Source organism: Muntiacus reevesi, chromosome 4, assembly GCF_963930625.1.
Source record: "Muntiacus reevesi chromosome 4, mMunRee1.1, whole genome shotgun sequence".
Lineage (NCBI taxonomy): Eukaryota > Metazoa > Chordata > Mammalia > Artiodactyla > Cervidae > Muntiacus > Muntiacus reevesi.
In genome coordinates this window covers 24,712,038-24,784,126 of record NC_089252.1, presented here as the reverse complement: position 1 = coordinate 24,784,126, position 72,089 = coordinate 24,712,038, and the positions used below count along the sequence as shown (strand labels likewise).

Here is a 72,089-nt window from a genome sequence, read left to right as displayed (position 1 = left end):
CTCTCCTCTTTCATCCTCATCAAGAGGTTCTTTAGTTTCTCTTCACTTTCTGCCATTAGAGTGGTATCATCTGTATATTTGAAGCTGTTGATATTTCTCCCTGGCAATCTTGATTCCAGCTTGTGAGCCATCCAGCCTGGCATTTCGCATGATGTACTTTGTACAGAAGTAAAACAAGCAAGGTGACAATATATAACCTTGACATATTCCTTCCCCAACTTTGAACCAGTCCATTGTGCCACGCATGGTTCTAACTGTTGTTCTTGACCTGCATACAGTTTTCTCAGGAGGCAGGTAAGGTGGTCTGGTATTCCCATCTCTTTAAGAATTTTCCACAGTTTGCTGTGATCCACATTCAAAGGCTTTAGTGTAGTCAATGAAGCAAAAGTAGATGCTTTTCTGGAATTCCCTTGACTTCACTATGATCCTATGAATGTTGGCAATTTGATCTCTGATCCCTCTGCCTTTTCTAAACCCAGCTTCTATATGTGGAAGTTCTGGTTCACATACTGCTGAAGCCCAGTTTGAAGGGTTTTGAGCATAACCTTACTAGCATGTGAAATGAATGCAATTGTATGGTAGTTTGAACATTCTTTGGTATTACCTTTTCTGGGATTGGCATGAAGACTGACCTTTTCCACTCCATCTCCATTGCTCCAATACTAATAATAGCACACAAGACCCTTCACCTGGGTTTCTGTAATAACCTCCTAGATGGAATGTCTGTTGCTCTTCTCTCTCTCTAAAGTCTATTTTCCACATTGCAATGTAAGGAGCCCTTTGAAAATGAAAGTCAAATCCCATCATCACTGTTTACAACTCTGCAACACTTTTTTCATATAACAGAATAAAAGTTGAATTATTCATGATGCCTTTAAGGTGGCCCCACATCATCTGTCCCGTGCACTATCTCATTCCCCTCTAATCTATGTGAGGAATTTCTGCTTTAAGATATTTCCCTGTGTATTTCCTCCATCTAAGATGTTCCTCCAGCAGATATCTGCATGGACAACTCCCTTTCTACCTCAAAGCTTGGACTCAAAAGTCATGTGTTCAGTACGTTTATCCTGATCATCTATTTAACTCCCCAGTCTTAAATTACTCTTCCCCTGCTCTAATTTTTCCACACACTTAACACTTTCTTATGTATACAATTTATTTAATATTTTTTATACTTATCTTCTCACCCACTAGACTATAAATTCCAATAACTCAGGGATTTTTTTGACTGTTTGACTATTTGTTTGTTTACTCCTTTGTCTGTTTATCCCAAATGCCTAATATAGTGCCTAGCAGATGGCGGGAACTGAAGGTTTACTGAATGAATAAATATGAAAATAATTACCCTTTCTCAAGCTCTAGCTTTCTAGATGGAATACATATGGTTGATCACATTAAGCCTACTTTCCAACATGAATAATTTTTTATGATTCTCCTCCAGATTTTCTCCATAGTCTCAGAAGCTTCTATGTTATGTATCCAAATGGAATTTAGCACTTCAATACTGTCTGTAGTCTGAGAGTAGAAGAATATTCACAATGAAATTTGCCAAGTATTCTTACATATTTATCACAGAATTCCTACTGTATTTCTGATATTATTCCAAGAACTAGAGACAAATTTGTCCCAGAAGAAGAAACAATAAACCTGAGCTCTTTATTCAATGACAAATACACCTGGCTTCTGCTAACCATATGATTTTAATGGCAGACTATTTGTTCTCTAGTAAAACATCTCCCTGACCTCCCCATGGATTCTTTCTACTAGACTATTAAACTCTATGGTTTTATATACAATAGAATCTAGAGTAATTATCTACCAGCTTCATACATCATTCCACATTAGTACCATTTGTGCTTCAAAAGGACACATGACCCTTTTCTGTGGCTTTTCTTGTTGCCAATGAGAAACAGCTAGAGTATTCTGAAAGATATACAAGGAACTCATTTGCTACTTGAGGGTAATGTGTTAAAGAACTGAATGTGACCAAGTTTCAGAGTTAATAACAGCTGAGAAAATGAAGCCTTGAATCTACCATGTTTACCTTGATGCCACCTTACTATCATCTATCAAAATTTTTAAAAACATTCATTTTTTTATTTGGTGGGCAGGTGGGTAGAGGCATGGGAGGGTGGTAGAGTTTTTTATTTTCATATTCTTGGTCTTTTCATGTATCATAGAGTATGATGCCTTGGCAGCAGAATTTGACTATAAATTTCTGTTTACTTGGCTAAAGTGACATGTTGGTTTTCCCTGTTAAGATTTTACAAGAGATCTTCTCAGAGATAGCAGCTAGAGCACAACTCCTTTTGCCTTTTCTGTCTCCAAGGGATTTCCTGACCCAGGGATTGAACACTAGTCTCTTATGTCTCCTGCGTTGGCAGGAGGGTTCTTTACCACTAGCGCCAATGGGATGAGGTCAAAATATCAACATTAACAAGAAACTGGAAGAAATTAATTCCAACTCTTATGAATGACTTTGAGAGGTTCAAGACTTCAGTGGAGGAAGTAACTGTAGATGTGGTGAGAATAAGAAGTGGTGCCTGAAACTGTGATTGAATTGCTGCAATCTGGTGATAAAACTTGGATGAAAAATTTGTTTCTTATGGATAAGCAAAGAAAGTGGTTCCCTGAGATGCGATCTACTCCTTGTGAAGATGCTGTGAAGATTGATGAAATGCCAACAGAGGATATAGAATATTCCATAAACTTAGTTAATAAAGCAGCAACAGGGTTTGAGAGGACAGACCCCAATTTTGACAGTAGTCCTACTGTGGGTAAAATACTGTAACCAAGCTCTCAGTTATGGCTATGGTATAATAAAAAATTATATTGAAACTATAGTTCTTTCTAGGATGTCAGGGAATACTGCAAAGAAGAAAAGCCTTTTGAGATGTATTTTAAAGATTAATAAAGAATTTGTCAAACTGAGAAATGAGGTGAGAGTTGGGGGAAAGACAACCCAACAGAATGAAACCACATGAGCACAGTCCTAGAGGAATGAAAAGGCTCAGCAACTGGAGAAAAGGCTAAGTAGTCCAGTGGACCACATGTTAGTCATGTCTGACCCTTGGCAATTATATAGACTGAAGCCCGCCAGGCTCCTCTATCCGTGGAATTCTCCAGGCAAGAATACTGGAGTGGGTAGCCATTCCTTTCCCCAGGGGATCTTTGGAAGTGATGAGAGAAGAGAGGAAGATTTTGGTCAGATATTTAGACTTGAGATAGCAAGTGAAGAAAACTCTTCTAGCCAGTAACGTGCCCCCTCACTGGTCTAGAGAAATACAACTTCGTGTAAGCAAACGTATGGGGCCTGTGTAGGCAGTTCATTGGGTATTATATTATGCTAATGGTAAGATTCTAAGTTGTCAGTCTCAACTCATTTTCCTTAGGATGGGACCACAGGACAACCCAGCAGGATTCCGGTGCCATTTTCAGCACTACCTCTGTTACCTTGGGACTCTAAGACTGTTTGCATAAATAGCTCTCTTTCTCAGCCATCCTATGTGTTCTTCCTTACAAGAGATGTACGTATGGTATTTATTGACCTACAGGAGATATCTGAACCCATTCGACTAATCTATGACTTATCTAACAGACTGAAAGACCCGAACACCCCTGCACACAGACCTTTGGTACACCTGTTGTGTTGGTCCTTGTTTCCAGCTGTTATGAGAGGACCTCCTTTCCCTATGAAGTTTATCCCACACCCCAGCTATGCCTAGAACACCCAGAATTCCCAGGATGTCTCCTGCATGTTCCTGAAAGCACTCAACTGACATCTGCCATTTTCTTCCTCTCCTCGCTGACCACCTCAGGTGATGTTTGCTCCAGAGATAAGCCACTTTTACATTATGATCATCACCTTCTGCCATGTGTGACTGTCTCCTGCTGGAATCCTCAACCTGTACAGTCTACAGTGGGTTCTGTAAAGAAGAGGTGTCACACTCTTCTTTCCTACCGGGAGCCATGTTTTGGCTTGCCAGTAATAGGTTTTAGTGAAGATATCATTTCAGTTTTACATTCAACCCCTCCTTTTCCAATAGAATCAGGTATGCATCAGAATGTCAAGAGACAGATCGATGTATGAACAACATGGTGTATTCATGATTGTTTCTGCTTCTCTGACAGTCAGTGCTTTGTTTCCTAGACCAAACTTGTCCTCCTGTCTCTCTTCATGGGTTAGAACCTCTCCTAGGTAGCTCATCAGTCCCTCATGCATCTCTAAATTTCTGATGAGCCTATACAGACATAATGAAGCCAGAGGCACATAATTGGGTGAGAGAAAGGGAACTTTACTTGCACTTCAGTTCACGCCTCTGCATGTCAGCAGCCATTGTCTATGAGGAAGTGTTACAAAAGGAGAGAGATATATAGTTGTATATTTATTCATTGAAATTACCAAATGCTAAAAGAGCTTTCTATGAAAAAAAAATACTTTAGAAGCTCTAAAGTGAAAGCAAATCATTTTATTTATTTCCACTTAGCATCTTTTGAAGGTAAAAGGAGAATGGGGGACAGAGGATGAGATGTTTAAATAGCATCACTGACTCGATGGACATGAGTTTGAACGAACTCCAGGAGATAGTGAAGGACAGGGAAGCCTGGCATGCTGCAGTTCATGGGGTCACAAAGAGTTGGAGACAACTTAGCAACTAAACAACAACAGCATATTTTGAAACGTGTTTCAAAAATAATCAAGTGGAGTCATTTACAGAAGATACAGAGATAATAAGTATGAGGTCAGGAGAGGAAGTAGAGGCCTCAAGTACTGGAATGGGACCAGCATGGCACAGCCCAGGAGCAAAGCTTGTCCTGGGAGTGAAGCACTCTTGAGAACAGGATGGTATGGGTCACTCAGAGTTCTTCCCGCCTTGCCCATGCCTGAGACTGGGGGAGACTTTGGTAAAAAACCTTCACCTTTGAAAGATATTATAATGCATCATTAATTCAATGTCCCTCTATAATAAAGTGTTTCCCTGGTGGCTCAGGGGGTAAAGAATGTGCCTGCAGTGCAGGAGACCCAGGTTTGATCCCTGAGTCAGGAAGATCCCCTGGAGAAGGAACTGGCAACCCACTCCAGTATTCTCGCCTGGAGATCCCATGGACAGAGGAGCCTGGCAGGCTACAGTCCACGGGGTCACAAAGAGTTGAATGTGACTGAGCAACTAACACATTCACCATTAGAAAAGAGGATGACATTCTTTTTTCCTCTCACCAAGACTACTGTATCATGGGATCCAACCCTCTTAAGTGGGAGACGGGGCGTTGACTGGGCAAGGGAAGTGGTCCACTTGGCATCACCAGTAACACTTTGAGGAAATCCTCCAAGAAATCTCAGAAATGCTTGAGGGTTCAAAGAGTGGTTTGTTCGCAATTGAGGACTGGGTGTGTATTAGCAGATGGGTGCCCTGTCTGATGAAAGATCAATTTCAATTAAAAGGACCAGATCTATTTATCCCCCCCTTTTCCCCACAGCCTGTCCTTTATTGCCTCTCAGTTTTAGTACAGCCATAACCTTTGGCAGGTTTCCTGGGTGGTTCACAATCTCCTTAGGAAAGTCTCTGAACAGATCGTACTGAAAAGCGCATCATTGCCCTTAGTGCTTCTTCAGTTCACTATGAGCTCTACCATCGGACAAAAGTTCCTCACCAGCTACAGAAACCAAATTTGGGGTTTTATGAATGCAGCAACAGCTTTTTGTCCTTATATACTGCATCCAGGCCAAATCAGTTCAATGAGCTCTTAATTGGCTTCCGAGCAGTGCCTGAACCACATCATCTTGAGTCATAAGGAGTCTAGCGTGTCAGATTCTTATTCAAGTGACTCCAATCTTTCCTTATCTCTTTCGACTTCTTTCACACTTTCACTCCTCCCCCATCCATCCATCTTTTCGCAGCAAGTTTTCAAGAGTGCTAACCTTCTCAGAATTGCATCTCACACCATGCAAACACTAGCCTACTTAACTTTTTTTCTCTCCCTTTTCTCAACCTGCCTCTTTTCAAGGACCCAACACACCTAATCTGAGCAGAGCCTCTCCACCCCGCCTACTGCCCAACCCAGAGTCAGAGCACAGGTCGCTGCACGCTCTGGGCTTCTCCTCCTCCCACCATCCCTCTCCACCCACCGCCCCTGTCCCTCCCGCCCAGTCTACACCTGGAGGCGATCCCCTGCTCTCCCAAGCTACTTAGACCATTATCTTCACTGCCCATCCTGAGAGCCAGTTTTACTGCTCATTGTTCACTAGAGGGAAAAAAAAAAAAAAAACAAAAACCACTGAGACAGCACCCAAGTAACTTTGAGAAGGCAGCTGAGGAGGAATACAGATGCTCTAGACAGTCACTTTCATTTCTTTTTTTTAAAACCATAACTCATCACAAGAAAATAGTACATAAAATATAGTTTATATAGTGATCCAGTTGTTCAGTTGTTAAGTCCTATCCGACTCTTTGTGACCCCAGGACTGAAGCCTGCCGGCTCCTCTGTCTGGAGCTCACATTCACATCTATCGAGTTGGTGATGCTAGATAACCATCTCATCCTCTGTCGCCTTTTTCTCCTCCTACTTTCAATCTTTCCCAGCATCAGGGTCTTTTCCAATGAGTTGGCTCTTTGCATCAGATGGCCAAAGTATTGGAGCATCAGTCCTTCCAATGAATATTCAGAACTTCAGATTTCCTTTAGGATGGACTGGTTGGATCTCCTTGCAGTCCAAGGGCCTCTCAAGAGTCTTCTCCAGCACCACAGTTTGAAAGCATCAGTTCTTCAGTGCTCAACCTTCTTTATAGTCTAGCTCTCACATCGATATCCAGTACATGCACATATACTGAAGAATTTATAAATTAATACAACACACCAAAGGAAAGAATAGAATATACCAAGTATATCATCAAGCACAGGATTAATTTACATCAATTCAATCACACATTTTTAAAAAACTGGAAACTTACATGGTATGTGCATAATGTTTATTATATTCTGTACATTTCTGTGTTATAATAATAATAATTGACACTTATTCAGTACTTGTTCTATGCTTGGCACATATATTAAATCATGAAATTCTTCTAACACTATGAGGCAGATACCGATATTAGACTTACTTTAGCAATAAGGAAACAGGCACAGAAAGGTGAAAGAACCTTCCCAGGGTCACAGGGATTGAAAATCAACAGACTAGGATTTGAAACCAGGCTACCACACTCTGGGACAAGCGCTCTATCCTCCTACACTAAACATGTGGAATTCTATGTCACTATGTAGGGCTATGTTCACAAAACAAAGTATATTGATGTTGATGGGTAATTTAAGGGGTTTTTTGGAGGTTATTATCAGTGTGGTTTTGGTTCCATCCACTTACTTTACAATAATCTAATTCCTTGTAAGAAGAAATTCATAATGGAATAAATTGATGTTAAGAATTAATATAGTGTTTCTAGTTAAATATAAGGCAGTTTTAGTAAACTACATTTCTAAATCTCAGGGCAGATCAATATTATGAATAAAATACAAAAATTGTAATTAACCAGTGCATCTTTCTATTATTCTTTTAAATAAAAGGGGTAAAATTTACATTAATGCTATCATTTTCAATCAAATAACAACTAAACACCTACCTCTAAAAACCAAAACTATGTGCTAATGACCAGGCAATCTTAACATCATAAACCTTGGAAAACTGAACAATTCCAACTTCTATCATTAACAGAATGAAAACAATAATGGAATTTTTTTTTGCTATTTTATCAATAATAATTTTAACAATTATTAGCTAAATTTTCCATTCTTTTTATAACTGTGAAGATAATATAACTCTTTCGCTTCCTTTAATTCTAGGAATGCCTAAGGGCTATCTTTATCCATCATCCTATTTGTCGATCAGTCAGTTCAGTTCAGTTCAGTTGCTCAGTCGAGTCCAACTCTTTGTAACCCCATGGATTGCAGCACGCCAGGCCTCCCTGTCCATCACCAACTCCTGGAGTTTACCCAAACTCATATCCACTGAGTCGGTGATGCCATCCAACCATCTCACCCTCTGTCGTCCCTTTCTCCTCCCGCTTTTAATCTTTATCAGCATCAGGGTCTTTTCAAATGAATCAGCTCTTCACATCAGGTGGCCAAAGTATTGAAGTTTCAGCTTCATCCTCAGTCCTTCCAATGAATACTCAGGGCTTATCTCCTATAAGATGGATTGGTTGGATCTCCTTGCAGTCAGACTGCAAGGGACTCTCAAGAGTCTTCTCCAACAGCACAGTTCAAAAGAATCAATTCTTCAGCGCTCAGCTTTCTTTATAGTCCAACTGTCACATTCATACATGACCACTGGAAAAACCATAGCATTGACTAGGCAGACCTTTGTTGACAAAGTAATGTTTCTGCTTTTTAATATGCTGTCTAAGTTGGTCATAACTTTCCTGGCAAGGAGTAAGCATCTTTGAATTTCATGGCTGCAGTCACCATCTGCAGTGATGTTGGAGCCCAAAAAATAAAGTCTGTCACTGTTTCTGATGTTTCCCTGTCTATTTGCCATGAAGTGATGGGGCCAGATGCCATGATCTTAGTTTTCTGAATGTTGAGTTTTAAGCCAACTTTTTCACTCTCCTCTTTCACTTTCATCAAGAGGCTCTTTAGTTCTTTTTCACTTTCTGCCATAAGGGTGGTGTCATCTGCATATCTGAGGTTATTGTCATTTCTCCCAGCAATCTTGATTCCAACTTGTGCTTCATCCAGCCCAGCATTTCTCATGATGTACTCTGCATATAAGTTAAATAAGCAGGGTGACAATATACAGCCTTGACATACTCCTTTTCCTGTTTGGAACCAGTCTTTGTTCCATGTCCAGTTCTAACTGTTGCTTCCTGTCCTGCATACAGATTTCTCAAGAGGTAGGGAAGGTAGTCTGATATTCCCATCTCTTTCAGAATTCTCCACAGTTTATTGTGATCCACACAATCAAAGGCTTTGGCATAGTCAAAAAAGCAGAAATAGATGTTTTTTCTGGAACTCTCTAGCTTTTTCAATGATCCAACGGATGTTGGCAATTTGATCTCTGGTTCCTCGGCCTTTTCTAAATCCAGCTTGAACATGTGGAAGTTCACTGTTCATATACTGTTGAAGCCTGGCTTGGAGAATTTTGAGCATTACTTTACTAGCGTGTGAGATGAGTGCAATTGTGTGGTAGTTTGAGCATTCTTTGGCATTGCCTTTCTTAGGGACTGGAATGAAAACTGACCTTTTCCAGTCCTGTGGCTATTGCTGAGTTTTCCAAATTTGCTGGCATATTGACAGCATCATCTTTTAGGATTTGAAATAGCTTAATAGTGGAGGAATTCCATCACCTCCACTAGCTTTGTTCATAGTGATGCTTCCTAAGGCCCACTTGACTTCACATTCCAGGATGTCTGGCTCTAGATGAGTGATCACACCATCGTGATTATCTGGGTCATGAAGATCTTTTTTGTACAGTTCTTCTGTGTATTCTTGCCACTTCCTCTTAATATCTTCTGCTTCTGTTAGGTCCCTACCATTTCTGTCGTTTATTGAGCCCATCTTTGCATGAAATGTTCCCTTGGTATCTCTAATTTTCTTGAAGAGATCTCTAGTCTTTCCCATTCTATTGTTTCCCTCTATTTCTTTGCACTGATCACTGAGGAAGGCTTTCTTATCTCTCCTTGCTATTCCTTGGTACTCTGCATTCAAATGAGTATATCTTTCCTTTTCTCCTTTGCTTTTCTCTTCTCTTCTTTTCTCAGCTATTTGTAAGGCCTCCTCAGGGGATGGTCTTGATCCCTGTCTCCTGTACAATGTCACAAACTTTCGTCCACAGTTCATCAGGCTCTCTGTCTATCAGATCTAGTCCCTTAAATCTATTTCTCACTTCCACTAATTTCAATCTTATATCTCAGTGGTATTTTTTCTGTCAATAAAAATGGCTCAATTTATGAAATCTTACATTGACAGGCTAGGCTGGTGTAGAAAAAAGCATTAAAAGAGTCTAAGACCTGAGGTAACCTTGGACAAGTCTTTCTTGCCGTCTCGGGCCCTCATGTGTCTTTTGTGAGCTGAAGAGGTAGAGCAGGCAATAATCACAGTTGTTCCCGAAGATGTGATTATTCCAAAAATATACTGAGTTCATACTGTATGATAAGTACTGTGGCATAAAATAATAATAATTTACAACTATACAGGATAGAAAAGTTTACTACACAAATTACACATAACCTTAACCTTGCAGCTTCACTTAATGCAATTCCAAAGTTCCCTCTCTCTTAAATTTACAACAAAATGTACTTATTATAAAAATATTTCTTTCATAGAATCATAAACTATTAGAATTAGAAGAAACCTCCTTGCACCTGATACAACATAACATTTCTTTGTGGGAAAGAACTTTGCCACCCAGAAATATGTCAGCCTCATTCAAGGTATGACTTAAAAATGAGTGGTAGAAGGGCTTAATAAATAACCATAATTTTCCTTAAATATTTCCAAGGAAAACTCACTTTTAATATCACACAAATTTAAATAGGGGTTTTAAAATACAGTTTAACTTCTAAATGTTTCCATATCTTTGAAGTATGTTAAATGCTTTGTATTCAAAACTAAGTTCTACATTGGACCATAATTAGAAGTTGGTGGTTATAATTTCCAAAATCACTATAAATTCTACTACCATTATCTCCACTTCCACAGTTGCCATAACCACATCTAAAGCCCAACCTGGGTGCCAAATCCAGGACCTCCATCACCATATTTTCCTCTTCCTCCTCCATAACCAGAAAGATCTCCAAAATTACCACCTCCAGGTCCTCCTCCATAACCGTGACAACCATGTTCCTAGTAATCTTTGTAAGAGTGTTTGTTGTGTAGTCACTAAATCGTGTCTGATTCTTTTGTGACCCTATGGACCATAGCCCACCAGGGTCCTCTGTCCATGGGATTTTCCAGGCAAGAATATGGGTGTAGGTTGCCATTTTCTTCTCCATGTGAGAGTACAGAAGCATTTCTTCTTTGATAATGTTTCAAATGACAAGTGAAACCTTTTTCAAGGTTTTTCTCAAAGTTTTGGAAAGCTATTAACCAGGAATTTGGTGTAATGGGACATAACATTATTCCTTAAAAAATGTTAAATGTGTATGTAGAGTTAAGAAGTGGTATACACTTATGGTTAAAAAAAATAATTCTAAAGGGAAAAAAGCCTAAGTTCTATCTGAGTAATTTGTTACAGAGAATAATGAGTATGTTTGTGAAGTTATATTAATTGGTCACACCCACCAGAAAAGAAAGTTTGAGTTCTTGCTGAGAACATACATTTATAAGACTTACCAATCTAGCAAAATAATATTAATACAAAGCCCCTGTGACAAGTGGTAAGATAATAAGATAGCAACAGACATGAAATAATAGTCAAACCCAAAAATTTGATTCCAATTCACCATGTACATCTCCTCAGGCTGAGTGAGATAACATTTACAGTTATGGTCAGAGCTCGGAGGTACAGCTCTAAAGGGACAAATATGGAGTTAGACAATAAAAGATAGTCCATTCCATTTCTAGTAGTGTCCCTGTTGAGTCCATTGTCTCTACTGAGTCCATTCAGTTTTCAGCAGTTTCTCTATTGAGTTCATCATTTCTGTTGAGTCCATTCGGATTCTAGTAGAGTGTTGAGTCCATTGTCTCTGCTGGGTCCATTCAGTTTTTAATAGTGTCTCCATTGAGTTCATCCTCTCTGTTGAGTCCATTCAGTTTCTAGTAGTGTTTCTATTTCATTTTGAAATTAGAGTACTATTTAAACCAAATATCCACCCCAACTTAGAGAATCCGATGACCATACATCACCACTTGGTCCTGAGACTGCTTTCAGAATGGGATCTGGGAGACTCTAGCATGTATCAAACTCACAATTTATCAACCATCAAAGTCTGAAAAGTCACAACCTAGCCAAGATTCCACAAATACCATCTTGACATATTAATAACCCCTAGTAAGCAACAAGCTCTTAATAAAGCTATCTATGCAGTTAAGTTGAAAAGATGGGTAAACTGTCACAATGTACTCTTTCACTCATTGCTAAAAAGAATCAGTTGACTCTAGAGGTAACTCAACAACTGGAGCACTCACTTATCTTTCAGCAAGTTTTGATAGCCTTTCATTTTAAGTGCAATACACCTTGAAATTCAGAGACAGTTAAATAAACTATATATAAGATCCTTAAAAAGAAAGATGCTTTTAAAAATGGTGAACGATTCATTTCATCATGCCTGCAAAAGTAGTGAATGTTCATTTAAAATACACTTTAACTTTAGGAGTTAAGGAGGTTTTCAGTACTTTCATTAACTATGAAAGTCTTTTGGTCTGCTATCTCTATTGCAGTAAAATACATGTGGCAGATAATCACACAGAATTTTATACTCAATTTTTATTTTCAGTGCTTATATTCTACTACTAATTGTGAATATAAAACAATATCGGATTTCCCTGGTGGTCCAGTGGTTAAGAATCTGCATGCCAATGCAGGGAACACGGGTTCGATCCCTGATCCAGGAAGATCTGACATGCCACGGGGCAACTGAACTCATGCACCACAACGTCTCAGCCTGCGCTCTGGAGCCTGTGAGCCGCAACTACTGAGCCTGCGTGTCCTAGAGCCTGTGCTCTGTAACAAGAGAAGCCACCTCAATGAGAAGCTTGCACACGGCCAACAGAGAGGAGCCCCCAGCTCACCGCAATCTGAGAAAGCCCACGTAGCAACAAGACCCAGCGGAGCTAAAAATAAAACAATTAAATTAAATTTAAAAAATACTACTAGAGACTATTTCAATAAATCTACTAAGTTTTGAACTTTGGAAAGCTTAAAACTATTTAACATTTTTGTATCAAACATGTGGTTTAAGAAGGTAATTCAAGCGTTAGGCCAAAGAGCAACTAAGAGTAAATCTAACCATATTTCCAATTTCTGTAATTAAAAAAAAATTTTTTGCTTCATTCATTTTTTTTTTTGCATTCATATTGAAGACCATATTGCTTACCAGGGTCAATAATGTTTTATTTGAAACACTAACAACCTTCTGTAAAGTTATGAGAAAAGCAAGCTCATCACAAAAAAAGGAATTTATATCTTCTTAAATAGTTACTCTCTCCAATATTTGTCAGGTTGTTGTGTAATATTTTGTGTTAGATACAGCATTGAGTGCCTAGTTGTAGGCACTCAATGAATACTAATGGAATAAATGAAAGCATAACATTAAATTCTCAAAAACTCTTGGAAAATTCCTTGTGGGTAAAAGAAAAAAAGGAATATTGGACTTCTCAGGGTTTCCCAGGTAGAACCTGCCTGCCAATGCAGGAGACATAAAAGACAAGGGTTCGATCCCTGTGTCAGGAAGTTCCCCTGGAGGAGGGCATGGCAACCCACTCCAGTATTCCTGCCTGGAGGATCCCATGGACAGAGGAGCCTGGTGGGTTACAGTCCATAGTGTCACAAAGAGTCAGACATGACTGAAGCGACTTAGTATGCAAGTAAGTGATTGCTGATTATTTGTTTTAAAATAAACTTGACTTAGGCTCACTCATGTTAACAGTTTAACGGTCAGTGGTTCTGAGTGGTTTCTGTTTTTAAAGTATGCAGTTCTCCTTTTAAATATTTATATAGTTTGCATTTATATAAAAGCTTTTTATTGGATTGTAATATCACTAATGAATATCTGCCAAGAAAATACTCAATTACTGAAATTACAATTAATTTTATTCATATTTTATTAATTTTATGAAGAAGATAATTTTTATAATATTTGAAATATTTTATACATATGTGAAAGTTTGAACTAATTTTTGGAATTACCACTGTTTAGCTAATAAATGGAGAATATATAAATTGGGGGTCTATCTACTTAGTCTACAATGATGGGAAAATATAAGCTATCAGAGGTTCCTTGCAATAACTTTAGCCTGTCACGTTCCTGGCTTGCAGAATATGACTTAAAGCAAAGTGATTCCACTGACTTAAAGGAAAATAGATAATACAAATATAAAATAATACTCATTTTTTTCCACAAGGGCACCATGCTCTTTGAACTGTGACCTCCATATGGATATGCTGGCTCTCTAACATCGAGCATAGCATATGACATATAATCAGAACACAACCCAAGTTTATTGCATGAGTAAATTATTGAATTTCATTCACTGGCAGGCATCTATATATTCATTATCCATCACTCTCTCAAAATATTCCACTGACGGAACATTTTTTTTGTTTTAATAATTGATGGATATTCTTATGCCAAGTATTTGTTGGGATCTGAGTGTGGGGGGAAGAGGGACATTTTGAGGTGCAGGTGGAATCCTGGCTGGCTCACGGACCATAGCATGCTGTGGGTGTGGCCCTCTTTGTATCACCTGCCTCACCAAACAGAAGGCTTCTGGGATAAACTCTCTTTAAAGAGAAAGTGACTACTGGAGGTCAAACCTCATTTTATGAAACATCCCATCATGGAGGAACCCCGACCCTAGCAGGTTTTATAAGTAAGGTCTCATTCAATGCCAAAAAGCCCCTATTTCTAGAATTAGGAAGAAAGACCTGTGGAGATTTCACAATGGAATATCTAGCCCTGTGAGACTATTTCTAAATCCAGAAGTCCTGACAATAAACAAAAGACAATGAGAGAAAAAGAATCTTCAGTATAGTGTGAGGAGTTTATAGCAAAGACATACACACCAACATACACACAGGCTGAGGTCATCCATCCTCCAGAAAGAAGATACAAAACAGATAAGCAACCATATTAATAGTTAAACAAATGTTTGTAGAGGAAAACCCAGCATTTAAGAGAGTTGTTTTAGACTCTGATTGTATAAATAAAATGGGCATGAAACTTTCCCATCTAGAGTCTCATCCCCAGCTTGCATGGAGTAGAAGCAACTTATCACAGGGCATCTTAAGATGCTTCACAGGTGAGTAACATAAACCAACTGTTGAACAAACACCAGAAAGTATTGCTGGGCCTTCAGAAAAATAATTCTGATGTGGGCTGATGTGAGCAAGTGGGTGATGATTGCATAGACACCTGCTAGGTGTGTCCCAATGAGGCAATGATGGAGGGAGGGGAGAATGATAACCCACGTGGCATGCCATCCCTGTAGGGCCTTTTGCAACCCACTCTATGGCAGAAAGAGTTTCCCTGGTGGCTCAGTGGTAAAAAACCTGCCTGCTAATGCGGGACACTTGGGTTCAATCCCTGGGTCAGGAAGATCCCCTGGAGAAGGAAATGGCATCCCACTCCAGTATTCTTACCTGCGAAATTTCAAGGAAAGAAGAGTCTGGGGTTACAAAAGAGTTGGGCATGACAGCAACTAAACAACAGCTGCAAGAGAAAAAGGAAGTTCACCCATGTGTCCTCTTGGAGTAAACAAAACATAGCCAGTTACATCAAAGCTAAGGCAAAGAACAATCACTTGTCAAATCCTGTCTCTTTCAACTCTCTAGGCTTTGGTTCATTGTGACTTTGGCATAATCAGTTCTCTCTAAGATGATGCATTTCTCCTACCCCTACATTCCCTCTTCATCTTACAGACATCCTTCACATTCCATCAGTATTCATCTCAAATGCTAACTCCTCTGTGAAGATACCTCTCATTCTTTAAAGCAGATGGGTGTTTGCCTTTTACTCTTCTCCTACAGAATTCTGTACAAACTTCTATTGCAGAAGTTGTCATGCAACATGTTAATTCCTTTTTACCTCCACATATTCACCCAATAAACTATGTTACTTAGCAGCCCATGAGTGCATGAGTGCATGCTAAGTCACTTCAGTTGTGTCAAACTCTTTGCAACCCTATGGACCATGGCCTGCCAGGCTTCTCTGCACATGGATTCTCCAGGCAAGAATACTAGAGTGAGTTTCCAAGCCCTCCTCCCAGATATCTCCCCAACCCAACCCAGGGATATCAACCCAGATATCAACCCAACCACAGGGATCGAATCTGTGTCTCCTGCCTCATTCTTTACCATGAAGCCACCAGGGAATTGACTCCAAAGTTTGTCTTCTTTGCAATCTCAGGCAATTTCTCCTTAATAACAGAAACACTGCTTGGCATCTGGTCCCATCACTTCATGGCAAATAGATGGGCAAACAGTGGAAAGAGTGGCTGACTTCATTTTGGGGGGCTCCAAAATCATTGCAGATGGTGACTGCAGCCATGAAATTAAAAGACACTTGCTCCTTGGAAGAAAAGCTATGATAAATCTAGACAGCATATTAAAAAGCAGAGATATTACTTTGTCAACAAAGGTCCATCTAGTCAAGGCTATGGTTTTTCCAGTAGTCATGTATAGATGTGAGAGTTGGACTATGAAGAAAGCTGAGCACAGAAGAATTGATGCTTTTGAACTGTGGTGTTGGAGAAGACTCTTGAGAGTCCCTTGGACTGCAAGGAGACCCAGCCAGTCCATCCTAAAGGAGATCAGTCCTGGGTGTTCATTGGCAGGACTGATGCTGAAGCTGAAACTCCAATACTTTGGCCACCTCATGTGAAGAGTTGACTCATTGGAAAAGACCCTGACGCTGGGAAAGATTGAGGGCAGGAGGAGAAGGGGACGACAGAGGATGAGATGGTTGGATGGCATCACCGACTTGATGCACACGAGTTTGAGTGAACTCCAGGAGTTGGCGATAGACAGGGAGGCCTGGTGTGCTGAGGTTCATGGGGTCGTAAAGAGTTGGACACGACTGAGCGACTGAACTGAACTGAACTGAGCAGAAACACCAGAACCTTCTCTGCTGCTGCTGAAAATGTCAGAAACTAGCAATAACAACTTAAATCAGGGAATATTCCTGGGATCATTGAGTCTCTATTCATTTGTGTAACAGTTGTGATGTCTACACCAAGACAATCTAGGAATAAAATCCTTAATAAGTAAGCTTCTATATCAGAGGCTCTCAAATTTTAAGGCACATACATGTCACTTTGGACACAAATTAAAAATATCATTATCTGACTCCCCCTCTCTAGAAATACAAGTTTAGTAAATACAATGACCTGAGAATCAACATTTTAAGGACATTTTGAGACACAGTTTTCTATGTACTCTTCACTTAATTTGCAGAGAATCAAACTTAACACCTCTGAATGGAAGTAAATGTTTAATGGTAAAAACTTTAATAATATCTTGTGGTTATTCTCTGATATGATTAGTCCAAGATAAAGAGTTGGTGATGTGACATTGACACAATTTCTGATAGGACTCAGCATTTCTCTTATGCTTACTTCACAATCAATAGCTCTGAATGGATGCAGATTTTTCTCGGGTGTTCTTCTCACTGACTCTAAGATCACAGTTCTGTGACTCATTATGTACTAGTTTGACTGCTTGGATGTGCAGTTCCAAGGGTTAGTCATCAGCATTTCATATTAACTAGTTAATTATATCATGAATTTTGATGAGGTCTGCAGTTGCTTGAGTTGAAAAATCCTCCCATGAACCAGAAGCATGTTTTAAAAACCTGTTCCCAGGTTTCTTGTTATGTTTGTCATAATTGCCAAAAAATACGCACTGCTCACTGACTGCAACGGCAATTCACTTTGGAAATTTCCCGTGGTATAAAAATTTAAAAAAAGAAATCGCTGCTTGAGATCAAGTGATGAAAAAATGAATACAGAAGAAACTAATTTCTTTTCAAGATATGATAGCAGTAATTGTGGGATGAGTCTAGAAAAATGTTGTAACAAGAGTGGCAGCATTTCTTTTTTTTTTAATTAATTAATTTATTTGGCTGTGCCAGATCTCAGCTGCAGCATGCAACATGCAGACTCTTAGTTGCAGCATGTGAGATCTACTTCCCTGACCAGGGATTGAACCCAGGCTGTCAGCACTGGGAGTACAGTCTTAGCCACTGGACCACCAGGGAAGTCCCCAGAATTTTTTTAAAATAGGGCTTTTGAATTCAACTTAACTTAAAATGTTTATTGGGTATTTATGGGGTCCCAGGCAACAATGGGGAAGCATAAGTAAAAAGATGAGCTCCCCAACTTTCAGTTCAGTTCAGTCGCTCATTTTTCAAATTGTGATATATGTGTATCTTTATTAACTACAAAATCTAGCATTGGATCTAATAACTACCATAACTTCAAAGTAGTGATGAGTATCAGTCAGTCAGTTTGGTCACTCAGTGTGTCTGATTCTTTGCGACCCCATGGACTGCAAAACACCAGGCTTCCCTGTCCATCACCAACTCCCAGAATTTACTCAAACTCAAGTCCATTGAGTCGGTGATGCCATCCAACCATCTCATCCTGTGCCGTCTTCAATCTTTCCCAGCATCAAGGTCTTTTCAAATGAGTCAGTTCTTTGCATCAGGTGACCAAAGTATTGGAGTTTCAGCTTCAGCATCAGTCCTTCCAATGAATATTCAGGATTGATTTCCTTTAGGATGAACTGGTTGGATCTCCTTGTTGTCCAGTTCAGTTCAGTTCAGTTCAGTCACTCAGTCGTATCCAACTCCTTGTGACCCCATGAATCACAGCACGCCAGGCCTCCCTGTTCATCACCAACTCCCGGAGTCCACCCAAACCCATGTCCATCGAGTCAGTGATGCCATCCAGCCATCTCACCCTCTGTCGTCCCCTTCTCCTCCTGCCCCCAATCCTTCCCAGCATTAGGGTCTTTTCCAATGAGTCAACTCTTCACATGAGGTGGCCAAAGTATTGGAGTTTCAGCTTCAACATCAGTCCTTCCAATGAACACCCAGGACTGATCTCCTTTAGGATGAACTGGTTGGATCTTCTTGCAGTTCAAGGGACTCTCAAGAGTCTTCTCCAACACCTTGTTGTCCAAAGGACTCTCAAAAGTCTTCTCCAACACCACAGTTCAAAAGCATCAATTCTTTGGCACTCTGCTTTTTTTATAATCCAACTCTCACATCCATATGTGACTACTGGAAAAACCACAGCTTTGACTAGATGGACCTTTGTTGGCAAAGTAAAGTCTCTGCTTTTTAATATGCTGTCTAGGTTGGTCATAGCTTTTCTTCCAAGGAGCAAGCATCTTTGAATTTCATGGCTGCAGTCACCTTCTGCAGTGATTTTGGAACCCAAAAAATAAAGTCTGCTCCTGTTTCCATTGCTTCCCCATCTATTGGCCATGAAGTGACAGGACCAGATGCCATGATCTTAGTTTTCTGAATGTTGAGTTTTAAGTCAAGTTTTTTTACTCTTCTCTTTCACTTTTATCAAGAGGCTCTTTAGTTCTTCTTCCCTTTCTGTCATTAGGGTAGTATCATCGGCATATCTGAGGTTATTGACATTTCTCCCAGCAATCTTGATTCCAGCTTGTGCTTCATCCAGCCCAGTGTTTCTCATGATGTACTCTTCATATAAGTTAAATAAGCAGGGTGACAATATACAGCCTTGATGTACTCCTTTCCTGACTTGGAACCAGTCTGTTGTTCCATGTCCAGTTCTAACTATTGCTTCCTGACCTGCATACAGATTTCTCAAGAGGCAAGTCAAGTGATCTGGTATTCCCATCTCTTCAAGAATTTTCCACAGTTTTTTGCGGTCCACACACTCAAAGACTTTGGCATAGTCAATAAAGCAGAAATAGATGTTTTTCTGGAACTCTCTTGCTTTTTTGATGATCCAACGGATGTTGGCAATTTGATCTCTGGTTCCTCTGCCTTTTCTAAACCCAGCTTGAAGATTTGGAAGTTCACTGTTCATGTACTGTTGAAGCCTGGTTTGGAGAATTTTGAGCATTATTTTGCTAGTGTGTGAGATGAGTGCAATTGTGTGGTAGTTTGAGCATCCTATGGCTTGACTTTCTTTGGGATTGAAAGGAAAACTGACCTTTTCCAGTCCTGTGACCACTGCTGAGTTTACCAAATTTGCTGGCATATTGAGTGAAGCACTTTCACAGCATCATCTTTTAGGATTTGAAATAACTCAACTGGAATTCCATCACCTCCAACTAGCTTTGTTCCCCAACTTTAAGGAGATTTTAATTTCTCAAGATGCATGTACATAATATCTTGAGTATAATTCATACCATCATAAACACCAGTTCTTGTGACCACCCCTAAGACTTGCAAAATTGTTCCACTTCTAACATTTAAATTCTAATGGGAAAGTTTTAGGACCACGACCTTCTATTCTTCCATTAATCTTATTCCTTTGCTCCTAATAGACATGTCTTTGATTTCATTGAGACCTCCAGACCCTTATACCCTGCATTTCTCCAAAACTATCAGAATGGTTCCCATTCTCATGGCTAGAACAATCTAGGGGTGAGGACTGAGAGTAAAATCACACAAATACATGTAAACTTGCAATTTTGAGACCTGTAAGGGAGGAGGTGTATGAGGGCCCTCCAGACTCCTTACAAATAGAAGGTGGTACAAGGTGAGACTGAAGAGTGACCAAGTGTCAGACAACTCAGGACCTTCCAGCCTAAACTAAGAACTTCTCTTCCCTTTTATGATGAAAGCCATTGAATATATTTGTAGGCTTGGTTTTTGCTCTTGAAAATACTATTCCTTGCACTCATGTAGTAAAGAGATTGGAAGCTGGTCAGAATGGATGCAGATCTATTAGGAAGCCACAACGATAATAATCCAGGTGAGGGAACATTATCTCATACCTAAGACAGTGATGGTCAAGATGGAGAGAAGGAAAGGAAATTAAAAGATATTTTGGTCATGAAGTCAAAAGAATTTGGTGAGAGATCAGAAGTGGAAGGTTACAGAAGAAAAAGGTGTCAGTAACATCTCTTGGGCTTCAGTCTTAAATAACTGAATAGAGATAGATGGTGGTCATATTAAGCTTGGGCAATGGATGCTGGTCAAAGTGAGAAAAGAGCATGAATTTTCAACATTCTGAAATTGAGCTATATTTGAAACTTCCAAGAGGAGATGTCTAGTGGGTATTTGGTTATATAGGTTTGGAGTTCAGATTAAAACAGGGCGGGAGGTTTTTGTTGCATGAAATCACTCTAGAGATTACCAATAAGGAAAAGAAACATAGGACCAAGCTTAATGAAATATTGCAACCAGTGGGTTGAATTCAGAGAATAGAAATTGTTGCATAAAAGTGCAGGTATATTGAATGCTTTTGTTACTTTGTCAAATCACCTTCCCAAAACATTTTACCAACTGGAGCTTCCACTTTCACTCAAGGGGTTGATTTCCCATTTTTCTATTTCCTCCCCAACAATGGTGTTATCATTTGACTATCATTTGTTAGCATTTGATTTTGTTATCAAATGCTAATCTGACTGGTAAGATATTTTTACTTGTTCTTGTTGTCATTATTATTTATATATCCAATTCTAACTAAGATTGAGTAACTTCTGCCTATGAATCATTTTATGTCCTTTTTAAGTGAAAGATCTATTTATGTAGTTTGCCTGTTTTAGGAGGGGTTGTCAACTTTTCCTTACAGATTTGCAAGAGTTCATTACATACTATGGGAACTGAACTTTGTTGCACATACAACACATTTTTTTCTAGCTTAACTCTTTTTTTCTTTGCACATGCTTATTTGCTATGTTCATGTTTTAATTTTTATATTGCTAAAATTCATCAGTCCTTTACTCTTGAGGTTTAGATCGACATCCCCCAATTTAAGGTATTAATTTTTACTCAGTTCTTTTCCTCTATGATTGGCTTCCTTTACGTTTAAATGCTTTCTCCATCTGGAATTTTTTCTGACGCAGGATACTTTGTTCTAAGTGGCTGGCCACTTGCCTCAACACCATCTTTTAGATTATGCACAGATCTCTTAATGATCTGAGAAGCTATTTATATTCTGGACCAGAGATCTTTAACTATATGTTAAATCTATTCTGAAATTCTTAATCTATTTCATTGATCTTCTTATTCATTTTCAATCCCCAAAAGTGTTCACTACTGTACTGCTGTACTTAATACCTTTTCGGGATTCCCTGATAGCTCAGTTGGTGAAGAATCCGCCGGCAATGCAGGAGACCTGGCTTCGATTCCTGAGTTGGGAACTGCTGCTGGAGAAGGGATAGACTACCCACTCCAGTATTCTTGGGCTTCTCTGGTGGCTCAGCTGGTACAGAATCTGCCTGCAATGCGGGAGGCCTAGGTTGGATCCCTGGGTTGGGAAGATCCCCTGGAGAAGGGAAATGCTACCCACTCCAGTATTCTGGCCTGGAGAATTCCACGGACTGTATAGTCTATGGGGTCGCAAAGAGTCAGACACAACTGAGCAACTTTCACTTTCACTTCACTTTCAAGGTTTGACTTCATTCATTACTATACTTTATATATACTAAATTTTTCAAACTCCACAAAAAAACTAATTTTCAGAGTCTTTTTATCATTGTTTTTCTGCATAAAAACAGGGTGTGTCTTTCCGGCACTTCATGTCCTCTCTATGTCCCTCAGGAAAGCATTAAAGTTTTCATCATGTAGATTCTGCTCTACTTCTCTGCTTCATTATGAGGTAGTTCACATTTATATTTGCTACTAAAAACTAGTATATTATATTCCTAACTGATAATTGTTTAGATTATTGAATTTTGTTATTAATTAGGTACTCAGCCACCTGAATAAATTCTTTTGCTCTTTGAATTAATTTTTAAATTGATTCTCTTGGAATCAATGTATACTTTATGAATAGTCATAATTTTAACTCCCTTCCAATACTTATATTTGGCTATTAGTTCCAGAAAATATTATATAATATGGGATCATTTTCATGATTAAAAAAATGTGTTTTGGGACTTCTATGGTGGTCCAGTGGCTGGGACTCCATGCCTCCAATGCAGAGGACCTGGATTCAGTCCCTGGTCTGGGAACTAGATCCCACATGCTGCAACTAAAGATCCCACACGCCCCAACAAAGATTGGAAATCCTGCAACTAAGATCCTGTGCACTCACAATAAATAAAGATATATTTTAAAAAATGTGTTTAGCATTTGATGCCAAGAATAAATGGCAGACTTTTGTATGATACATCATTTTTATAAAGTTAGTGATCATTCTATTTCTTTATTTTTCATTCTCTGACTTTAGAACAGGTGATAAATTACATCAAGCTTTTTAAAGCACTTGTGGAAGTTACTTTTTGAGTTGTTACAATAGTTAAATATCGCAATAGAGTTTTCTAACTTTGTACCATCTTACATTCCTAAAGAGAATTTCAACTGGTTATGACATTCTTTTAATGTGTTCCTCAAATTTGTATGTTAATATATTATTTCAAACTTCAGCAATTTTAGCAATGAATAATATTTTCCCAATTGGTTTTGTTGTTGTTATTGCTTTTTGTTTTTGTTGTCTTTGTCTAACTTATTTTCAGAATCATATATTTAAAATCTGTCAATGACTAAAAATATAAATTAAAATCTCTTAGTTCTACACTTTCCTTTGCATTTTTTCTTTTGAGCATGTTATGCTATTTTACTTGATGCAACAGTGTTCGTGATAATTATATCTTCACCACATTTAATTGTTGTCTCCTTTAAAAATGTCTTTATTTTAAATTTTATCAATAATATTTAATGTTACTCCTGCTTTTTGTTTTGTGTATATTGGTGCTAAAATGATTTTGAAAACTGAACATTAAAAATATGATATTTTCTGGAGTTTAAAATGCCCCAAATAAAAATTTTCTCATTTGTCTCCTAAAATGCTCTTTATTACTGTTCTTCATTGCCATTGGATCCAACTAAGAATCAAATATTGTGTGGAGTTTTGATGTCCTTCAATATGCCAGCAAATCTGGAAAACTTAGCAGTGGCCACAGGACTGGAAAAGGTGTTTTAATTCCAATGCCAAATTCAAAATTGGGAAAGGAGTATGTCAAGGCTGTATATTGCCACCCTGCTTATTTAACTAACTTATATGCAGAGAACATCATGTGAAATGCTGGGCTGGATGAAACACAACCTGGAGTTAAGGTTGCCAGGAGAAATATCAATAACCTCAGATATGCAGATGACACCACCCTTAAGGCAGAAAGTGAAGAGGAACTAAAGAGCCTCTTGATGAAGGTGAAAGAGGAGAGTGAAAAAGTTGGCTTAAAGCTCAACATTCAAAAAACTAAGATCATGGCATCCAGTTCCATCACTTCATGGCAAATAGATGGGGAAACAATGACAGACTTTATTTTCTTGGGCTTCAAAATTACTACAGATGGTGACTGCAGGCATGAAATTAAAAGACGCTTAATCCTTGGAAGAAAAGCAATGACAAATCTTGACAGCATATTAAAAAGCAGAGATATTACTTTACCTGCAAAGATCCATATAGTCAAAGCTATGGTTTTTCCAGTAGTCATGTATGGATGTGAGAGTTAGACAATAAAAAAGGCTGAGCGCCAAAGAATTGATGCTTTTGAACTGTGGTGCTGGAGAAGACTCAAGAGAGACCCTGGGATAGCAAAGAGGTCAAAACAGTCAATCCTAAAGGAAATCAGTCCTGAATATTCATTGGAAGGACTGATGCTGAAGCTGAAACTCTAACACTTTGGTCACCTGATGTGAAGAGCCTACTCAATGGAAAAGACCCTGATGCTGGGAAAGACTGAAGGCAGGAAAAGAAGGGGATGCTAGAGGATGAGATGGTTGGATGGCATCACTGACTCAATAGACATGAGTTTGAGCAAACTCCAGGAGATGGTGAAGGACAGGGAAGCCTAGCATGCTACAGTTCATGGGGTCAAAAGAGTCAGACATGACTGAGTGACTGAACAATAATAAACCTAGCATAACCACCCACTATATTTTTTGTATCATAACACTGGCATTTTTTAAAAGCTCAGATGCTTTTTAAAATAGAATATTTCAAAACTGAAATTTTCCTGATTGTTTTCTCATTTGGAGATTCAGGTTAAGCATTTTGGACAGGACTATTACATGGGTGACATTACATAGTTTTGACCGCATCATGCAAAAAGCTGTATATTTTCAGCTTCTGCCACGGTAAACAATGCTTAGTTTTATTGACTGGTGAGATGATGTGATATATTGAGACCATGTAAATACCTGGTTTCCCAGCAACGCTTCATTCAGTAATATTAACATCCACTGATGATCTTTACCTGAATCATTTAATATCTCACTAAGTGCAACATTAAAATTTTCTAATTCTACTTTTTTTTCTATATTTATTAGGTGACAATCTCCTCGAAAGATCTTACCATTAGCACCATTATCCCTTCTGAGCAACACTGTGGACTCGCGTATTCTTTTTTATTCATTGTATCATTGTTCATTAACAACATTATTCTTTTTGATGCTTTTTGGTTTAAGGACACTGAAACTGATTATATAGCAGGGGTTTTTGCTACTAGGAGATATATACAATAATATTTAGAAATGAAGTGTCATAATATATGCAACTTTCAAATTATTCAAAATACACAAATATGCAAATTATACAAAATATACCAAGAAGATATTTGCTCACAATGAGAGAGCTAAAGTTCCAAAATATTAACAGATTTTTAAGTCTGGATAAATGTTTGAATTTTTTTAAGTAGAAGAGGGAAAAAAAAACACAAACAAAATGTTAAAAACTGATCAGTTCTTACACCAAACCTCGGATAGGTTTCTTTTTCTTCCATTGCACCCAATTTCAAAAGGAGGGAGGTATTGCTCTCCAGTCCCCATCACCTATTCCTCCATCTTCATTAAATCTATCATTCAATACTGTCTCTTTTACTCCATCATACATCCATTTCCTTTTTCCTTTCCCTGAAACAACACTATTTCAGGTTTATTACCCAAACCATTATGATGACCTCCTAACTTATCTTTCTCTCTCTAGTATCTCTTCTCTATCATTTACCATGAAGCTTCCAGGACAAATTCCTTAAGCACAGCTTTGACTAGGTAAATACTGGTTCTTTGTCTTCAGTATAATACCATGCAAATTCCTCAACAGGGCATTCAAAGTCCTTCACATTCTGCCAGTTCATCAACCCTGCTACCTTCAACCTAAATAATACACTTAGATCTAACCTGACTCCTGTTTGGCCTGAAAAAAACATATCCCTTTTTATCTTCTTTGCCATCTACATCTCCATTTGTTGAGAAGGTAGTCATCCTAAAAATTTCAAAATCTACCATTTCCATGAAATGTTTTCCAGTTCCCTTAGTGTGGAAATTATTTCCCTTTTGCAGGACTCAGAACACTCACTATACACTTTCCCTACCACACATACATCAGAGTGGCTTGAAATGTAGAGAAGCCTCATCACCCCTGTGGGAGCCAGTCAAGATTGTAGCCTTCTCAAAGACAGAAACTTCTTTATCCATTTTCACCTCTCCTATAAACTAGTACAGTTCCTAGTAGGGCTCAAGAATGTTGATGGGATTGATTTTTTTTTAACTGCAGTCAAATAACTGTTTCTGAAAATGGTAAAGAAAACTTTTTACCATCTCATAGGCTATACACTCACCCTTAAATGGAAAATATTCTAGATAGCTGTCAATGGACATATTTTGCTGAAACATATCAGTGTCATCATCATCAAAAGCAGTCTCCCAAAATGAAAGGCAATGGTGGAAAATACTAAAACCATTGAGGCTGACTGCATTTTGTTTGTACCAGATATAGTAAGTTGGAGACACAAATTTGTCTCCAACAGGTTGCAATATTAAGACCTTTTGACCTGGGAGAAAATATGGTTACTGCAGTTTCCAGAGAAGAGACATGGCATAAGGTACGCAATGCTGCAGAAAGAATATTCTGAAAAATGAATACAAAACTGACTAGAGAGAAGAAAGCAGAAGTGCAATTAGAGGTATGGCCTGGCAATGCCAGGTGAAAAGGGCCAGGAAGGGAGTTATGACAGCAACAATAAAGACAGAAAGGCACAGATGCAAATTTAAAGTGTTAATATAACAAGAGTTGATTTAGGTAAGCTACAGAAAAAAGAAGAAATCAAGAATTTTGTATCATAAACATGTAGATTCCCAAAGCACCTTGTGTGCATTTCTATTTAACATGTTGGTAGGGAAAAAAAAATCTGTTTTCTTTCTCATCCCAGCTCATTTAGAGCCACTTAAGGGCAGAAACCATGTTGCACCCATCTTTGTAACTCCAGTCCCTAGTATAGGCAGATGCGTGTGTGTACGCATGTGTGCCAGGTTGCTTTAGTCATGTACGACTCTCTGAGATGACTCCCCGAGAGAAGACCAAAGGAAAAAAATGTCATAGAACTAAACTGATGACAATTTATTACAGGTAAAAGGGAGGACTGAACTTGTACATGAAGTTCAAAGAGTACCCTGCAGTGGTACCTAATACACACATGTGTGAGTTGGACAGTCACCCAGAAGGGAGAAGTAATAATTCTATTTCAGTATAGATGAAATCTAGAAAGATGTAGTGATGAACCTATTTGCAGGGCAGCAATGGAAACACAGACACTGGAGACACAGTGGGGGACGGAGAGAATGGGATGAACTGGGAGAGTAGCATTGAAAGATATGTCTTTATTCTTAAAGATGCATGCTGAATTATGTAGGAACAAAATCTCATGATGACAGAAATTTTCTTCATGGTAATTTAGCAATAAAATGGATGAAGTGAATATGGCAAACTGTGAACTGTTAAATCTAAGTGATGGCTCCATAACTACTCAGCTCTGCTGCTCTATAGGGAACACAGCCATAGACAATACATAAGACAATGAGCATGGCTGTATCCCAGCTATGGGTGACATCTTTAAGAACAGAGTTCAAAATTATTTTCAAAGTTCCAACTAGCACAATACTGAATATGCAGTCATGCAGTGGATGTTCAATGAGAAATTTTTTTTTTAAGTTTGGGTCTTCCCTGGTGGTGCTGTGGATAAAGAATCTGCCTGCCAATGCAGGAGACATGGGCTCCATCCCTTGTCTGGGAAGATTCCACATGTTGCAGAGTGTCTGAACCCATATGCCACAATTACTGAAGCCTGCATGCTCTAGAGCCAGGAAGCCGCAAGTACTGCGCCCACGTGCTGCAAGTACTGAAGTCCGCACCTAAAGCTTTTGCTCCACGACAAAAGAAACTAGAAAAAACAGCAATAAAGACCCAGTAGAACCAAAAAATTTTTTAATTACTTTAATTTAAAAAAAGAATTGACAATAGCAATCTCTTCACCACTCTTGTTGTAAGATATTTCAGTAGGATCCAGTGTTTTCAGAGTCACATAGGATTCCCCTGCTAATGAATAATCTTTCCATACAGAGAAAACCACATAAAGATGTGATGATGTTGGACTCTCATTCTAGAACTGACTAGAGAAAAGTGAAAAGTCTCCTTATATCTAATTTAAAGGAAAGGAAGAAGAGTTAGACTGCAGACTATTTTGATGAATTTAAAAAGTCTTTCTGAAAATATAAAGCTAAAACTATAATTGATTATAAAGATGTATCTTTTCCTCAATGATTAATTGCTTTAATTTTGGTGGTTATTTCAATCTTCCTGATTTCTGTTCATAATCTCCAGATCAATCTTCTGAATTCTCCTAAAATCAACTAATGTATTAATGAATCATATTTTGTATTACAAAATACGATCTATCCATCTGGTGCAGAAGTCAGCAAAATTTTCTGTAAAGGGCCAGAAAAGTAATTACTTTATGCTTTGCAGGCTATACAGTCTCTGTCATAACCGCTCACCTCTGCTGTTCTAGAGGGAACATAGCCATAGACAATACGTAAACCAATGAAAATGGTTGTGTCCCAATAAAATAACAAGGTAGTGAGCCAGATTTGGCCCATGGCTATAATTTGCCAACACCTACCTATCGTTATTTTTAATTTTATTACAAAAATTCTCAACTATACAGGAAACAAAGAGAAAACCATAAGCCATCACTTAGATTTAACAGTTCACATTTTGCCATATTCCCTTCATCCATTTTATTGCTGAATTACCATGAAGAAAATTTCTGTCATCATGAGATTTTGTTCCTATATAATTCAGCATGCATCTTTAAAAAGAAAGACATACCTTTCAGTGCTACTCTCCCAATTCATCCCATCCTCTCCTTCCCCAACTGTGTCCACAATGTCTGTGCTTCTACTGCTGCCCTGCAAATAGGTTCATCAGTACCGTCTTTCTAAATTCCACATATATGCATTCATATATGATATTTGTTTTTCTCTTTCTGACTTACTTCACTGTGTATAATAGGTTTTAGGTTCATCCACTTCATTGTAGCTGACTCAGATATGTTCTTTTTATGACTGAGTAATACTCCATTGCATATAGGTAGCACAACTTCTTTACCCATTCATCTGTCGATGGGCATCTAGGCAGCTTCCATGGCTGATTCATGTTGCTGTATGGAAGAAACCAGCACAATATTGTGAAGCAATTATCCTCCAATTAAAACTAAATAAATTTAATAAAAAATAGATACATCACTAAATATATTAATACATAGAGATATAATTATAATTAGCTAATTGCTATCAATTGCATAATCAATTGTATAATTTTACATAATTACAAAATATAATCATAACAATAAATTAATATAACAAACTATTAAGATATACATGACTAATAAAATTTATGATTCCTTAACAGCCTATTTTTAAATTTTTCCAAATATCCCCAAAGTTATTTCTAGAGTCATTTTGTTCATATCAGGAATCCAGTTAAGGATCAGGCATTGCATTTGACTGTTATACACATAAAGAAAAGTCTCATTTAACCAAATGCTGCCTCCATCCCCCAGACTTTTTATGTGACTCATTGAGGAATAGTCTGATTTTAAACAACTTGAGCAAGATCTAGACTCAATACCTCTCATAGGAACACTAACATAGAGGCAAACACAAAAAGTTTTGTTTCTATTATCCTTAACATTTCTCTCAATTTCTTCTCCCTTTTTAAGATTTTTAAAAATATTTTCACCTGTTTTTTAAAACAATTTCTAGAGCTCATTAATGTAATTTAGATATATATGGCACGAGAGGCTCACATATAACATAAAAACATATTCCAAAGGGTTTCTCTGGAATGTATGAGTCCATCATGTAAATGAAGGGGGATAGAACAGTCGCTTACATGAGGCTTAAGAAATTCTAGATCAGTAGAATCCACCAGCTTCTGTGGAAGATGCTGATCACTTTGTCTTTCAGGAAGGAACTACAATAACCCAAGTTGTGAAAAAAAAATAAAGAAATGTAGACACTTGGGATGACATTCTTGGGTGTGCAATGCCTTAGAAAAGAGCAAAATCCTTTCCCCCAAGAATTTTGATCCTTGTGAGAAAATCTGTCCATTTTACCAGAAAACACCAGGAAAAAAACAAAACAGAAAAATCGCCCCAGGTGTCATTAAATTCCCGTGAAGTAAGAACTGCTGGGATGTAAGTGGAAGTGCACATACTGAACATTGTTCATAGCAGAATCAGAGTGTAACGAGACCAGGAAGATTAAGCAACCTTGTACAGCACAGTTACGTCTTGGAGGGGTGAGAGTTACAGCTAAGGGGACTGGAAGAAATGCTTGAGGAAACATGACCACAGAAATGAGAGTTGTGTGCTGTCGCCTCTGTTTTAGTTTCCTAGCTCATTGGCATTAGGAAATATGATCAGCAAGGAGTCAAATATAAGGGACTTGGCAACTGAGATAATAGGAAAAGAATCAAATGTGCTGAATGGAAAAGCAGAAAGCTAGAGTTCCCTTAGTTGAGAAAAAGAATAGGGTAGATTTCATTAGAAAGAGCTGAATTGATAAACAACAGGAATTAGGCTTAGAAGATAGAAGAAAATAAAAACAATGATGCTGTAACCTCTTTGCACTGGGGCAATATGGTAACCACTGGCTGTATGTGGCTGGGTTTCTCTGGTGGCTCAGTGGTAAAAAATTCACCTGCCAGTATAGGAGACGTGGGTTTGATCCTTGGGTTGGGAAGATCCCTTGGCGAAGGCAATGGCCACCCACTCCAGTATTCTTGCCTGGGAAATCCCATGGACAGAGAAGCCTGGCAGGCTACAGTCCATGGGGTCGTAAAAGAGTCAGACACAATTTAGGAACTAAACAAGAAAAAATGGCCTCGTGCAGTTATTTAAATTTAAAGTAAAACATTTGGTTTCTGAGTTGTTTCAATTGCTCAATAGCCACATATGGTTAGTGACTAGCATAATGGATCCACAGATCCACAATCGATTCAAGTGTTCTCCCAGATAGAGAACATTTCCACATTTCAGGAAGTTGTCTATTGAACAAAACTGCTTTAAGGACATTAAGATGAGTAGGGAAAAAAAGGTAGAGAATGAGATGAAGGAGGAGGAATGGTGATTCATAACCTCCCTTCTCCACTTGTTACCTAATGTCACTAGCTCTCATGTGACAATTAAGACAATCATTGCTCTGCAATATCCAGGTTCTCCCACACCTCCTCTCCAGAAGGCTCCTGGAGACACTGCTGCCTTACAGATGCTCCAGTTGGTCGGGATTGTGGAGCAAGTCACTGAGTTAGGGGTGGAGCCAGGGCTGGGTGTGGGGAAGAGTCATTCCATGGATGAAGAGGACCAGTGTACATCTTAGCACCATGCCCAGAATTCAAGGTGGAAAGAACATTCACTTGCCACTGGGAGGCTTGTAAATGTAGATCCTTCCATCTCCCATACCCAGTGAGTCTTCAGCCATTTGTGGTCAGACTTTCCTACTACTAATATATTGCTCAGACTAAGTCATGGGTCGATAGTTACATTATATACTACTTGACTAATGAGAAAGTTGACCCAATTATTCACATCAACCAATTCCTATCATAAGTATTCTTATTCACCTTTTTTTTTTCACCATTTATGCAAGTAAATATAGGCAGCCTATCTTCTCCTTCTAAGCTCCATGACGAACAGCATGACATTTCCAAACCATTGAGGAGTAACCTTTTTAGCCACACACCTGTAATGAAATGAAAGCATTCTGGAGAACCTCTGACCCTCAGAGATACTCTTCCTTTCTGGGATAATTTTTAACATCTTTTTGACCATAATCAACATCTTACCAGATAGATCTCTTGGTCCAGACTGCTACTTCCAGCTCCATAGACTTCCTGCCACTCACAATATTCATACTAGACATTGCCAGGTGAAGAGGAGATTACCCTTAGAACACTAAAGGCTTTCCTGCGACAGTTCACTATTTATTTTCACAGACTTCAGGGCTACATTCAGCTTCCTATTTGCATGTGTGGGCAGCTTTTTCTCCAGTGTATTCCCTGTGCTCTAATTGGCTCACTATACAGATTCTTGGCTCTGTGCTTGGGAATCATCACTGACTTTTAACCCACCTCACCTGAAGAACAGCTTTCTGTGTTTCTATTAGTATTTCAGGCTCTGACCCTCACTTTTTAAATTATCACTGAGATTTTAATTGGTGGTTTTTATTGTTTATGTTTAATCTTCCCTAGTGATATTTTACATTTTATTTTACTCCATTTGAAAAGGACAGAACCTTAAAGAGAGAGGAAATAATTGGGGAAAGAAGACATTCATTTAGAGAGACAATAGAGACGTCCCTGGACTCTTGCTGATCACTTAAAGGGAACTGTGATTTATTCCAGGAACCTTAAAATTGCAAGTATATACGTTTTGTTTGTTTGAATGAATGCTTAAAAAAAAAAAAAATCCTCACTCTTAACATTAGCAGAGTTTCTGTCTCTTAAAAATAGTTCAGAAAATGACTGTTTCCTAATGTCCACTGAAATGGAAAGTTTATAATGTTCTACTGTGACCTGAAGGTCTGGCAATGAACATGGGTCACATAATCCTCTTTGAATAGTATAAACATTCAGACTCCACTTCCCTTTTCAATATGGGAAGAAGTTGAACAACCTGTAAATAGAGCCTAGGGTGAAAAACCCCTAGCCATTGTACAGTTCTTCACACTTCTGATCGTTCTAAATGCCTGCCACTGGAAACCTTCACTAAAGGAGTGAATCTTCCATGCCCCACAGAAAGCTGCCTTTCAGCTGGAAGAGGGTGTGTCCCTAAGTTTTTACCTGCGAGCAATGATGATCCTGTTAAGCATTTCAGGGAGACCAGCCCAAGTTTTTAGGGTGGGGATCTAAACAGGTTATACGTACCTTCAGACCTGCTCCCAGAGAAGGCAGAAACACCTCAAAGCCTGCATGTAAGAACATCTACTGAGAAATTATTTTTAAGCAGACACCAGCTGAGTGGGGGAAGAGAAAGAACCGAGAAGCAAAAACAAAACTCCCTTGATCTTGGATGTAAGAGAACCCAGCAGCGATGAACTGGCCCTTCTTCGGAGCAGCTGTGGTGCTGCTCATTTTCCTGGTAAGTGAATCCTGTTAAAAACTTTCCATCATCGTTCTCATTGTAAACAAGAGAGAACTTTTAGGAAAATGTTATTTTGTGTTATTTCTAACATAAATCCATTAAAAGTTTAGGTTAATGATAAGGTGATTTTTATGGACTAGATTTTTTAATAGTGTTTCTCTCCTTAATTGAAGACTCCAAGGTCATATTAGTGCATCAGTGTCAACTCACCATATCACATCTCTGACATCGAAGTCATTGCCAAGTCACCGGGGAAACACTGAACTTGGGAAAGTCAGATCACCACTAAATAGCATTCTGTTGTTCAAATTCTCTTTTGCAGGTGGGCTTTGAAAACTAATCTCACAGGTGTATTGATTTTTAATCCAGACATTTTCCCATATTTTACGTATCTTTGCTAGTAGATTCACTCTAATTTTTAAAATGTAAAAGTAGGATCCCTATAAATTAAAATCATAGCTGTTTGTAACTGGCTTCACCACCCAAACAGTCTCATCGGTTCTGTATGTGGTTGGGGATTCATATCACTAATATCAGAAGCCCCATACTTCTAAACTGTAATTTTATTTAAAACATTTATTTTAATTTCAAAAAGAATGGCAGTATGGGAGATTTATAAATGACATAGTAGGTGAGGGAATGGCTATAATTAAGGAATAAGTATAATTATTATGATAATGGTTCTTACTACTAGAAAATCAGTAATGACCACGAGACAAAAAGTTGCACATTTGATGATCAGAGAAACTATAACAAAATACTTTATTATTGCAACCCTACACTTTTTATTAGTCTTCTCACTTTAGAGACAACTTCTAAGTACAGCACTAGTGTGTTGTATCAGCTTCTCTTGTGTTGAAAAATTGAAAATTGTAGTCTGTCTCACAATAATGTTAATATAATATAAAGAGGCAAGTGCAGGTAAATCGTGTCTTCCAATTTTGGCAGGATGTAGTGCTGTGGTGAAGATTTGTCTCTACTTGCTTCGTTTTTGAACTGGATTGTTGGGTGTCTATAGTAATAAGTGATTCAACATATGCTGGTTAACTTGAATTCACTTCATTAATTGAGAGGCCATAACCAGTGGATTTATTAATAAATGAGCATCAGTAAGTGGTTGCTATATAGTTCCAAACTGCCCTTCAAACATTAGCCTTATTCCAGGGACTTGATACTGAGAATCTCAGAATTTGGGACATGGCAGGGATTAATGAGACCACACAGTATGGCATTTGAACATAGGAGTGTTTGTTAATTATGAAATAAGAAAATACTTTTTAATTTCATATAAATTTGATCTGATTCAGGTCCATTAGATTATCAGTTGATTAAGTTTATTCAGATGCTTATGTATCTTCATTGAATCTATAAGATGCCTTTTTAAATTTTTATGATTATTTCTAATTAATTACATCCTATAAAATTCCTTTAAACAGCCGTTTGTATCTAGTCATTCTTCAGTACAGCATATCATTTTATCAAAACCATGTATTTTCTTGTAACTTTCTCTTTTTGTAGAGCGAGTTCTGGGCCTTTGTCTTTTATTTTCTGAGTCTGGATAGTTTTTGCCTGTTTGCATGTGAATCATTTGTTTGTTTTTTGCCATATTTTACTTTAGAATCAATCATAAGTTCTCATACACATTAGGAAAATTATTTCTTGAAGAACTTATTTTATAAAGAATTGAAATCTTCCATTTAAAATAACCTTTTTTAAAAAAATTTCACTTTCTAAGGTCTAGAAAAATCATGTTATTTTTACTACTGATTTTACCAGATGATCTGGATAAATATCCTTTGGAGTTATCCAATCTATTTTTGCTTTAAAATACTTTTTCTGAACACGAACCAGCACGATATCAAACTTTTCTGCTAGCCTTATTCTGAATGTTTGCTTTTATCAATTTTAAAAAAAGAAAAGAAATCTATGTAAAGTCTTTATATTCTCTGCTCAAAATTGGTAAGTGAAAATTATATTAAGGAGCATATTTGGGCAATTCTGAAAACTTTTAAGACATTTAAACTGATACTATCTTTGATGCAAACCCACTGAGAACCCGACAACCATATATTTACAAGTATGCTGTGTAATCTGCTCAATGTTCCTTTAAGGTTTAAGACTGTTCAAATTAGTGGGTTCAGTCAAGGAGAATAAAGCTGAAGAAACTTCTTATGGAGGCCAAGCTTGCCACACGACTATTCCATTATCTAGGCAAGGTGCCTGAACAGACACTAGCTTACAGCTGTTATAACATTGCAGGCCAAAGAAATGTTATTAATGCTACATTTATTTTTCTTTCTTTCTTTTTGTTTCCATGAATTTGGTGTGTATATGCGTGGCTAGCAAGGGGCTGGGGGTGGTTAGAATGAATTCTACACCAGAAAACAAAGTTAACTTTAAATCAAATATAAGAAATCTCTCTGAGTGGGTGTAACTGTGGTATAAGGGATGGCACGGTGACTGTGAAAAAGCAAAGCAGAACCAGTAGAATTTTATAGTTCTGTTGATTTCTAAAACTCACTTTGCAACTTCACCAGGTCCAATCGATCAACTCAAATCAATACAGATATCAAGGTGTCTTTTTCTATAAAAGTCAACTTCTGCAGCATACACTCAAAGAACAAATAAACCCATCTTTACTACCAAGAATGATTGATTTCTTCAGTTGATCATATCACCCTCAATTCTCCTCTTTCCACAGTTAATACTTCCGTTAAAAAAAACTTCTTCTGACCACCAGATAAACTAATTCTACAGTTTGAACTTAACTGAAATTATTAAGTTGTTGAAATTATTATGCAGTTGTTTTTAGAGTATTTCTCAAGCCCAGGGCTAAAATATAATATATACTTTATTACATAGTTCATCAACTTACGTGAACCAGAATCTTAAATTTCCATAATTGTGTTTATTGATGCCTAAAGCAAGAGAAGAGTTAACGAATTAGTACAGACACAACAGAAGAGAAGCAAAAGAGAGGATTTTAGGCTTTCTTGTGCTCATATTATAGTGATACATACTACAGATATCAGAATTTCAATAAAATATTTTCTAGAAGATGGAAGCAGCATTTCTGTTTACCTGTTAATTCAAATGTATAAATTATATTTAAGCAAAATCATGATGCTCTTAAAAGCTTTGGAATTTCACAGCAGATTTAAGATCAGCCTGTTCTTTAACTTTTATGAAAATAAAGAGTATAAATTTGTCATCGTTTAATTGACTTGAGTTGCTACAGAGTAAAATTGTTTGCTGTGTCTGATTGAGGTGATAGAAAAACCTAAGGAACTAGGAAATGCTAACTGGATAAATCTGATGACTTGGCTGCTAAAGGACAAGATTCACCAACTTAACAAGGCTCATAAATCTAGAAAAAAACACTGTCTATTCCCAGAGCACTGTATTTCTGATAACTCTTCTGCTATATATTCTTCAAGGACGTTGTTGTTGGCTATCTCCGTGTCCTAACAGACACGACATTGTCCTGACACTGGAAGCAGGATGTGCACTTAGTACCGCAGTTAGACTTACCGTGCTCCCCACAGTGAGGGAGCACCCCTCCAGAGCACTGGGTCATGTCACTCTTGCTGGCTATGCTTGGCATGCAATGACCCCTAATGGACTTAGGCAAGTCAAAGTGGTTTAAATGCCACTGGTTGCTGATCTCAGTTGGTCTACAAGCACAGAGCACAGCCTTGGCTAATAAACAACGACAGCTTCACAAATTAAGCACTGCCTGCTGCTCATATAACTACCTGGCTGTAAGTTATTCGAGGGCAGATTCTGTGTCTAAGTCACTTTTGTATCCTTCATAGTACCTTGCACCGGTGTGAGATTGCTCAGTAGACATCTAATTCACAAAGAAGAGGTGTCAATAGGCAATTTTGAGGTGGTTTATATTTTCTCCCCGCCGCACACACACTCCAAATAATCATGAGGGTATTACACATGAAAACAGTCCTGATGAATTTTCCTGTTACTTTCATAATGCAGTATACATTTACATTTTATCTAAGGCTTGTCATAATATTTCTAGGGCTTAGATCCTTCAAAAGTCTTAAAAATAAAGCCTTGGTTTCACACATCTGATATGTATTTGTCAAAGAAATAAATAAACCAATCAACAAATAAGAAGAACGACCTACCAACGTGCTGTCGACTCCAGCTATGGTCGAAGTAATACAAAGGAAAGACAAAACAGGAGGTTTTTTTAAAAGAAGCAATTTATCATATTTTGGCTTTATCTCAGGTTCATTCTTATACATAACAGTTAGACACAAAATGTGATGCTTTAAAAACTGTCATATGACTGTTGAAGTTTAACACAATTATTAAATGCAAGAAGTTGTCCTTATAAAAACTACTTATTACTTTCAAGACCATTTTTACTTATGTAAAGAAATGTAAACCTCGACATCAAAAGAAAAAAAAATGAGCTTAATTAGAATAATTGAAATTAGCATGCAATTTTGCATCTTGTGGCTTTTAAATATATATATGGATGGATTGGCTCCTATAATAGAGATCAGGGAGGGTTCATTGGGGATGTGCTTTAAGTGAATTATTCACTGCTTTCTTAGAATATTTGAATTGGAAAGGGCTTTAGTCTCGTATACAGAAGAGGAAACTGAGGCACCGAATGGCTAAGTGACTCACCCCAACACCCATATCCAGTGGGCAAAAGAGCTGAGATGTACTCAGCTTGACCAGTCTTCATTACCTAAGTGCATCTCCATCATGGTCTCCACAGAACACATCCTCAACACATCTCATAAACCAAACTAGTCCCCTGCTGCTGCTGCTGAGTCGCTTCAGTCCTGTCCAACTCTGTGAGACCCCATAGACGGCAGCCCACCAGGCTCCCCCGCCCCTGGGATTCTCCAGGCAAGAACACTGCAGTGGGTTGCCATTTCCTTCTCCTAGTTTCCCCCAAATAACCTTATCCTTGTTCTAGAGACAAAGTCTAAATTATTCAGGATAGTGTCCTTCAATTTACCTCTTCAACCAAGTGACTTTCATCTCCAACATGTCTCCCTCTCCAAAACTATTTCCTTGCACACTATTAGTAATCTAATTCTACTATCACATCTTTCTGACTTTTTTTTTATCACAAAATTCCTTGGGAAAGTGATCATTTTCATATCCTTTTTCCCATCTTATTCCCCAATTTCTTTCAGTCAGAAGGAGCCTGTTCCATCCAACTGAAGCATCCTATTCAAAGTCCTAGAAAACCTCAGATTTCTTCAGGAATCACTCTGTTAAGCTATTTTATATCATCTGATATGGTTCATGCCCCATCTGTCTTTCAGTTGTCCCTTCCTTTGACATCCTTGATTTTGCATGACATTTTCTTCCTGTTTTTTCAGCCATTTCTTTTTCTCCTTTTCATTTCTTATTTTTTGTCATTGTTCCCAGTTACATAAATGTAGGAATTCCCAGGCTGTTTCTTGGCTGTGTTCTTCTTCCTGTTTTTTCTTCCTGTGTTTTCTTCCTGTTTTTTCAGCCATTTCTTTTTCTCCTTTTCATTTCTTATTTTTTGTCATTGTTCCCAGTTACATAAATGTAGGAATTCCCAGGCTGTTTCTTGGCTGTGTTCTTGAGGGATTTCAAATTCCCCCATGATTTCAACTAAGCAAACTGAGCAGTTATTCCTCCACATATCAGGCCTGAAGCACCACTGTTCACCGTGCTTATGTGCTTTTCAAATAGCTAAGCATCTTCACCCAGGCCCTTCTCCGGCATCTTAAACTTGCCGTGTTCTAACCTGCTGAATTCTGCTATGCCTGTGCTCCAGATCTGCCTGTTTAAAACTGCCATCACCTGAAATTCTTCCCTCTCTTGACTCCCATGTCCCATTGGTTCTCAAGCCCTGTCAGTTTCACCCATGCAGTATCTCTCCCTTAATCTTTTCTGGTCTGTTCCCACTGCTCCTGTTCAGCTCTGCATCTCCAGCCTAATTTGATGTAAACACTCACTGCTGGTGGCCTATAATCACTGCCTCTTCCCTGTGGTTGGAGTAATCTTTTAAACCCGCAATTTTATCATGCCTTTCCCAAGATCAAAAAATTTCAGTATTTACCTACTGCACACAGAGATTTATTGTTAAAATTGAAAAGGTAACTATATATATATATATATTTAGTCTACCCCTGTCATTTCACAAATGAGAAAACTAAGCTAAGAGAATTCAGCAAGTACACTGAATGTTCTCTGATCCTATGAAGTACTCTGTTTATTTCATTATTTTGCCTTTGAAAGTCCAAGAATGACTATTTCAGGGTTTGGGGTTTTTTTTTTTTCCTGGACTCTGAGCAAATCACAGTAAGATTATGTTAATAAAACATAATTTTAAGCAGACTTGGCAGTTTTTTAATTACTAATCCAGTTGAGAGCCTGACTCTATGGTGAAACTTGCTTGATCTTCTGCCTGAGTTGCTACTCATGGGAAAAAGAATGACCCAGCTTCATAAAGCTGGAAGGTTTCTTAGTCATCTGGCATAGTTCTCCAAAACAAACAGCAAGCACTGACACCTTGGTGTGGTAAGGGAAGCGCAAGACAGATAACTGATGCATACACAATTCTGTAACTGTGAAGAAATGGCTCCCAGACAAATAAGATACCCCCACACCCCAGTTCCACACCTACAAATTAGAGGAAAAAGTGTTCATGAGTTCACAGGTAGCAAGAAATACATACCTGTACTAACATTTCAATTTGGTGCTCAAGAGGGACTCTACAATAACAACTCAGTTACTTGTCCAAAGTAACTTGGACCATTTGGGTCATTTATTTTTCTTTCTCCTCCCACCCCATGCATAGCATTACTGTTATTGCTGTTACCATTGTATATAAGCATTCCTATTAATAATTCACAAGGATATTATGAGATTAGATTAAAATCAGAATTATTTTGAATTCTCAAAATTGTAATAATGTCAATTCTTCATACTATATTTTACTTAGAAATTTACATGGAATAGCCATCTTATATTACACATGCCACAAACACAAATTTAGGCTGAATTGTTTTGGGTTGTGAGTGTTTGCTCAGTCACTCAGTCACGTCCAACTCTCTGTGACCCAGCCAGGCTCCTCTCTCCATGGGATTTTCCAGGCAAGAATACTGAACTGGGTTGCCATTTCCTCCTCCAGGGGATCTTCCCAACCCAGGGATCAAACCCCTGTATCCTGAGTCTCCTGCATTGGCAGGCAGATGCTTTTGTATTTAGCCCTAAATTAATACCCAAACCTCAATTTCTTCATCTGTAAAATGGAAAAAATTATAGTATTAACCACATATACTACTGAAGATTGAGTGCATGGATTTCTCTAAACACATTTTCCAATATTTAGTTATCATTCAGTAAATTGTAATGGTGATTAATAATAATGATTAACATTTGACACCATGAGTATATAATTTCTATAATAAAAACATAATCTCTTTATACTACTGATATTAACCATTATGAATTACGGAAATTTTTTAAAAATATGTACTTGGAGACTAAAATTTTATTTTTATTTAAGGGTGAAATTGAAAGTGACTATAAAAAGTAATTATTATATTTTGAAATTACTATTGTTAGTATTTTTAAAAATACAAACTATAATTTTCTTTTATCAGTGGTCTAGATAAAGTCTAATTATGATAATACCTCTCATAATCAGCAATTCTGGAAAGAAAAAAACAGAAGTTAAAATTTTCTTATTTAGGGGTGAATAAAAACTAAGAGTGTATACCACCTTTAACGAATTCTAAGTTAAATTTAATAAATGTAGATAAATCCTTCAAATTCACACCTAATTTTTTGATATTTTACAATGTCTTTAGTATATTGATATAGTTGACTTAATATATAAATGTGTGTTTTTAGAAATGCCTTTGTCTTTAGAAAAAAATAATTTAAATTATATACATAATTTTACACTACAAATTATATATAAAGATCAAGGCCAGAGCTGAAACTAGGGAGAGTTCTGTTTGACTAGTTCATTTGTTTGACAGGGAAATTGTTTAATGCAGGAGAAAAGATTAATGAAAGTTGCGTACACAGCAATTTGTCCCTACAGTCTTGTAATTTATTTTCATTGCTGTGGAAGGATGCATGTATATCATCTGTTTTGTTTAATGCCAGCAATAAAACATCAAATATGAATTCATTTTTACATAAAGAAAATTGTTTTGATTTCAGCACTTTTATTCTCATATTTCAAAGCAAATTAAAGATTTATCATCTTAAGATTTTCAAGAATACTCAAAAATCTTCCATCTAGAATTGGACTGTGAAAAAGCAAACATTCCAAAGTTTTCCAGATATTTTCTACTCTATATGCTTTCTTTACTTCAGCTTTTCTTTCCTATTTGCATTTGTGGCTAGTCAGATCCCAAAACTATAGTCAAATATTTTAGTATCATTACATACTATTGAAATCACTAAATGCCATCCAAGTGCTTTCAACTCTTCAGACATAAGATTTACTAAGAGATCTTGAGTTCCCAACCCTCATTCTCCCTGGGTTCTAGTTTCAAATATCCTAGCTCATATGATTACAAGTATCTGTACAGGCTAAGAATGAAAAAGAAGTTAACAATAAAAAGCAATGAAAAGAAGAGCAAAATTGAATGGTAAAAACCAAACATAAAAGATCCTTAGTATTGTCCTCAGACCTTGAGAGAGAAACCAAATTTACCTGCTAATGACCCACAAGACTGTTTAATTTTTTTTTTTCAAGCAGTGGGATAACATGCATTGTAGAGCATTCAATTAAAAATTAACTATTATGATTATCTTATTTTTTATAGGTGGTGCTGGAAGTTAACAGTGAATTTAGAATCCAGGTAATATATAGCAAATTAATTTTTTTCCAAATTAAAAGTGAAAAATATAGTTTGGGAGAAGTAATATATTTTCCAATAAAATTTATCCTTTATAAGTAAAGTTAATGTTATGCTAAAAGTAATGGATTATCAAAATTACCAGTTATTCCAACTAAACATCCTCTCTTTCTGACACTGTTCTGATCTCTAAAATCTCCAATGGAATGTGAATTATGAATAAATTATATTTATTAATAGATACTATTACTTTGTCCTGCCCACCCAAGGTCAGAGATTATAACACTAAAAATGGCACCATCAAGTGGCTTTCCACCAGGAGGCAAAAGCGTGAGTGGATTAAGTTTGCTGCAGCCTGCCGTGAAGGTGAGGACAACTCAAAGAGGAACCCGATCGCCAAAGTAAGTATCAACCCCAAGGCAAAAAACCGAACATCAGAACGGACAGAGTTAAATTTTCAAAAGAACCTATCATTGAAATATTTTATGAGCATATCTCACTGAGAAGTTATGACACAGAACAGAACTATAGCTATTCAGATTATAAAAATTGAAGCCACCAAAAGTGTAAATTAAGAAATAGAGCCACTTGGGTAGACAGTTGAACACTGACTCATCACATTAGTGAAATTAATATACACAATCATGTGTCACCCTAAACTCTAGATGAAAAAATACAGTGATTTAAACAATGAATTTAATGTTCAGCACATTCACAGGGACCATTTAAATGTGTGCTCTTTCTGCCTCATGAACTCCTAGAATTGACTTTGTACTTTTAGCTTTCTATGAACAATCACAATGTACCCTCTTTCGCATTCTCTTTTCCCTTCATTTTCCCTTATTTTCCTTTTGTAAACACCCAGTCACATGCACACATGCACATACACACACACATGGAAACATCTCCACACACAGATTCACACATACAAACATATATGCATACATACACACAGATTTACACAGAGATTCCCCCATAAGATTGCTTACAATCATACAATTTTTAATTTCAAAGAGATCCCTGGTTTCCATAAAATTTATTTGGAATGGTCTCTTTGATTTTTCTGCTAATACAACCTCCTATTTTCAGAATTAAAACCTTCTACAATAGAGTTGGATAACTCTCTCTTGTCACCTACATAAATCCACTTAAAACTTTCTTCCAAAACTTTACATTTAAAAAAACATTTAATCAAAAGATCAAAGTTATGTAATAACATTGAGAAACTCCTAAAGAGGGTAAGGAGTTCCCTACTGGCCTCAACATTAGCACAGACATTAAAAATAATATGATCCATCTTAAATGTTGAATGAGTGAATGCATGAATGATAACTATACAGATTTAGATTTATGAGAGTGATGTTTTACTTTTTTCTTATTTGGTAGAAACTAAAATTGAATTTCTTCTATTACATTGTCATTTACTGCTGAAAATACTAGAGCTGTAATTATTCCACCTATCTAGGAAAATATTTCCTATTTCCAACATTTCTCAAAAGATAACAGGATAACTCACATTCAACAATTCTCAAGAAAAATAGTTATTACATCAAACAGTTGCACTCTTGATTTCCTCTCTGTAATGTTTTCACCTGTGCTCTCTTTGCAGATTCACTCAGATTGCGCTGCAAACCAGCAAGTTACATACCGCATCTCTGGAGTAGGAATTGATCAACCACCATATGGAATCTTTGTTATTAATCAAAAAACTGGTGAAATTAATATAACATCCATAGTTGATCGAGAGGTCACCCCTTTTTTCATTGTAAGTGCATGAATGTGTGTGTTCGGGCCTATATTACTTTTGAAATATCTTAAGTTCAGATCATATTTATTTGATTTCAAGAGTCTCAGTACTGGGCATTTTTGGTTGTCTCTTTTTTTTTTTAATATTTTATTTTATTATTTTTTTTTCTTTTCTTTCTTTTTTATTTTTTATTTTTTTATTTTTCTCTTATTTCATGGGCATTCAATGACCTGACAGAAACAAAAGGTTAAGAGAAAGAGGAGTGTTTGTTTAACAGCCTTAGCAAAAGGGCTAACCTCTCATCAGTTCCCGTGTCAAGCTAAATGTTTGTCAAGAAGGGCAAGCGCCTAACTTACTTCTTTTTCTTTAATTCAGTTGAGAATATCAGTTCCTCTTCACTCCAATGCCAAATGGTGATTTCTGGAACTCCAGATGGAGCCTTTCCTGAGTGAACGTACTTGATGATAAATTCATATTGCTCAACTCCCCTGAGCTCAGAATGTGCCTTGGAGAAACTTTAACTCACCCTTAATCTCACTCTATTCTTTACAGTCACTGTGACAAAACTTCAAACCCTCAACCTCATTTCCACTTTACGCAGTTGACCTGATGACCCGCTTCATTAAAAATTCTGAGACCTTCCATCACAAACTCCCATAATTAATTCTCTCTCCTCCAGTTCAGAAATGTTCTGAATTAAATCCAAAAAAAAAAAAAAAGGATCGATTTTCTACTTTTTCGCAATGAGTTATCCCAAGAGCTAGCTATTTTCCCATAATTATCTGTCCAAGAAACTTAATCAATCTACTTCATTTTTTCATCTCTCTTCTGACTGCTCCATTGACTGCTAATCAATTTCCATCTATCACTAGGGTCAACACTTGTTAATACTTGAAAAACAAAAATAGAGAAATTTTAATATCTTTCTTTGATTGTGTAACCTCTCCAATTCAAACCCCATAATTTTCCAGAATGCCTTCAAATAGTAATCTCTGCTTGCAGGTTTTCACTCATACTGCTTGTCTGTATGCCTCAAGCTACTTTAATTCCTTAGTCTACTATTCCATATCGGTATTCCTGCCTTGTCTCCCACAATGTTTCGCTGAAAATTCTAAATCAACATGCCAGCCTATTAGCTTCTCTTGAAACACATACCTTTTTATATGAAACACAGTAAGTTCCCTATGGGCTTCCCACATAGCGCTAGTGGTAAAGAACCACCTGCCCCAGAAGGAGATGTAAGAGAGGCAGATTCGATCCCTGGGTTGGGAAGATCCCCTGGCAGAGGGCATGGCAACCCAACTCCAGTATTCTTGCCTGGATAATCCCATGGGCAGAGGAGCCCAGTGGGCTACAGTCCATGATGTCACAAAATGCTGGACACGACTGAAGTGACTGAGCATGCATACGCACAGTAAGTTCCCTACATACCAATGAGTTTCCTTCTGGGAGTGCATTCGTAAGTCCTGCAAAGTTAGCCTAGGTACCCAGCTAATACAATTGGCTATGTAGTACTGTACTGGGATGGATTGATAATACATTTGCATCTTTGAAAGTTTGCAACTTGAAGGTTCATATGTAGGGGACTTACTATATATCACATAAGCAAAATAGTACACAATACACTTATATAACACCCAATAAGTGAAGTTAGTATGCTGCAGTCCATGGGGTCACAAAGAGTCAGACACGACTAAACGAATGAACAGCAACAACAAATAATAATATAAACACCCACATAGCCACCACTTATCCCATGAATGCTATATTTCTTTGAAGCCCCTGTGTGACTCTCCTTTGTCATAATCTCAAACTCCATAACCCCTATTCCTAATTCCAAGCAATGAGTTTTTGCCGCTTCACTTCCTTCCTCACATGAATCCTTTTTCTTGGAACACCCTGTCAATTATCTGCTTCACCTGTTGAAATTTTCTTTGAAGATCTCTCAATCATTACATCCTCCTATGAAGTCATAGCTATTTTGTTCTTCCTTTATATAACTTATCATGTTACCTTTTCTCAAATGGGATTTTGACTTTGTGTTTGGCTCCCCTTCTAAGTACTGCTTGTGCCTACCTTTGAGTAGGAAATCATATGTCTCACTGTTCTTTTAGTTTCCCACAATACCTAAGCATAATGCTCAGAGAAAGCGAGAACTTAATAATTACGGGTTGCACCATGTAATTATTCCTCTTTTCTCTCCTAGATCTATTGTCGGGCTCTGAATTCACTGGGCCAAGATTTAGAGAAACCTCTTGAGCTTAGAGTCAGGGTTTTGGATATAAATGACAACCCTCCAGTATTTTCTATGTCTACTTTTGTAGGAGAAATAGAAGAAAATTCTAATGCAAGTAAGTAGTCTACTTTGTTAAGTAAACAAGACTATTGGGTTTCCAGATCTGTTTCTTAACAGCCAGGCATCTAGAGGCTAAACTCTGTCAAGATACTACATCACGAATGTGAAAGATAAGTTTGGAGAAGCATGTAGAACAGAAAGGCATGAAGAAGGCTCCATCATGGCTTTCCCTTCAACCGTGGAAGCAGCTCCAACTGTCATACACAAGAAGCAATGCTAACGAAATGGGAGGAATTTGCTCACACACTACCTCTGTAGTAGATTCCTAAGGAAAAATTCCAAAAGTATTTTGCACAGTGATGACAGAGGCACTGGGAAGAGAATTCAGCCTCCCAGTCTGACTACTTTGAGGATGTCCATGGTGGCTCAAACGGAAAAGAATCTGCCTGCAATGCAGGAGACCTGGGTTCAGTCCCTGGGTAGGGAAGATCCCCCGGAGAAGGGGATGGCTACCCACTCCAGTATTCTTGACTGGAAAATTCCATAGACAGAGGAGCCTAGCAGGTTATAGTTCATGGGGTCGCAAAGAGTCAGATATGACTGAGTGACTAACACACACACACACACGGACTACTTGAAGGGGAATCTCATTCACTTCTATTCATACTGCTTTTTAAAAATTTTTAACTACTTTAAAGTAACTCACAGCAATCACCTCCAGACAATCTATTTGGTGTTCATAATCTTCAAGAGCTTTGTCAGCAAAGAAATACAAAACGCCTACAATGCGGGAGACCTGGGTTTGATCCCTGGGTTGGGAAGATCCCCTGGAGAAGGGAACAGCTCCCCACTCCAGTTTTCTGGCCTGGGGAATTTCATGGACAGAGGAGCCTGGAGGGCCATAGCTCATGGGGTTGCAAAAAGTCAGACATGACTAAATGACTTTCACTAAATACAAAACAAGCATTTTCCCCTTCTTATATATGATTAAATAAATATACGTTTTGTTTGCTTTTTAGTCAAGTCACCGATTTTATGTATTTGAAATGTATTTTAGACCTAATCCTGTTTGGTCCTCTATGTGGATTTAAAGGTGACCATGTCAAGGGATGCCAGTGGAAGGGCACCAGAAAATCTAGAAACTAGATCCACTATTTACTCTCAAGAGCTTGCATAATCTAAACGTGCAATTACTTCCTTATGGATTACTGTTAAAAGCAATATTTTAACTGCCAAATATTCAGTCACTTGTGCAGATAGTATATTAATTGCTTAGGGTACCACTGAAGATTGTCCTAAATATATTAAAAAACAGCAGAGCTACTGTCTCATTTAAATTTAAAACTTCAACTAACCATAGTACTTTTAAGTAGTATAATTTCTTATAAATTCAAATAATTCTTACATTTTAATTTTTATCTGTTAAAATATTATACCTATATTTTAAACTTTTAAAAATACTACTATAAGAAGATTTGCTATAAAAATTTCACAAAATATGAGTAAAAATGGAATAAAATGCATTCTTTGCTCTCCTTTGTACCATTTTTCAGAGGCAAATAGAATCACTAGTTACTTAGGTACATACTTTCTATAATCATGTAGATATATATAAACATATTTCCAAAGAAGAAACAAATGTGGCTATATTTTACATACTAATCTACAGTGTGAATTTTTAAATATATTTTGAACAAATTTTCATATTAGGAAATACAGGTTTCATCATTTCTTTTAAGAGTTTCATGAGATTTTATTATATGAATGCACCATAATTAATGAAATAACTGCCTCTTAAAAATGCTGAAATAAATCCACACAGATATTGGGAGAGAGAGAGAGAGGAACAGGAGCTGATAGTTTGTGTCTAAAGACAAATTGTGCTTGAAATAGAGTTGAGTATAGAAAAGTCTAGTTTATGAATGCTGGCAGCTCTTCACATTCTCCAGCATTCTTCATCAAAACTACCAATAAGATTATTGGAAAAGGTGAAGAACGGGTGCAGTATGTAATTAAACATGCATCTCTTTAAACCTACTAGACACCTAGTACTTTACTAGAGACCATGCAAACTAGAATAATAAAATATATTTACTGAATGTACATTATTCAATAGGAACTTCACATAATTTTATTTCATGTAGTTATTTAATTCTTTCATGAATTCAGTGAGGAAAATCCAATTTCATCCCCATTTATAGATGTAGACACTGAGGCCAAGATCACATAGCTAGAGAGTACTATAGTTGGGAGAGTTGGTCTGTCCTTATATCACTTTGTTTCACCATAGGAGCCTTTTATAAAAATAATTACACTAGAATAAGAAATGTAAAAGCAGAAGAAAATATTTCCTTGTTTTCTAAATATCAGTGATGTCTAAAGTTCCTGATAAAATGTGATCTTTTAATCAAGACAAAGGTATTGAAAGGAGCTAAGATATTGATAGAAAAGGAAAGTGGTGGAGTTCCCATTACATGGACTAACTAACCATAATACTTTGTTGGAAAAGCAATATACTATATTACAACAAAAATGCAAATTGTCCATTTGCAATCAATTTTTCTTGATTTCTAGATACACTGGTGATGGTACTCAATGCTACTGATGCAGATGAACCAAATAATTTGAACTCAAAAATAGCCTTCAAGATCATAAGACAAGAACCTTCAGATTCACCAATGTTTATCATCAACAGATACACTGGAGAAATTCGAACAATGAATAATTTTCTAGATAGAGAGGTAATTTTTTTTCTTTTGAGTGGGTTGTAGTCTCAATGGAACTGATTCTAAAAGCAAGAGTTCTAAGAAGAAGAAATGAAAAAGAAAACAATAGTTTAAAATTTTAATTACATAACCTTTTCACATAATGGGAATGACATAAGAAATATTTGTGAGATGAAAAAAATAAGAATTCCTCAAATAGATTTTATACTCATTTCTCATTTAATCTTACTGGATTTGTCTCAATTTGAGAAAACTACATTCTAAAAGTACATAAAAATACACACAAGGTAGACGTAAAAGCTCTATTTTCTCTATTTTTCTATATTTTTTCTAAGTTTGTTCTACAATGAAATAAATTTAAGAAACAATTGCTGTAATGGCCCCCATCTTGGTGAGTCACAATGGAGGTGAGCACAATAGAAGCCCCAAGAATTTTTACAGGTTAAGAAACTTGCTTATCTTTCTTTTTTTGTTTTGTTTGTTTGCTTATCTTTCTTTAATCTATCCTATGGTAGGCTCATTCGACAAGAGAATTCTTTTTTCCCTTTTCTCTTCCTATATCTCACATACTGATAGCCCACTGATTACTTTGGGAAATGACTCACAGAATCAGAAGGATGGAGAGGAATTCAGTAACATTCAGACCAGTCTATTCACTTGCAAATAAAAAAAATACTAATTACTGATTTTTACCAAGTTGAACCATGTTTTTCTCCAGATATATGCCCAGGAGTGGGATTGCTAATCATATGGCAACTCTAGTTTTAGTTTCTTAAGGAACTTCCATAATTTTTTTCATAGTAGCTGCAGCAATTTACATTCCCACCAACAATATAGGAGGGTTCCCTTTTCTCTATACCCTCTCCAGCATTTATTGTGTGTAGATTTTTTGATGACAGCTATTTTGGCTGGTGTGAGGTAATATCTCATTGTAGTTTTGATTTGCATCTCTAATGATTTGATTTGCATCTTTAAGTGATGTTAAGCATCTTTCCATGTACTTTTGGGCCATCTGATGTCTTCCTTGAAGATATGTCTACTTAGGTCTTCTGCCCATTTTTTGATTGGCTGTTGGTTTTTTCATATATGGAGCTACATGGGCTGTTTATAAATTTTAGAAACGAATCCCTTGTTGTTCAAATCGTTTGCAAATATTTTCTCCCAGTCTCTAGGTTGTCTTTTCATTTTGTTTATGGCTTCCTTAGCCATGCAAAAGCTTTTGAATTTATTTAGCTTTCACTTGTTTATTTTTTTTAATTTATTTTTCTATTGAAGGATAATTGCTTTACAGAATTTTGTTGTTTTCTGTCAAACCTCAACATGAATCAGCCACAGGTATACATATATCCCCTCCCTTCTGAATCTCCCTCCCATCTCCCTCCCCATCCCACCCCCTAGGTTGATACAGAGCCCCTGTTTGAGTTTCCTGAGCCACAAAGCAAATTCCCGTTGGCTATCTGTTTTACATATGGTAATGTAAGCTTCCATGTTACTCTTCTCATACATCTCACCCACTCCTCCTCTCTCCCCATGTCCATAAGTCTATTCTCTATGTTTTTCCATCAATGTCCTGTTATTTTTATTTCCATTACTCTAAGAGATGGCTCAGAAAAAAATATTGCCGAAATTTATATCAAAGACTGTTCTGCCTATAGTTTCCTCGAAGAGTTTTCTAGTATCCAGTCTTACATTTAAATCTTTAATCTATTTTGTGTATCACGTTATTTTTGTGTATGATGTTAACGAATGTTCTAGTTTCATTTTTTACATGTAGCTGTCCAGTTTTCTCAGCACTGATCACCTCTTAATATTGAAGAGACTGTCTTTCCTCCATTGTAAAGTCTTGCTTCTTTTGTTGTAGATTAACTGATCTTAGGTGCATGGGTTTACTTCTGGGTTTCTATATTGTTCCATTGATCTATGTTTCTATTTTTTGTATCAGTTACATACTGTTTTGATGACTGTACCTTTGTAGTATAGTCTGAGGTCAGGGAGTCTAATTTTCCTAGCTCCATTTTTGTCAAGAGAGCACTGGCTTTTCAGGATCTTTTGTGTCACCATACAACTTTTAAGATTTTTTGTTCTTGTTTTGTAAAAAACACCATTGGTAATTTGGTAGGAATTGCATTGAATTTGTAGATTCCCTTGGGTAGTGCAGTCATCTTGACAATATTGATTCTTCCAACTCAAGAACATGATATATACTTCCATCTGTTTGTGTCATCTTTGATTTCTTTCATCAGCATCTTATAGTTTTCAGAGTACAGGTCTTTTGTCTCCTTAGGTAGGTTTATCCCCAGGTATTTTATTCTTTTTGATGTAATGAGAAATAAAATTGTTTAATTTCTCTCTTTGAGCCTTTATTGTGAGAGTATAGATTTCATTATGAGAGCAACAGATTTCTGTGTATTAATTTTGTATCCTGCAACTTTACCAAATACACTGATGAGCTCTAACTTTCTGGTAGCATCTTTGGGATTTTCTATATATAGTATCATGTCATCTGCAAATAGTGATAGCTTTACTTTTTCTTTCCCAATTTGGATTTAGTTTATTTCATTTTCTCTGATTGTTGTGGCTAGGACTTCCAAAACTATGCTGAGTAAAGATAGCAAGAGTGGATATCCTTGTCTTGTTCCTTTGTTCCTGATCTTAGAGGAAATATTTTCTTGCTTTTCACCACTGAGTAGGATTTTAGTTGTAGGTTTATCATATTTGTCCTTTATTATGTTGAGGTATGTTCCTTCTATGCTCACTTTATGAAGAGTTTTATCATAAATGGGTGTTGAATTTTGTCAAAAGCTTTTCTTTTGATGATGATGACAATGAAGACGATCATATGTTTTTATTCTTCAATTTGTGGATGTGATGTATCACACTCATTGATTTGCAGGTACTGAAAAATCTTTGCATCTCTGGGATAAATCCCTCTTGATCATGGGGTATAATCTTCTTAATGTATTATTGGATTTGGATTGCTAGTATTTTGTTGAGGATTTTTGTGTCTATTTTCATCAGTGATATGGGCCTATAATTTTCTTTTTTGTGGTATCTTTGTCTGATTTTTGTAACAGGATGATGGTGGCCTCATAGAATAAGTTTGGGAATATTCCTTCCCCTGCAATTTTTTTGAATAGTTTCAAAAGAATAGGTGTTAACTCTTCTCTAAATGTTTGATAGAATTCACTGGCAAAGCCACCTGACGCTTTACTTTTTGGGAGTTTTAAAATCACAGTTTCAATTTTAGTACTTGTGACTAGTCTGTTCATATTTTCTGTTTCTTATGGTTCAGTCTTGGGAGATTGTACCTTTCTAAGAACTTGTCCATTTATTCCAGGTTGTCCATTTTATGGTGTACAGTTGCTTGTAGTAGTTTTTCATGATTTCTGTGGTGTCCATTGTTACTTCTCTTTTTTCATATCTAATCTTATTAATTTGAGGCTTCTCCCTTTTTTTCAGAGCAGATATTCTTAACCTGGGATTTGTGGAGAGCCCTCAAGACATCTCTAATTATGAATCCTCTAAAATTATATCAACTTTGAGTGAGGATATACATATACATATATTTAGAAAAGGCTTCATAACTTTTACCAGCTTCTAAAAATTGAAGCACCGTTGAATAGATTCAAGAAAATAGACCATCAGTAACTGTACTGCCACATCTTGCCACTCCCCAGAAATGCAAACATTTGCTATCTCTTTATTCTACTTGCACATTCAAGGGCTAATAATTTAGGTACAGAATTTTCATTCTATAAATTCCTGGTAAACGATCTCTCCCCTCCTAACAATTTTGGTCTGCTTCGCCCTTTATATTATTTTTCAACATATAATAAGGAATGAGGGCTTTTAAAATTTTTGCTTCTTTTAAATAATGCTGGATAGGCATTGTTGGAAATAGAAGTGGCAACTTCATATCGATTCATGTGCAATTTGTGAATTTTCAACATTCTGTGTTACTTCTATCTTCATCATAGATATATGCAAATGTTGAGCCAACATTTTAAAAGATCTTTGTACAAAACAAAATAAGAACTGTCTAAATCAACTGTGATATTGTTTGCTGTGTATTTTTAGCAATATGGCCAGTACTCTCTAGCTGTAAGAGGCTCAGACCGAGATGGTGGGGCAGATGGTATGTCAGCAGAGTGTGAATGCAACATTAAAATCCTCGATGTCAACGATAACATCCCATACATGGAACAGCCAACAGTAAGTATTAGTCCTTGAATTTTTTTTAATTATTTATTTGGCTGCGCCTGGTCTTAGTTGCAGCATGTGGGAATTAATACCCTGACCATGGATTGAACCTGGACCCCTGCATTAGAAGCTTTCAGTCTTAGCCACTGGACCACCAGGGAAGTCCCAAAGTTTGGGGTCTGTGTGTGTGTGTGTGTGTGTGGCACCATCCAGCATGTGGGGTCTTAGTTCCCCAGCCAGGGATCAAACCCCTACCCTCTGCTGGAAGACGGAGTCTCAGCCACTGGACCACCAGCAAAGTCCAGTCCTTGAATTTAATAACTTTAATTTCTTTAACTTCTAAAATTTGTCCTAACAATTCTATTTAGAGATGTACATGTTAGTTATTTTTAAGTCATAACACAAAGGTACACACATATTTCATCTCATGTTTGTTTATATAATACATGTGAAAAAACCCCCATATTTGAACAAAGAAAAGTCAGACCACAAACATGGATCCCCTTTCTATATCATGAATAACTATAAACATTCTATATAAAACTAATATAATTCTCTTTCTCACATAGTTTGTGCTAAAATATTTTTACTTCTTGTTTCAGTATTCCATAAGCATTGAAGAAAATGCTCTGAATTCAAATTTGCTCGAGATTAGAGTAATAGACTTGGATGAGGAGTTCTCAGCTAACTGGATGGCAGTCATTTTTTTCATCTCTGGAAATGAGGGGAATTGGTTTGAAATAGAAATGAATGAAAGAACAAATGTGGGAATTTTAAAGGTTGTTAAGGTATGGTATCCTATTATAGTATATCCTATCTAATATTTTGTTTTCTTGGCTCTTTTTCAAAGTGGTAATCTTAAAATGATGTTAACACTTCACAAACTTGAGTGAGCAAAAGAATAAAAATTACTGTGTTTTAGGGTTATATATGATATAGAGCCTTTTATAGAGAGTTTTTCTGCTTATATCATTTCATAAAAATAGGCACTGAAGTTTTTACTTGAAACTCTTTCCTATCAATACAATATTCCCTCATGGATCATATAAAGGGAAAGCATTTTTAAACATAAATCTTGTTTTATGCTTGCAACAATAATTAATTAATCCTTTCAGTTTGAAGAATTTTATTTTTAACCAGATTCAACATGGCCTAAAAAAAGGTGTCCCTGTCAATACTGTACATCAATTATTATTCACTAACAATATTCATCATATGAATTAAAAGTTGTTAATTTATACAGAGTTTTTTTTACAAAATTAAAATTAGACTACAGTCCATGGAATTCTCCAGGCCAGAATACTGGAGTGGGTAGCCATGCCCACCTCCAGGTGATCTTCCCAACCCAGGGATGGAACCCATATCTCCCACATTGCAGGTGGATTCTTTACCAGCCTAGCCACCAGCAAAGCCCAAGAATACTGGAAGGGGTAGCCTATCCCTTTTCCAACAGATCTTCCCAACCCAGGAATCAAACTGGGATCTCCTGCATTCCAGGCAGATTCTTTAGCAGCTGAGCTACAGGGAAGCCCACTGTACTTGTAGGATTATCAAATTCTCATCTCACATTGGCTGCTGACCCAGGCTTATTACAGGCATACCTACACTAGAGATTTGGTCCATATCATAGAAATTTGGTCCCAGTCAACAGAGTTCTTCTATGTCTCCAATACATTATTTATTCACCAATTTAACTGCAGTAGAATTTTCTCTGAGATTCAGAGGAAAAATGTCTGACTCCTTAGGGAGTTGACAGTGAAAGTTTCACCCTGTGCTGTGTTTCACCCAAAGTTTCACCTTGTCAGTCAATTTTTTAAAATCTGCAATAGCTGTGCATGGATTGTGTCTGATGCATGCAACACATATTCCTTATGGTAAAATGCAATCCTCTTTTAACTATTTCCTTCCTTCAAAATTGCCCTGGGAAATGAACTCCTGAGGAATTGCGTCCTTAAAGGAACGTGTGATCATTTGTCTCATATGCCTTCATAAATGTCACCATACCTAGAGCTTCCATTCACTTAGTCATTGTGCACATGCCTTAGCTTATGCTCTACAGTATCCCTGCAAATTAGGCTCTATGCCCAAATTACAAATAAATACACAGGTTCAGAGAGAGTTTGTAACCTACTCAGTTCTCATCTCTAGTAAGTGCGACAACTGACACTCAAACCTCGGCTTCTCTAGCTATTAAGTTCACATTCTTTTTTCCACTATCCTACTTAGACGTCTATGCTAGGAAAACTGAGTCCTAATCTATTACACCCCAAACTATGATGTTACTTTAGAAAATCGCTTTATCTATCTGGTCTCAATATCTCTATCTGTAAAATGGGAATAATCTTGATTTTTCTCCCAGATGTGTGTGACATCATGTATCAATTCTTTTTAGGATTCCATGCATGTAATAAGTGCATAGAGCTTCCCTGGTAGGTCAGTCAGTAAAGAATTTGTCTGCAGTGCAGGAGACCCAGGTTTGATCCCTAGGTCAGGCAGATCCCCCTGGAGAAGGAAATGGCAATCTACTCCAGTACTTTTTCCTGGAAAATCCTATGGACAGGGAAGCCTGGTGGGCTACATTCCATGGGGTCGCAAGAGTTGGACATGATTTAGTGACTAAACCAGCACAATAAGTGATATGATGTGTATCTATACATAATTTTATAACCATTCTTGGAGTTGCAAATTGAGATATTATTAGAGCAAAGACTGAAAATTTTAGCTAATTGGAGAGCTCAATATGTAAATTGATGGTCATCTAATCTACTCTTGTGAAAATTTAGAAAAATGTAGTTGGTATTTACGTGCATACTGCATAGCTGTGGATTATATGAGTAGTGGATTTTGACATCATCTTTCATAATGAAAATTACTATTTGATAATTTTATAATGTAAAATGAATTTTTTCCTGGATAAATTGAATAAATTATAGATTTCTTTTTATTATTTATATATTATATTCTATTATTTGATTTATTGAAAGAAATCACATATACAAAATAAAATTTCTTATAAATAGTTCTTTATGGATAAAATCAGTCAAATGATTGAGACTAGATATATTTGGCCCATTTTTTGTAATAAATAGGGCTATTTTCTGAGAAGTGTGAAATGATAGCAACTAGCATAAGCTCTCTTTGCACTACAAAATCAATGGATTTGACCATCTGTATTATTTTAAATTTTTTAATTTGGTGTTCAGTTAGAACTCACACATTTTTAACTTTGTCAACAAAGGATCTAAGACAGTTGGATTTTTTTCTTACTGTATTTCATGTGTTTGTATTGAATTGAACATAAAGTAAGAATAGATTGTGTATTTATATGTATTTATATTTTATTAGAGAAAAAGATATGAGAATTTCTTTTGTCTCTAATCAAAGAATTTCTCTTTCCTCTAGAATGCTTTTTCTCCTTCTAGTAAAACCATTTCACTTTGTATTTTCTAGCCCCTAGATTTTGAAGCTATGAATAATCTGCAACTTAGTCTTGGTGTTAGAAATAAAGCTGAATTTCATCAATCAATTATGTCTCAATATAAACTCACAGCAACTGCAGTCTCTGTGACCGTGTTAAACGTAATTGAAGGCTCAGTGTTCCGTCCAGGTTCAAAGACATTTGTAGTAAATAGTAATATGGGACAAAACTATAAAATAGGAGACTATGTAGCTTTGGATCTCGACACAGGTCGGCCTTCAACAACTGTTAGGTAAGATTGACTTTTTCCAACTAATTTTCACCACATATTAAACTGTATCTGAATTAAAATAGTTATCACTATTTTTGAAATTCAATCATATAACATACAAACTGGTGAACTGTTACTTAATTCAGAGTGTTTAAGTAAGCATAAATATCTGTGAAAAATGTAAGATGGAAAGTGTGAAGGTTTAAAATGTGAAAATAATTGTATCTTGAAAGTTTGACACTCCTGTGTTTATATATTTTATTGATCAGTTAGCTGATTTCCACATATCATGGTATTCCCCTTAGCAGATTTGATGGATTGATTTTCCCATTGCAAATCCACCCATTGAAATCAGTTAGATTCAGCTAACTCGTATCAGTTACTTTCTTACTTTAATCAGCACTTAATATTGGTCATCAATAACCTTGATACGAAAAAGTTGGTGACATTAAGGAAAAAGTCATGCTTTGTATTTTTTTTTAACTCTACATATCCAAATGTTTCTACTTGATCATGGAAAATCACTGTATTACATGTGCACATGTATTTTGAAAAGTGCCTGTAGTCAAGAATGGTGGTGTGGAAAGACCTCACAAATGAGTTTTTAAAGTTTTTGCTCTGTAGTCAACTCACTCCATACGAGTATTATAGCTCTTACCACACTGTGCCATTACTGTGTTTTTTTTTTTTTAATGTTATTGGAATATAGTTGCTTAAGGCTTCCCAGGTGGCTCAGTGGTAAAGAATCCAGTTGCCAACTCAGGAGAAGCAAGAGACGCGGGTTCAATTCCTGGGTTGGGAAGATCCCCCAGAGAAGGGCATGGCAACCCACATTCTCGCCCCAGTGGAGAATTCCATGGACAGAGGGTTCTGGTAGGCTACAGTCCATGGAGTCGTAAAGAGCTGGACACGACTGAGCGACTGAGCAGGAGCTGGAGCATGGCTGCTTTCCAGTGTTGTGTTAGCTTCTGCGGCAAAGCGACTCAGCTAAACATATACATATATCCCTTTGTTTTTGGATTTCCTCCCCACAGGTCACCACAGAGTACTGCCTAGAGTTCCCTGAGCTGCACAGTAGCTCCTCATTAGTTACGCATTTTATACATGGCATCAATAGAGGATATACGTCAGCTCCAATCTCCTGATTCACACACCCCTCCTTCCACCTTGGTATCCATACATCTGTTCTCTATATCTGTCTCTACTTCTGCTTTATAAATAAGATCATCTACACCAATTTTTTTCAGATTCCACATACAGGCATTACTATCTACGGTCTTTGCCCCACCATGGCTGATAAGCTCTCTTGTGGTCCACAGACGTGAGTTCCCTGAGGGAAGACTACACCTCTGCCTCCGACTCCTTTCTAAGTTCTATTCCTCACATTTAACACAATGCCTGACACAGAGAGTTACCGAACCAGTGTGTGTCTAACAAACGTATAAATGGAAGGAAAACTTCAAAGATGAGGAGAGGAAGAGAAAAGAGAATAGGATAGAGGTGCAAGACAAGGACGGAGTTTGGAATCCACAAGAAATTCTGTAAATTCACTGTGTATATGGGGAGGGGGTGCAAAGAGGAAAGGAGTGAAAGATAAGCTCTGAAGAAATAACTTCTTTGGTAAGAGAGAAGTTTAGAATTAGCAACAGTCCAGGAAGTTCCCCTATCTGGGTTGTCCAGGACAGTTCTGATGCTACGAAAATCAAATGAAAATGAGGCTGCAAGTATCAAGGGATTATTCAGACATCCAAGTGGGTATAATAGACATTCCATCACAAGTGGTTGCTTAATTCTTTTTCTTAAATTTAAATCTCCATCCTTTTCTGAATGTCCTCAGACAAAGTTTCTAATGATTGAAAATTATATTCAGGGGTTATATCTACTGGCAGGAAACATGTTTTAAAATCAAAACCATCACCTGACACCAATTAGAAAGGCCATCATCCAAAAATCTACAAACAATAAATGCTAGAGAGGGTATAGAGAGAAGGGAACCCTCTCACATTCCCTCCTGTTGGTGGGAATGTAAACTGATACAGACAGATGGAGAACAGTATGGAGATTTCTTTTTCAAAAAATCTAGGAATAAAGCTACCATTTGACCCAGCAGTCTCACTACTGAGACTGAGAAAACCATAATTCAAAAAGACACACGTACCCTAATGTTCACTGCAGCACTATTTACAATAACTAGGGCATGGAAGATGTCCATTGACAGATGAATGGATAAAATATGGTACATATATACAATGGAATATTCAGCTCAGTTCAGTTCAGTCGCTCAGTTGTGTCCGACTCTTTGCGACCCCATGAACTGCAGCACACCAGGCCTCCCTGTCCATCACCAACTCCCGTAGTTTACCCAAACCCATGTCTATCGAGTCAGTGATGCCATCCAACCATTTCATCCTCTGTCGTCCCCTTCTCCTCCTGCCCTCAATCTTTCCCAGCATCAGGATCTTTTCAAATGAGTCAACTCTTCGCATGAGGTGGCCAGAGTATTGGAGTTTCAGCTTCAACATCACTCCTTCCACTGAACACCCAGGACTGATCTCCTTTAGGATGGACTATTACTCATAAAAAGGAATGACTGAGTCAGTTCTAGTGAGGGTGGATGAACCTAGAGCTTATTATACAGAATGAAGTCAGAAAGGGAAAAATAAATATTGTATATTAATGCAAATCTATGGAATCTAGAAAAATGGTACTGATAAGTCAATTTGCAGGCAGGAATAGAGACACAGACATAGACAACAGACTTGTGGACACAGCAGGGGAAGGAGAGGGTGGGACGAATGGCGAGAGAAGCATTGAAACATATCCATTACCGTGTGTAAGATAGATAGCTAACACAGGGAGCTCTGTGAAAACCTAGAGGGGTGGGACGGGATGCGGGGGTGGAAGGGAAGTCTAAGAGGGAAGGAACATATGTATGCTTATGGCTGATTCACGTTGGATGGCAGCAGAAACCAGCACAACATTGGAAAGCAATTATCCTTCAAAAAAATCAAAATCAATTGCTCACTCTCTCTACATAACTAACATTAATTTGTACCACTGTCTTTCAAAAACAGATACGTAATGGGAAGAAATCCAGCTGACCTGATTGCTATTGACTCAAAAACAGCCGTAATTACTTTGAGAAATAAAGTTACTAGGGAACAATACAAAATACTTCAGGGAAAATACCAAGGAACAATTCTATCTATAGATGGTAAGAAATCAACTTATTTTTTTCCCTTCTCATGGAATTTGTGTATACAGTTATATTATATATACATGGAATTTGTATATACATATACATTCAGAAACTAAAATTTTAATTATTGTATTTTGAAGTACCCTTTTTCCAACAAAAATTATCATACTGGGCATTACAGAATCAAATCTGAATGATACAAGAGACATTATAATTTATGGTTAGGACCGTGAGCTCTGAAATGAAACTGGATTGGTATACTGTACCATCATTTACTAGCTACAGATTTTAGAGAAGTTATTTAACCCATTTATCCCTCACATTTTTCTTCCATAAAATGGGACAGTAACATTATGAATTTAGAAGTACTTAAGGAGTTATTAAGTACTTCCCTAGTGGCTCAGACAGTAAAGAATCTGCCTGCAATGTGGGAGACCTTGGTTCGCTCCTAGGGTGGGGAAGATCCCCTGGAGAAGGGCATGGCAACCCACTCCAGTATTTTTGCCAGGAGAATTCCATGGACAGAGGAGCCCAGTGAGCTATAGTCCATGGGGTTGCAAAGAGTCAGACATGACTGAGCAACTAACACTTTCACTTTCAAGGAGTTATTACAGTAAAGCGCTAGACAAGTGCTGACTTTCAATAAATGTTAGCTCCTATTAATGTCAGTAATTGAAAATTTTTAATTATATTGTAAAATTATTTTCAAATAGACACAAAGCCAAGCTAGCTTAACTTTATGTGATCCTTAGTTGTTGTACAACTTCATGTAAACAATCTGGAATTAGCAAGTTTATTACTTTTCAAGATCAACAGCTTTAAATTAGGTTAGATCCCTAGGAAGAAAGTTCCTCAAAGCTGATTCTAAGCAATGTTTGATGCATCAGCTTCTTGTTCTTCTGTCTCTTTCTTCTCTTTTTCTTACAATTGTCCTAAAATGGGATTGACAACTTCCACTTGCTTCACAGATTAAAAAGAAATAAAGGAGCATTTCTTTAAAGTCATTCATTAATTCAGAATTTTTACCAATTTATGTTGGTCTTTTCCACAATCAGTCAAAATAAATGTAGTTTTTAAAATGTGTATTACAAATAGAAATGTTTATTCCATCCACAGATAAGCTTATTTCAGTGCTGAAATTGTCTTAAGCAATTGCTAGGTTACTCCTTTTCTTACATCCAAATTCAAGCTTAATTGGACACATGAAGGAGAAATTGAAACTTAAGCTTACCAAAACTGTAGGTTTATGGCAAGTAGGGAACATTACCTTTGTCATTAAAAAATACAGTTTTCTGGGGTAAACATTGGATCTGATGATAATAATAAAAATAACAAAAACAGTAGCAATAGAATTGTTGTACTCTAACACAACAGTAACAATAGAATCAGCTTAGCTTGACTGAAATGACATGGACTTTGATATCAGAGAGATAGGATATGGGCTTCTCAGGTGGTGCAGTAGCCAAGAATCTGCTTGCCAATGCAGGAGACTCGAGAGATGTGGGTTCAATTGCTGGGTCAAGAAGATCCCCTGGAGTAGAAAATGGCAACCTGCTCCAGAATTCTTGCCTGGAAAATTCCATGGACAGAGGAGCCTGGTGGGCATTGCAAAGAATCGGATACAACAGGGTAGACACGCACACACACACAGACTAGGATGTAAGCCTATCTCTATTATCTACTTGCAAAAATTCCTTTTATTCAGAAACTAGGTATTGAATTCTAACCAAATGTTAGCCATTGTGCCAGATTCTAGAGTGACAATGATGAACAAAGTCTGACAACAAAACTTAGATCTATAAAATAGAGATAATAATCCAGCTCACAGGGTCTCAGGAGTCTGACACAGCTCAGCAACTGAACAACAATAACAATAATAGTAACTTGCTGAAACCAGCAGCAAGTGTGGAGCCATTAAGTTGAAACAAATCACAAATATCTCTCCTCTTAGGTTTAGCCAACAAAGACAATAATTTACCGAAACTTAGAAGGACAAGAAGAAAGCAAATTTAGAATACCTGATAGTGAAATAAAAGTTCTTCACTTTATTAATAATGAAAATCCATCCCCCACCTCCAATAGTGCCAAATTCTCCCTCCTATGGGTTGTTTGAACTGACAGTTGTGAGTTTGAGGATATGATGTTTTATTAGTAGGTGATTGCTATACAAATGACAGACCAAACTGCTCAAAGTCTGTTGGTTTTGTCATCCTATAAAAGGAAAAAAAACAAAAACTGAAGATGAAAGACAGTAAAACAGCAAACAAAATATGGAGAAGTGTGCAACACATAGTCTAGAAATGTCTCCACATTGACTTATAACACACTGCTGACCAACACATAATGTGATGTTAACTGTGTATGTTTCTCAACACATGGAACAGTTTTTCTCAAGCACTAATATTTACTAATGATTTGACTGAAAAACTGAGTCGCAGACAAAGGACAATATGGGGGGTTATTGAATTGGTAGGAATTAAGACACTGAAATAAGTATTTATACAAAGAGAAAATGATTTCGTATCATCCAACAATTATTAAACTAAATGTATAAAATAATTCTTTCATTTTAAACTTTGTTACAGATACTCTTCAAAGAACTTGTACTGCTACAATTATTATCGACCTTGAAAATGGTGGCTGGGAAACCGATCATCCAAATTTGAATGGAAGTACTACCAGTGAAAATGGCCTTACTTCCAGAGATGTTACCACTAATGGCAATGCAGTTAGTGTCGGTATTACCAAAAATACTTTCACTGCTGGTGGCACAAATGATTATAATGTAGGTTCACCTAATGTTTATCAGCCACTACGAGATAATGTACATTTTGGTCCTGCTGGCATTGGACTACTCATCATGGGATTCTTGGTCCTAGGATGTAAGTACTTGAACAGTCCTGTTTTTATATGTCCCTCCAAAAAAACGATTAGTTTTCTGTCCCTTTGATGAAATATATTCTATACATTCTTATTTTGTGCAATTATCAAGAAAGTTCTATGTTTGATGTTGGGTTTATGACATGAAAAAAAATCAGTTTGATTTCTTAGAGTGCAGTGGAGGATAAAAACTATTTTGCATTGAGTCTCAGTGTAATAGGGAAGTACCCTAACAGGATTCCATGGTGGCTCAGTTGGTTAAGAATTCGCCTGCAATGCAGGAGAATTTCACTGCCTGAAATGCAAGAGACTTGAGTTTGATCCCTGGGGAAGGAAAGTGAGGAAGATTCCCTGGGGAAGGAAACAGCAACCCACTCCAGGATTCTGGCTTGGGAAATCCCATGGACAGAGGAACCTGGTGGGCTATAGTCTATGGGGTTACAACAGTCGAATACAATGACTAAACCACCACCAACCACCACCATAACAGACAGATTCAAACTGCTGTTTGAGTGAAGAAGACAGTAAGAAACAATTGATTGAAACAATCAGAAAAGGCTACATAGAGCAAGCAAACTCTGAGTTGGGTTTTAACAGATGAATAGGAGCTAGCCTACTGGACAAGAAAAGGGGAACACAATACAAGAAGAAGAAGAAAAAAAAATAACATGTGCGCAATCCCAAAAGAATGAGAGTACAAGTAACCGCAATAAAGGACTCCAGCAGAGAAGAAATAAAGGGTGTGTCTGACAGTGTGCCGAGAGTTGAGACTACAAACATAGGGAGGGGTTAGCCTTGAGGGGACTTCATTTCACTTCAGTTCATTCGCTCAGTCGTGTCCAACTCTTTGCACCCCCATGAAGTGCAGCACGCCACGCTTCCCTGTCCATCACCAACTCCCACAGCTTGCTCAAACTCATGTCCTTAGAGTCGATGATGTCATCCCACCATCTCATCCTCTGTCATCCCCGTCTCCTCCTGCCTTCAATCCTTCCCAGCACCATGGTCTTTTCCAGTGAGTCAGTTCTTCGCATCAGGTGGCCAGAGTATTGGAGCTTCAGCTTCAGCATCAGGCCTTCCAATGAATATTCAGGACCAAGTTCCTTTAGGATTGACTGGTTGGATCTCTTGCTGTCCAAGGGACTCTCAAGAGTCTTCTCCAACACCACAGTTCAAAAGCTATGCTAAAGCTGCGGAGTCTAAGAAAAGGAGAACCAAAGAGAAGAAGGGGTAAATAAACTCCAGCTTCTAAATTCAATTGTCTGAGTCTTTCCAAGGTTACCCAACTTTTCTGAGCCTTGCTTTTTTTTTTAGTATCTATTTTTTAATTTTTATTTTTTTAATCATGAAGGTATAATGTCACATTTATAGGAGACTTGGAAAACACAGAACAAAGTTACACATAGTTCCACTATATATTACAATATTTTTAAATAGATAAGTTAAGATTCTTATTTGGAGTTTCAATATCGAACTCTCCAGGCCTTGCTTTTGCCTTCTGTGAAATAATAAGACTTACTTCACAACAACACTTTGATAATGAAAAAGAAGTATCACGCATGAGAGCAATTAGAAATAGACCACAGGTTTCCCTGGTGGCTCAGTGGTAAGGAATCTGCCTGCCAATGCAGAAGACATGTGTTCAAGCCCTGATCTGGGAATATCTCACATGCTCCCAAGACATGAAGCCTATGAGCCACAGCTATTGAGCCTGTTCTCCAGTGCCTGGGAGCTTCAACTACTGTGTCCACAAGCCCCAACTACTGAAGCCTGTGGGCCTAGAGCCCATATTCAACCACAAGAGAAGCCACAGCAGTGAAAAGCCCACACGCCACAGCTAAAGAGTAGCCCCCAATTGCCACAACTGGAGAAAAGCCCATGCATGCAGCAGTAAAAACCCAATAAAAAAACCAAAAATAATAAATAATTAAGCAAAAAAATTAATTAAAAAATTTTTAAAAAGAGAGACAGAGAGACCACATCCTATGGTCGCTAGAGAGGACCTAGTCAAGGATCTAGATATGAGGGCGCAATGTTCAATGGATTCTCCAAGCAGCCTTTAACATTGCTTTAGAGGATGATAGAGTGGAAATGAGCCAAATGTTACAATCTCTGAGGAATATTTCTCCTTTAATACTTTCCTAAGTAATGACAGGGGGGGGAAAAACTCATCTGTTTTAACAGTATAATACCATCTGTCATCGGAATACTCTGTAACAAGTAAATATTGACTGCAGTCTGAAGCTCATGTTGATTTTGTTATCTCACCAATATTCAGTTTGTTTTCTGAAACTTCCGTAATTATGTTAGAATCAAGCGGAGTTAAATTAGGGATTCAAATTTAATCATCAGGGTAGGTTGTTTTGTTTTAGTATGGTCCCACTGTTAATCCCAGTATTCCTGTCTTTTCCCATCAGTGGTCCCGTTCTTGCTGATCTGCTGTGACTGTGGAGGCGCCCCTAGTGGCAGGGCTGGCTTCGAGCCTGTTCCTGAATGTTCCGACGGAGCAATCCACTCGTGGGCAGTGGAAGGCGCACAGGCCGATCCTGGGGTAAGTGCTCACCAGTAACAGATGGCCCCTTCACAGCCTTCAAAACTCTTGAACCAAGACACAGGGAATCACTCACAGTCTAGACTGTTCTTTGTTCTGAGAGAGCCGAGAGGGAGAACGGAGAGAAATCAAAGGGGCGTCAAAATTGGATGACAGCAGCCAAGAAAGCCTTTCTCAATGAGGTTCACATTATTTTTAGTACCTTTTTTTAATGTCTCAGATAAGTTGAGAACAAGCCCACTGTATAACCATTGAAAGAAAAGAATCATTACAAATGGGAAAATGTTTCTTGTCCTTTAGGCTCTGACCAATATTGGTGTACCATGCATACCAGCCACTAATGCAAATGTAATTGAGTATGTTGACAACTCAGGTAAGAAAATTTTTTTTTAAGTTTTAACAATTCATTTACTAAGAAGGAACTCTGTTCTCTGTCTTTTTATACCTTACTATTTCCCAACCATCTTATCTTTACAATTGTCCCTATCATTCTTTTTTAGATGACTAATTTGCAAACTAAATGATAAAGAAAAACCTACATTAATTATTATTCTTTAAAGCTGTATTTTTTTAAATCTTCCATAATCATCAGAAAGTACACAGGAGATGACTGGGATTTCTGTAAATAGAGAAGTACAAAAGTCAATTTTGGTTGAGATTCTTTTGTTTAACAGAGCAATTGTTATTTATTAAAAACTACTCATTTGAGCTTAAAAACAACCCTATTAAATAGATGTATGCTCATTTATTGAGGCTAGCCTCTGCCTCTACAATTCACAAAATCAGTCTAATAAAAAGAGCAATTAATTTTTAAAACTCATATTTTGAAAATAATTGTACCATCTTGCTTCTTTTCAAGGTAAATAAATATTACGGATTCTGTTTTTTTCAGTCTTTTTCAAACTTGTGATCATGACCTTTCCACTTTGAACTCTTCAAAATGGAAAAGACATAGAATGTTTATAACTTACAGAACTGGACCACATTCAAAAGGAGGGAGATGATAGTGTTTAAACTTATTTCTACCCCTGAGGCATCCATTTTTGTTAATGACACCAACACCTTCCACCTCAAAAGCAGAAACTCATTGTTGACTCTCATAGCTTCCTATTCATTGACACCCAATCAGTTCTCAAGACGACAAATCTTCAAACCCACAAGGATTTATTTATGCATTTATTCCCTTATTAAATCTACAAACCTTGAGCAAAGCACAATGAACAGCACCAGAATAAGAAGTACGAAAAGCTGTACCTAAACTCAAGAGCTTTAAAATATGAAAGCCATAGGACTGTTCCATTGTCAACACTCTCTGTCCATGGCACTTGCATAGTCTAGGTCACCCTTTTATCTTATCTATCTGGAATACTATAACAGACTTCCACTCACCCCTCACATTCAAATGCAAATCCCAGAGTCTCCACGCAAACCTTTTCCCTTACCATAGCCATGTTCTCTTCTCTGAAAGCCTTGGAGTGCCTTTGCTAGAGTCTAATATATACACACTGAGTATTCTTATACTTTTTCTTTAACTTTTAGAATTTGGGTATTTTCCTCCAATTTGAAATCAAACTCTCTAAGGTATAGATAGGGTTTTGTAACCTCTAGGGAGCCCCCTTATCCCAGCACAACATGTAGTAACCTCTCAACAAATAATGGGCTTCCCTGGTGGCTCAGAGAATAAAACAATCTGCCTGCAGTGCAGGAAACCCAGGTTCTATCACTGAGTTGGGAAGATCCCCTGGAGAAGGTATGGCTACCCACTCCAGTATTCTTGCCTAGAGAATTACATGAACAGAGAAGCCTGGTGGGCTACAGTCCATGGGGTCACAAAGAGTCGGACATGACTGACATACATAACAATACAACAAATAATTACTGAATTAACAAATTGGTTAATAATATTATTTTGAACTCAATATCATATTTATTATCTCCTTTATTTATGTATTACTTCCATTTTATTTCTTTGCTCACTCACAACTGCATACCTAAATGAAGAAATTATACATTAGAGTAAGTTACTAATTTTTAGTTTATAATGCACTAGAGAAAATATAGTTTACTGGATTTAAAATATAGTTTACTGGGAAGTAAAATTTAATTTGATCAACACTTTTAGGAGTTTACACAAATGAGTATGGTGGCAGAGAAATGCAAGATCTGGGAGGAGGAGAAAGAACAACAGGATTTGAACTAACAGAAGGAGTTAAAATGTCAGGAGGACCTGAGATATGTCAAGAATATCCTGGAACACTAAGAAGAAATTCTATGAGGGAATGCAGAGAAGGAGGGCTGAATATGAACTTCATGGAAAGTTACTTCTGCCAGGTAAGCTCTCTGTCCCCGTGCCTTCTTTCCATCCTGCACCCATATCTTTGCCCCATGCTCAGTAGCTCAATCATGCCCAACTCTGGACCGTAACCCACCAGGTTCCTCTGTCCAAGGGATTTTTAAGGCAAGAATACTGGAGTGGGTTGCCATTTCCTCCTACAGGGGAACTTCCGGACCCAGGGATTGAACCCATCTCCTGTGTCTCCTCCTGAGCCATCAAGGAAGCCCCATCTCTACCCCAGACCCCTACCATTTTCAACAAGGGTATGGTGGGCATCTCCTAACTAGGTTCCCAGCCTCTGGTCTTTAGATATAGATGCTGGCAATCTATACTCCAGTTGAATAACATTTTTAAAATTCTGACTTGAGCACTTTACTCCCCTGCTTTAAAACAGCCAGTGGCTCCCACCTCTGATTTGTCTATGGAATGAAATCCAAAATTCCTTCACATAGCCGTTAACCAGCTGACCTCTGCCCTCACACCTCCAGTTACTCCTTACCAACAAACCCACTCGCCCAGCGCCTCTGCCTTATTCACACTGGCCCACTCCCCTCCATGTCTTTTTTTATACTGTGCTCGTCTTGGAATGCTTGTCTGGTCATCTCTCTTACCAGCCCCCACTCATCTTTCAATCCACTTCAAACATTTCCACCTTTCTGAAATTGTTAACTGTGTATCCTCTCATCCAAAATAGGATTGATGTTTCTGTAGGTGTATTTCTGTAGTACTTTGTCTGTACATTTTATGGAATGTTCCATTGCTAAAATCTGTTAGTCACATGCCCGTGTCCATACATGCTCTACATTATGTTGCTGGTACCTGGCTCAGTTTCAAGCACAAGGTAAAGAAGTAATGCAATAAGAGTAATGGAAATTTTAAAAAGGGGATATATATATCATATTCATATATATTAAATATATATAAATATATTATATAATATAATATTATATTATACAATATATAATAAACATATTAATTATATATTTTATATAATATTATATATTCATATTAATTAATAATTAATATAATTAATTGATAAATATTAATATAATAAATATATTATATTATATTATATATTTTTATATATAAACACATTACATATAAACACATTAGGCATATATAGTATTGTATATTATATATTATACATTAATATATTAATTAATATTAATTAATTGATAATATAATTAATATAGTAATACAATAAATATATTATATAATATAAATATACATTATACTTATATATATGTAAACACATATAACTGATTCCCTTTGCTATACAGCTGAAACTAACAAAGTACTGTAATGCAACAATACTCCAATAAAAATTTTTTTAAAAAGAAAGAGTAGGCCCAAGAGCCATAGTACACTTCTAGGACATTCTAAGAACCAGAGAGAACTAATTTTGCTATCTCCAGGTAGAGACAGAATTGCCCTTAGTTATACTTCTTAGGACACTTAAACCTTCAAAAATTTCTTACCTCTGAGATTGTCTCTCATATATTTATGTCCTTATACATCCCAGCCTGAAACACCTTCATTAACTCTCCTAATCAGAAAAACAGTGAAAAAGTCGCTCAGTCATGTCTGACTCTATGCGACCCCATGGGCTGTAGTCTGCCAGGCTCCTCTGTCCGTGGGATTTTCCAGGCAAGAATAGTGGAGTGATTGCCATTTCCTTCCCCAGAGAAGCTTCCTGACCCAGGGATCAAACCCAGTGGCTGATATTTTGAACTGAAATACCAGTAAAAATCTTTCAAATTGTAGCAAATAATAAAAGGACTGTTGCTGAAATCCATAGGCAGACTTTTTATCCATGTCCCTACACATGAATATTATTTTCATGAAAAGTACAATTTCTGCCACAAAACTTTTGCACTTGTAGCTCCTTCTGTCCAGAACCCTCTCTCTCTACCTTACTCTCCCGGTGACTTTACTCCAGTTTCTGAACAAACATCACTTTATAAGATGCTTTTCCTGACCACTCTGTCTGAAAGACAAATCCCGTCTCTTTCTATTCCTTTACTCTGCACCTTCTGACAATACCTTTATGTGTTATTTTCTGGTTCATCCTACTGAAATGTAAGCCCTATGAGAAAGTGAATTTACCTGGGTTTGCTCATTACTTTATTGCTAACTTCCTAATCAAGTGTCTGGCAAACAGTAAGGACTCGAAACATAATTTTGAATTGAAATGGCACAATGATTTGGTTTGCTAGGTGTTTCTGTTCAACCTGAAAGTTTGTAATCTAATATTGCAGACAAGAGAGATAAAATAAAAGCACACACGTCTGTGGGCTTTCACTTTGACTTGACAGAGGTTCCATTTTTAAGAATTGTCTTTGGTCACCTTCGATTTTGAACCTCAAAGTAGCATAGACCCAGAGTCAAACTCTCCTCTTACCTTGCTTTACAAACCACATGGAAATAAATCACCATATTCACTTCATCTGAAGGAGGACAAATGCAATCCCGAATGAACTCAAATCAACTATAAACTGCGTCTTTTAAGTAAATCCAAAAATACACAATTCTGGCATACTTTAAGTTCTGTGTTTTTAAGTATGTCCTTCTAACTTGGTTGCAAAAAACTTTATTCTTTTTGTGATTTTGTGTCCAAAGTGCATCAACATGAAAAAGTCCATCTAAATATCAAAATAAATTATCAAAATTACGGTTAAAGTCATTTCTAACCAAACTCTTTCAAGTAATTACATAATGACTTCTAAAAAGTCTGTGGAGAAGGAAATGGAAGCCCACTCCAGTATCCTTGCCTGGGAAATCCCATGGAGAGAGGAGCCTGGTGGGCTACAGTCCATGGGGTCGCCAAGAGTCAGACACACTTAGCAACTAAACAACAAGGGTCTCTGGAAGATGTTAGAATTTTGCTTTATGTGTAGTTTTCTGGTAAAGCCCTGGAAGAAGAAATAATGCTAAAGACCTCTATTACTGTTAAAAATGTATTCATCATTCCATTTTCTCTTTCGTCTACAAATTCAGAAAGCATATGCTTATGCGGATGAAGACGAAGGACGCCCATCCAATGACTGTCTGCTCATCTATGATATTGAAGGTGCAGGCTCCCCTGCGGGCTCTGTAGGCTGTTGCAGCTTCATTGGAGAAGACTTGGATGACAGCTTCTTGGACACACTGGGGCCGAAGTTTAAGAAGTTGGCGGACATCAGCCTGGGAAAAGACATTGAACCATTTCCAGACTCTGATCCCTCTTGGCCACCCGACAGCACTGAGCCGGTCTGCCCTCCGCAGGGAACAGAGCCCATTGGTAGTGGACACCCACCCATCTCCCCACGTTTCGGCACCACCACCGTCATCTCTGAGAACACCTACCCCTCGGGACCTGGGGTACAGCATCCTACGCCGATTCCTGATCCTCTGGGCTATGGTAATGTCACCGTGACCGAGTCTTACACCTCCTCGGGCACTCTGAAGCCCTCTGTCCACATTCATGATAACCGACACGCATCAAACGTGGTGGTGACGGAGCGGGTGGTCGGTCCAATCTCCGGTGCCGACTTGCAGGGGATGTTAGAGATGCCTGACTTGAGAGACGGGTCAAACGTGATAGTGACAGAAAGGGTCATAGCACCAAGTTCAAGTCTGCCCACCACTCTGACCATCCCTGACCCTAGGCAGTCTTCAAATGTAGTAGTGACGGAAAGAGTGATCCAGCCAACCTCCGGCATAGTGGGCAATCTGAGCATGCACCCTGAGTTATCGAACACCCACAACGTGATTGTGACAGAGAGGGTAGTTTCCGGCTCCGGCATCACGGGCAGCAGCGGCCTGCTGGGCAGTGCTGGTGGAGGAGGTGGTGGCGGCATCGGGCTGGGCAGCCTAGGAGGTGGCGGGGGCCTGAGTAGCAGCTTAGGGGGCACAGCCACCATCGGCCACTTGCGGGGTTCCTCTGAGCATCACTTTAGCAACACCCTCGGTTCCGCATCCCCTACAACAACCCGGAGTCGAATCACAAAGTACAGTACAGTTCAATACACCAAGTAGCCAGGGACCCCAGCATGCTTTTTTCGCCATCATTGTGATTTAGGTTTAATTCCCATCAGCACAATACTAACAGTGTGATTTAGGATGCAGAACACGTGCTAAGAAAATTGTGGCACACGGTGAGACACCACAGTGAGAAAAATCGATGGAAACAGTGCCGTTGGGCAAGAGCTCTCCTGAGCCTGTATAACTTTTTTTTTTTTTTTGTATATTAATACTAAGGCAATCATGACCATGAACTAAAACTTGAGACAGGGGCTTCTTTGTGCCTGTAGGGTCTTCTGTGCTTTTGTATGGCCTCTAGTGTATCTCCAGCACGTGGAA

The 72,089-nt window shown here is 37.5% G+C and overlaps 1 protein-coding gene across 1 annotated transcript; it reads left to right on the top strand.

The window, feature by feature from the left end:
• The first annotated feature begins 33,234 nt into the window (after positions 1 to 33,234).
• DSG1 (desmoglein 1) lies at positions 33,235 to 71,765 on the top strand. Its single transcript, XM_065935133.1, has 15 exons — positions 33,235 to 33,282; positions 42,093 to 42,128; positions 42,395 to 42,526; positions 43,735 to 43,890; positions 46,079 to 46,223; positions 48,743 to 48,909; positions 52,972 to 53,106; positions 53,697 to 53,882; positions 56,545 to 56,804; positions 59,858 to 59,997; positions 62,568 to 62,864; positions 65,280 to 65,413; positions 65,714 to 65,786; positions 67,536 to 67,744; positions 70,746 to 71,765. The coding sequence occupies exons 1-15, from the start codon at positions 33,235 to 33,237 to the stop codon at positions 71,763 to 71,765; spliced, it is 3,138 nt and encodes a 1,045-aa protein (XP_065791205.1).
• The last annotated feature ends 324 nt before the right edge of the window (positions 71,766 to 72,089 follow it).

Bases quoted from the DNA above. Each gene is read 5' to 3' on its own strand.
- DSG1 (XM_065935133.1), top strand. From the start codon at position 33,235: ATGAACTGGCCCTTCTTCGGAGCAGCTGTGGTGCTGCTCATTTTCCTG. The intron at 42,129-42,394 runs GTAATATATAGC...TGCCCACCCAAG, and splicing joins ACAGTGAATTTAGAATCCAG to GTCAGAGATTATAACACTAA. The intron at 46,224-48,742 runs GTAAGTAGTCTA...CTTGATTTCTAG, and splicing joins AGAAGAAAATTCTAATGCAA to ATACACTGGTGATGGTACTC.